This window comes from Scardinius erythrophthalmus, assembly GCF_964197995.2.
Source record: "Scardinius erythrophthalmus genome assembly, chromosome: 24".
Classification (NCBI taxonomy): Eukaryota; Metazoa; Chordata; class Actinopteri; order Cypriniformes; family Leuciscidae; genus Scardinius; species Scardinius erythrophthalmus.
In genome coordinates this window covers 2,845,699-2,917,787 of record NC_138244.1, presented here as the reverse complement: position 1 = coordinate 2,917,787, position 72,089 = coordinate 2,845,699, and the positions used below count along the sequence as shown (strand labels likewise).

The 72,089-nt window shown below is 40.1% G+C and overlaps 1 protein-coding gene across 2 annotated transcripts; it reads left to right on the top strand.

The window, feature by feature from the left end:
• The first annotated feature begins 33,230 nt into the window (after nt 1–33,230).
• LOC308684387 (uncharacterized protein) lies at nt 33,231–51,310 on the top strand. 2 transcript variants are annotated; one of them, XM_081355577.1, is made up of 4 exons: nt 33,231–33,630; nt 44,516–45,767; nt 50,469–50,556; nt 50,836–51,310. In XM_081355577.1, the coding sequence occupies exons 1-3, from the start codon at nt 33,495–33,497 to the stop codon at nt 50,527–50,529; spliced, it is 1,449 nt and encodes a 482-aa protein (XP_081211703.1). In that variant the 5' UTR covers nt 33,231–33,494; the 3' UTR covers nt 50,530–50,556; nt 50,836–51,310. The 2 variants fall into 2 exon arrangements, with proteins under 2 accessions (XP_081211703.1, XP_081211702.1); XM_081355576.1 differs by having other exon boundaries at nt 33,427–33,630; nt 50,466–50,556; nt 50,836–51,151.
• Nucleotides 51,311–72,089: the final 20,779 nt, after the last annotated feature.

Below are 72,089 nucleotides of genomic sequence, written 5' to 3'. Positions count from 1 at the left end.
TCAGACCTGCGATGTGCGCTGTTGAACACACGCTCTCTAACTGATAAAGCATCAGTGCTGAATGACGTAATCACTGACACAAACCTGGACATGCTGCTTCTGACGGAAACCCGGCAGGTTTCTAATGACCTTTTCAACCTTAACCTCTTAACTCCATCTGGGCTCATCTATTTCTCTCAACCGCGTCTCCATCGTAGCGGTGGAGGGCTGGCTGTAGTTTGCCGTGAGACCATTAAAATTTCCGAGATCGAGTTTCATGATGTTTCAGCATTTGAATACCTAGCGCTGAAAATGACTGGCCAAACGCCACTGGCTGTAATCTTAATTTACCGACCTCCAAAATGTCGATCTGACTTTTTCTCTGAGATTAGTGCGTTACTCACTGTTGTCTGTGGTAGTTATTCATCTGTTATTCTGCTTGGTGATTTTAATATACATGAAAACACTGCACAATGCAATGAATTGATATCTGTGCTAGACTGTTTCAACCTAACTCAACTTCTGCTACTCACTCCAGGGGTCATATACTGGATCTCATATGCACATCTGGCTTAAATAATATCTTTGTTAATGCTTCTGATTTTGCTTTCTCAGATCATAAACTCATAAGCTTCAGTTGTAGTTTTCCAATATCTATATCACCACTGAAGAAAATGCTGACTTATCGTAAAAATTAACTCTGTGAATCTCTCTTCTTTCTCTGCTTCAATAAGGGCTTCAATCTTGTCAGAATGTCTACTATCTAACTGTCCGTCAGAAATCTGCTGTATATACAATAACGCTTTGTCTCAAATACTTAAAATACTTAAATAGTCCATCTGCTCGTGCCTCACCCTGGTTCACTCCTGAACTACGAACGATGAACACTGAGGCTCGCCGCCTAGAAAGACTAGGACTAGTACAGCCCTTAACGACGCAAGATCCTCCTATTTCACCTCTATCATTAGGAATTCCAAGTGCAGGCCCAAATCACTCTTTGCAATGGTTAACAAACTCACTAATCCACCACAACATGTTATTTCGGGCTCTGTAGGGCTTGTTCATAGCTTTTCTCAATTCTTCTCTGATAAATTGAAGTCAATCACTGCATCCATTACCAAATTCCACATCCTGCCGGCTTGATCCTACACCTACTGTTTTGCTTAAGTTGTGTGTGCCCGAGGTTGCACCCTTCATAACACATATGATAAACTGTAGTTTGGCGTCCGGCGTTGTTCCAGCAGAATTAAAAATGGCTGTGGTGACCCCCATTCTTCAAAAAAAACAGGCCTAGACCACCTAAATATGGACAATTACAGACAAATATCCAACTTAACTTTTGTAAGCAAATTCCTTGAAAGGGTTGTTGCTTCACAATTGCGATCACATTTGGATGTTCAGTCTGGATTCGCCCCTCACATAGCACTGAAACTGCCCTTCTTCGGGTGGTTAACGACATTCTTTTGTTCGTGGATTCAGAGCTGATAAACATCCTGATGCTCCTCGATTTAAGCGCTGCTTTTGACACAGTCTGCCATGAAATAATGATCTCTAGGCTTTCTGATATTGGCATCACTGGCTCTGCTCTTTCCTGGCTCATTTCTTACATCAGCGACAGAAAGTATTATATCACTATACAAGGGTTTAGATCTGCCACTACTTCACTTTCACACGGTGTTCCTCAAGGTTCGGTTCTTGGCCCGCTATTGTTCGTCATCTACATATATCCACTCGGCGACATCATACACATGCATGGACTTAAATTCCACTGCTATGATATTAAAATCTTACCTCCAGCTCTGATAGGCCATCTCTGCCTGACTCACTCACTGCATATATCAGGGACATCAAGCATTGGATGTCCCTGAATCTCCTCAAATTAAACGATAAGAAAACCGAGATATTAGTGATCGGCTCTACTGCCTCAGTCAAAAGGATGGACCAGTCCTTTGATATTGATGGAATTCACGTTAAGCCTTCGTCATCGATTCGTAACCTTGGTGTCTTATTCGATCCAACTCTATCTTTTGGCTCTCATATTTCTTCTCTTGTTAAAAACTCTTTTTTCCATCTTCATAATATTGCTCGTCTACGATCTTCTCTCACTCTAGCTGATGCTGAAACCTTAATTCATGCATTAATCACATCACGCCTGGACTATTGCAATGCCTTATTTCTTGGTCTTCCAAAAAAACTGATTGCAAGATTACAGTATGTTCAAAACTCTGCAGCAAGAGTTCTCTCCTCCGCCAGGCGTTCTCTCACATTACTCCTCTGCTTCATGACCTTCACCGGTTACCCGTGGCATCACGTATCCACTTTAAGGTATTGCTTCTAACGTTCAAAGCATTAAATGGTCTTGCTCTCCAATACCTTTACCACTCTGCCCGGTCCCTTAGATCAGCTAGACTTGGTTTATTGTCCATCCCTCGTTTCCGGTTGAAGGTGGAAGTTAGTGTTAATGCTCCTCAGTTGTGGAATACCTCATCTGTGGCTACTTTCAAGACCCAGTTAAAAACATATCTATATAACATGCATTTTGCATAATGTGACTATATGTATCCTATGTGACTGTACTGTATGTGTGGGTGTTTAAATGTATTGTAATGTACAATGTAAAGTGACCTTGAGCTATGGAAAGGCGTTATATAAATAAAACTTCTTCTTCTTCTTCTCTCACAGAAATACATCACATTGAAGATGACGATGAAGAATTGACCTGGACTCAATCTATGGAGAATTTTATTTTATTATTTTATATGATCTATGGACTTTTACAGTTATTAAATAATATGTGAGGATTTTCTTCTTGTCCTTGCAATGGCTATACAAGTCATTTCATCCATTTCAATTTGCTTTAACATTATCTCAGTTATGATTACTCGATATAATCATTTTTTAAAGCATACTGTAAAAAAAATGTTTCAACTTACATTTCAATTTCATTTACATTACAAGCGTTCGCGCTGCCTTAAAATTTAAAGTTTAGTCAACTCAAATATCCGAGTTGTCGGTCGACTGAATGTACATTTTTAAGGCTTATGCTACTTTTTTAAGTTTAATCTTTTTCTTTTCTTTTCTTTTTTTTTTACAGATGCAACTTTTTAGATTTTTGTTTTATATGATTCATATCAATAGGTGCGTTGGACTTGATGCGACTGATCTGCATTTGACTTGAAGCAGTGCATGCTGGTTAGCTTGGAGGCAGTCTTGTAGCTGAGCGTGAGCTGCTGTTGGCCACACCGTCACAGTTTTGATTATTGGTGTTCTTGTCTGTATTATTGGTCTATAGACTGGAAACAGAAATATAGCCGGTGATCAGAGAGTCCCTGATGGTGCTTATATGCCCCTGTGATGTTCGTATACTCCTGGTCTAAGATATTGTGGGACATTTCACATTTCGGGAAAGCTTGGGGAGAACTGACTTAAGATTGGCTTGGTGGAAATCTCCAGCAACAATAAACACTCAATGAATGAGTCCTGTTGCTTTCTCCAGTTAGAGTTCATCGTGTCTGAATCAGGAGAGGAATATCACAGAGCAGAGGTGGACAGTAACGAAGTAGATTTACTTGAGTACTTTACTTCAGTACACTTTTTGAGTATCTGTACTTTACTCAAGTATTGTTTTTTTCTGGAAACTTTTTACTTTAACTTCACTACATTTGAAAGACAATATCATACTTTTCACTCCACTATATTACTTTTGATACTTGAGTCATTTTAAAAACGAGTACTTCTGTACTTTTAAATTAATTATAAGTCAGTCTTGACTAACTTTACCCTGTAATGGAATGATATTTGACCAGTGGGATCTGTACTTTCTCTCAAGTGAGGAAGTTGTGTTTGTCCATGGCACAGAATCAGATCAAACACGGTTTACAAGCCAGAACAGTCTGAGGAAATATGTGGCTGGATTTCGATGTGAAAAGACTTTGACTAGAAGAAGCATTTAAGAATTAAAGAGGAAGGAGTCTGACACAGTGGACAGTGACTGAACATGAGGAGAGTTTAAATGGAGGAAGTGAAACTATCATCACTGTGAGCATCAGTGCAGTTACTACTAGATCCTGAGGGAATATAGTTAAAGTTCAAGCACATTCAACATGAGTTTCCAGATCTACTTTACAGATGTGAGACACGGACTGGAGAGAAGAAGAGTTTCTGTGGCGAATTCAGAAGAGGAGTTCAGGAACACCACAGTGCAGGAGTTAAAGAGAAAACTCATTCCTGAAGACCAGCGTAAGTCCAACACTTCAGTCTTCTGTGTGCATTAGCTAACATATGTGAAGTAGAGTGTGATGTTAACAAAGAACATTTTGCTATTACCTCTGAAAGCAAGTATTCTTATTTCTATGTGAAGGCTCCGGGTCGGATTTACCGCTAAATCCAGTGACGTGACTGAGACCTGCGCGCTCGCTCCCGAGCCTTTGCACTCCGCAGCGACGACACTGCAACTTATGACATGAGTCTGCTAACACTGAGAAACGACCCGCTCCCAGCACAACACAGACTCCAACACAAACTCCACATAATGATAAAAAACTAAAAAAAATGTATCTGCTGAAGCTCATCAGGCCAAACGTGAATCGGATCAACTTCGGACGAAAACACGGATCAACATCGGAAGGGCTTTTGAATCATGGAGAAACCTCTACTTTGTATTGGTTGCAATCTGAAACATCACCGCTAGAGGCCGCTGAAAACTACATATAGCCCCTTTAACGTGTGAATCGCCTTGGATGTGTGTGTGTGTGTGTGTGTGTGTGTGTGTGTGTGTGTGTGTGTGTGTGTGTGTGTGTGTGTGTGTGTTTGAGACTTTCCTGGCAGCGAACTCATCCTACACAAATGAGTCATACTCTTTAGCCAATCAGATTAAAGCTTATTAATCGACCAATCAGCATCACGTGAGGGCGGGCCTACCTGCATGTCATCAGCTGAGCAGAGGTGTGTGCAGTTGATCAGTTCATTTCTGTGTTTACTGAAGTTAAAGAGTTCAAGATCAGTTGAAGCAATAGTTTATGAACTATTAACTGATGTAAGCAAGTGCTGTGGTAATCAGATGTCCCATATCGTGTCAAAAATGAAGAAGAATGATAAATGTTCTGTTGTATTTTAGCCGCAGGTACAGACAGCTCTCTCAGCTTCAACAATCACGCTAATGAGAGCAAAACAATCAATACCCACCCTAGCTCTCTCAGCACTGGCCTCATCCAGATTGTTCTTTAAATCGGGGCTCAGTAGCTTCGGGATTTATTCGCTGTATTCTTGCTTTTTGCTCGCAGGTTTCTCTCTAGAGCTCCCCCCGCAGCTTCGGAATAGATATTTGACAACACTTGTAAAAACTCGTTGGTGATTCTCAGATACCTGAGGCTAGTAGATCAACGACATCAAAGCAGACGGGACATTCTTTAAAACGTCTTCTTCATTCGGGTTCAAACAGCGTGAGGGAGCGCAATAATGACAGATAATGACATAATAATGACACCACTAACCACTCGGGGAGTTGCACAGTTTTGGAAACGAACGTTAAGGGTTGTTTTAAGGACATGTTTGTGCATGGCCATAGACTCCCATTCTAAAGCGGTCATGGGCAATTCTAAAATAGTCAAAAAGTCGAGACAGGAAACATTGTCAAAATTTCTTTGTCCACCACTCTTGTTCATCCAAAACAAACTACAACATAGACTCAAAGTGTTAAATACCGTAATTATCCAAAATTCGGGTTATGGTCGGGTTAAGGTCACTATTTGGGTTTCTGAAACATTCGGAATAACCCGTTTACATGCGTTAGTAGAGAGAATTACTCCTGTATACATGGAATTTGTAATATCCCGATGTAAACGGCGACGCACGGTTAGCGTCTGGACTTACGGACAACCTTTAGACGCAATATGCGTCATTTCCGATTCTTCTTCCTGTATCCAAAGACAACAACAACAGCAGCAGCACGCGGATAATGAATAGTTCGGGGCAGATAGCGATCGCCTTTGTTTGTGCTTTCCTCCTCGCTCCAAAAGTGTGGTGCTGTGCTGCGTCTTGCCATGTTTACCTCTACTTCTGGTTTACTTCCGGTAAACTGCACGCGGGTTTCTGTATGCGCCGTCTCTACTCAAAAGACCAAGATTCCTTGCGAATAGAACATGCGCAGAACACAAAGCAATGTTCATTTTGATGGGGATATGCCGATATGCGTTTACATGACCAAATGTTCGGGTTAGAAAAGGGGTACCCCAGGGATCATATCCGGGTTTTTAAAAACCGGGATATGAGCATATTCGGGTTTTTGCCGGTGTTTACATGGCCGTGCGCGACCGGGTTATTGCTAATATCCCGGTTTTGAATGGGTTATTGGCTGCATGTAAACGTAGTCATTGTCAAAATTTCTGTGTCCAACACTCGTTCATCCAAAACAAACTACAAAATAGACTCAAAGTGTTAAATACCGGAATTATCCTTTAATTGGTAACACTTTACATTAATGTTTCATTAGTAAACATGAACTAATAATAAACTGCATGTATACAGTTTTGTTAATGTTAATTTCAACATTACTTCATAAAAATCTTGTTAACATTAGTTAATGCACTGTGAACTAACAATGAACGGCTGTATTTTTAACTAACGTTCACAAAGATTAACAAACACAGCAACAAATGTATTGCTCATGGTTAGTTAATACATTAACTAATGAACCTTATTGTAAAGTGTTACCAATATATTCAACATTCATTTCCTTATGTTTTGTGCTGTATTACCATCTCAAGGTTTTTAGTGTCACAGGACAATGTTGTGAAGCATTAATTTTACTTTGCTTAGTAAAATAGGCGAATCTGATTTTATGCTGATCAGACAAAGATATACTTATCATAGAGAGTTGCATAATCTTAATTGCCTGAGATTACTCAGTAAACTCTATTCAGATACCATCACTTAATCTCCCTCGTCCTCCGTCTGCACCTCTTGTACTAAAGGTTTTTACTATTTTAAATATCTGGACAAAATCTGATACGTCCTAACAGAGAGGTCTACTGATGACTGGATTGAACAATTCATTTGTTAACTTTTCACTTGATGTATTGCACTTATATTTATATACTTTAAAAGCAAAGAAGACTCTGACTGGATCTCACAGCTCTGGAAGAGACGTTTATTTCTCTGTACTGAATGTTCTGCTTCATACTTAAGATTGTCAGTTCATGATCTTCATATGTAACAGGAACATTAATCATGATCAAGTCATTTTATGTATATTTTATTCCCAAAGGATTCGGAAACTTTCAAATTAATAAAACGTGTACATCAAATGTAACTTTGTCTTTGAATCTTTTAATTCTGACAAGAACATTTAATAATGCATGCATAGCTTTATTCCTAGAGCGTGTTCATATAGTCCACAGGAGACAAATGAATACAGTAACAATGCATCACTCTCAACCTCTTGTTGAAACAGCTGTTAAAATGGATGGCTTGCAACATGACTGTTCTGAAATAATTACAGTAGCCTAGGAGTGGTAAGATCACAGTAGCCTACTGGTTGTCTGCATCTTCATACATCTGTCTCGGAAATCTGAAACAGTAAAACTATATAATATACATGTATGCAGCTTAAAACTAAACACGTCTCCTATATATGCACTAATGTAGTGGACAGCACAGGACATCCCGAAAACATCAACCTGAATGGGTAGGTCACGTTTTCTTACACTAAATTAATTTAAGCATTCGTCTTCCTCCATAATCAAGATTAAAAGGCAAGTATTACATGGTAAATCTAGGTTTTTAGACTCATTTACATCATGCAATAGTAAAAACTCATTTTCTGGCGATAGAGTGTTTTTTTTTTAAATCTCAATAAATGACCGAATGCTGCGTGCGCCGCCCTGGTTACGGTTGCTAAGAGATCTTTACGTTCTTGGCGACGGCCGTTGCTAAACTATCATCACTGTGAGCATCAGTGCAGTTACTACTAGATCCCGAGGGAATATAGTTAAAGTTCAAGCACATTCAACATGAGTTTCCAGATCTTCTTTATAGATTTGGTCAACGGACCTGAGGGAGTAACAGTTTCTGTGGCGAATTCAGAAGAGGAGTTCAGGAACACCACAGTGCAGGAGTTAAAGAGAAAACTCATTCCTGAAGACCAGCGTAAGTCCAACACTTCAGTCTTCTGTGTGCATTAGCTGACATATGTGAAGGAGATTGTGATGTTAACACAGAAAATCTGTATTTGAATGTAGATTCAGCTCTAATTAACGGAGAAGCCTGAGATTTAAAGGGGTGGTTGATTATGATTTGACTTTTCTAACTTTAGTTAGTGTGTAATGTTGATGTTTGAACAGAAACAACATCTGCAAAGTTACGACGCTCATAGTTTAAAGCAAAGGGAGATATTTACTTTAACAGAAATCGCTTTTTGAATTACAACAAACGACTGGTAGGAACTTTTCTATTTATTTGTTTATTTTATTAATGCTCAATAACATAAGAACATTGTCAAGGAATTCCATACAAATAATATATATATATATATATATATATATATATATATATATATATATATATATATATATATATATATATACAAAAACAATTAAAAACAAAGTATGACATGGCAAAGAGATATGACAAAAATGCATACCCTTCAATTGTATTGACACAATAACATAAGCAAAGCTTTTAAGTGCATGCATTTTCTTTAAATATTTCTTCATAATATTTTCTGATCTTAGAGATTTTGTATTATTTATATAATGAAAAGATTTAAGAAGTGAGATTAATCGGCTGGTAGGAACTACACGACATTCCTCCAGGGTTAGTGACATCACCAACCCTAAAATGTATATGACATGAGAACAGACATTTAAATGAGACTAAGGAAAACACATAAATAAATAAAATAAACAATAATAATAAGAAGAATAATGTGATATACATCAGAAACAGAAATTGTACAGTATGTACAAAATATGAATATGCAGGCAGGAATATCAAACCTAAAACTAACTTTCCTGCCCTATTTCAGCGGTCCAACGGCTCTGACGCCGCCTCATATGTACAGTAACGGCTCTGACGCCGCCTCAGATGTACAGTAACGGCTCTGACGCCGCCTCAGATGTACAGTAACGGCTCTGTCACCGCCTCAGATGTACGGTAGCGCCTCTGACGCCGCCTCAGATGTACAGTAACGGCTCTGACGCCGCCTCAGATGTGCAGTAGCGGCTCTGACGCCGCCTCAGATGTACAGTAGCGGCTCTGACGCCGCCTCATATGTACAGTAACGGCTCTGACGCCGCCTCATATGTACAGTAGCGGCTCTGACGCCGCCTCATATGTACAGTAGCGGCTCTGACGCCGCCTCAGATGTGCAGTAGCGGCTCTGACGCCGCCTCAGATGTACAGTAGCGGCTCTGACGCCGCCTCATATGTACAGTAACGGCTCTGACGCCGCCTCAGATGTACAGTAACGGCTCTGACGCCGCCTCAGATGTACAGTAGCGGCTCTGACGCCACCTCAGATGTACGGTAGCGCCTCTGACGCCGCCTCAGATGTGCAGTAACGGCTCTGACGCCGCCTCAGATGTACAGTAGCGGCTCTGACGCCGCCTCAGATGTACAGTAACGGCTCTGACGCCGCCTCAGATGTACGGTAGCGCCTCTGACGCCGCCTCAGATGTGCAGTAGCAACTCTGACGCCGCCTCAGATGTACAGTAGCGGCTCTGACGCCGCCTCAGATGTACAGTAACGGCTCTGACGCCGCCTCAGATGTACAGTAACGGCTCTGACGCCGCCTCAGATGTACAGTAACGGCTCTGACGCCGCCTCATATGTACAGTAACGGCTCTGACGCCGCCTCAGATGTACAGTAGCGGCTCTGACGCCGCCTCATATGTACAGTAACGGCTCTGACGCCGCCTCAGATGTGCAGTAGCGGCTCTGACGCCGCCTCAGATGTACAGTAACGGCTCTGACACCGCCTCAGATGTACAGATGTACTCAGATGCTGCTAACTGTAGATCATCTACTCTGAGGAGAATATAATCTGCAGATTGTGTAGCTACTGTCCTCAACAGTGTCAGCTAATGGTGGCACAGAAACCGCCTTCTGATGCTTGATTGACACCTTCTCATCAGCATGTTGCGTCAAGGAAAAGTAAATACGGAGCTACATTAAAAAATGAATAAATGGTTAAAAGGTTTTTAAAAGTTTTTTTTTTCAGCAGTCTGAATCAAGCTGACATCTACCAGCTTGTCGAGAGACTGTGGCAGTTGGACGTCCTCCCATGGCGCAGCGAAAAGGCCAGTACGAGGTCATGGCAGGACAAGGAGGCCCTTGAATGCTTGGATAAACAATGCAGGCCACTGACTTGAACAAACTCCTGCTCCCTTGGTCCACCTCTTCTTTCAGTTCTCCTGCGATTCAGAGAACATTGTGTGGCCTTCAGCAGTGACATACGGGGGATGTTTCACAAAGTCAGACTCCTTCCGGAGGATGAGCCTCTCCTCCGCTTCCTCTGGAGGGAGCTCAAGCGTGATGAACAACCCACAGTCTACCAGTGGAAGGTGCTTCCCTTCGGCACTACCTGTAGCCCCTGCTGTGCTACATACGCCCTACAGAAGCACGTCACCGACCATACTCAGCCAGCTGATGCAGTAAGAGACTCCTTGTTAAGACATTTCTACGTGGATAACTGTCTTCAGAGTGTGCCTACAGTTGAAGATGCCAAGCCTATCATCGACAAGCTGCAGACTTGCCGAGGGAGGCTTTGAGCTACGCCAGTGGGCCAGTACCCATCCAGACACCATCCGTCACCTCCCTGCTGAGGCGAGATCGGCTAGTGCTGAAAAGTGGATCGCCCAAGGTCACCCAGGCCAAGAAGAATCAGCCCTGGGCCTGCAGTGGGACTGTCGAGAGGACACCCTGTCCTTCAAGTGTCGAGAGGCTGTAGCCACTGAAGAAGTTGTCACTATGCGCTCCATCTACAAAGTGGTGGCAAGCCAATATGACCCCCTTGGCTTTCTAGTACCTTACACTACCAGGGCCAAAGTTGTCCCACAGGTGTTGGATGACAAAAAACGTGACTGGGACGACCCTGCTCTGCCGGATCACCTGCTAGCCGCATGGAGAGAGTGGGAGGACGAGTTACCTCACCTACAGATCATAGCACTTCCAAGGTGTTACACTGGCCAGGAGTTAGACTCTCCCACCTGTGAGTGTGAGATCCACGTGTTCTGTGATGCCTCAGAGCGAGCCTATGGCTCTGTGGCATACCTCTGAACCGAGAATCCTCATGGAGTTGTCCAAGTAGCTTTTGTCACCGCAAGATCCAGAGTTGCTCCAAAAAAGCAATCCCACGCCTGGAGTTATGCGCTGCTCTGACCGAAGCACAAATGGCTCGGATCCTCAAATCTGAACTAACACTGCCCATCCAGCGGGTGGTGCTCTGGTCAGACTCTACTAGCGTGCTCAAGTGGCTGCAGTCGGGGTCATACCGATTCAAAGTGTTTGTTGGCACACGTGTGGCAGAGATCCAAGATCTCACTGAGGGCGACACATGGCGGTACGTGGACTCTGCACAGAACCCTGCCAACGACATAACGCGTGGCAAACCTCTCGACACATTGACACCAGACAGCCGCTGGGGTCAAGGCCCAACCTTCTTGTGGTGTGATCCAGACAAATGGCCACAAAGTCCTCAGATTCAGACAGAGACAGATCAGGGTGAAGAGCTCAAGAAACCTCTGTTCTGCGGCCTCACTACTACCACACCAAGTCATCTCCTTCAAAGACCTCCTGACCGCCACAACTAAGACTCTACATGAAGCGGCCCCAGGCAATGTCACAGCCTACAGGCAAGCCCAGCTGGCTCTGCTACAACAGGTCCAACAAGACAGTTTTCCTATTGACTATGCCCAGCTGCAGTCAGGGAAACCAGTCGCCAGAGCAGCAGACTTCTCAAGCTGGCACCAGAGTTCGACCACAGTGACAAGCTCATCCGTGTTGGCGGACGTCTGCGCCATAGTAACCAACTGGAACCGGATACTGTTCACCCGGTGGTGCTGGATGCCAAACACCCAGTCACACAGCTGCTCATCCAAGAGTATGATTACCGTCTGCACCATCCAGGCCCAGAGAGGGTCTTCTCAGAGATGCGCCGCAAGTATTGGCTACCAGGAGGACGAGAGGCTATCCGCCGCTTTCAGCGCAAGTGCCAAGAGTGTCAGAAATGTCGTGGAAAGCCACAAAGCCCTAAAATGGCAGACCTGCCTCCATCCAGAGTCTGACTTTTCAAGCCAGCATTTTACTCAACAGGAGTAGACTGCTTCGGGCCATACTCGGTAGCGATTGGAAGGAGGAGTGAAAAGCGCTGGGGAATAATCTTTAAATGCATGACCACCCGAGCCGTGCATATCGATCTGCTCTCCAGTTTGAATGCAGACTCATTCCTCATGGCCCTGAGACGGTTCATCGCCCGCAGAGGAAAGCCGTTCGAGCTGATCTCAGACCAGGGGAATAACTTCAGAGGTGGCGATCGAGAGCTCCGGGAAGCATTCGCCAACCTTGCTCCAGACATCAAAGCTCAACTCGCCTCTCAGCAGATCGACTGGAAGTTTAATCCACCTAATGCCCCCCACTTTGGCGGCTGCTGGGAGCGCGAGATGCGCTCAGTAAAACTAGCCCTGTAAGTAACCCTTGGAGCCCAGCTCGTGACAGATGAGGTACTGAAAACCCTACAAGTTGAGATTGAGGGGATTCTTAACTAGGGCTGGGCGATATATCGCATGACATTGTTATGCGCATCTCGTCAGTAAAGCCGGTTCCTTGATTAGTAGTAAATCGCCATCACCTGCTTTCAGATGGAGCGGCATTCACTACAAAGAGCCGTAGTTAACTGACAAGCTGAGCCATATCGCATTAATATCGCGGACGTATCGCCTGCTATAATTAATGCCTCGGCATGGCACAGCGCTGATGAATCCAGTGTTTAGAGGAGAATGTGCGCCTGTCAGTCATCGCGCTGGTCTGGATACTGGCGTTCGCAATCACAGATTGTACTTTTTAGAAGTATGACCAACATAATAATCTTCACCGGAAAACATCGTCTGGACAAGTAACATCCACAGCATTGCAGTAAATCACGCTGATTAACGATCGCTTATAATGTCACATCAAACCGTGCAAATTATACTTTTTTCTCAAATTGTTAATGTTAACAACATCAGCATTGTGTGACTACATTTAATACCCTTCCGATATTATCCTTGTTCTCGCATGGGCCGGTTGCAGTCTCCTTTTTTTCTCCCAAGTCCTTTCGCTTTTCACAACGGGTGAATCTCCAGTTGGTGATTGTTGTTGACTCTTCTTTATGTGGACAGATGTGACTTTATGTGTACAGATGTGACTTTATGTGTAACCCGCGTCCCCGACGCTCTGAAACGCTAACATGGCTTAATGCATTTGACTGATATTAAAAGAAATAAACGACTAACGTCATCGTGTACAATAGAAGTCCCATTTCATTGGCTAGGCACCAACCAATAAAACACCTCTTTTTTTTTCTAAAAGCGGCTGATTTATGTTGTTCTGTCGGAGCATAGTGTCGGTTTCAGTTCTTGAAATACACCTCTGGTGCAACTCAAACACATCATCAGTGATGTATCCTGGGTTCATTGGGTGTTTCGGGTCTCACACATCATACACCCTTGCCCAGGCGACCCAGCCAGGGTTGATCTTGAGTCTGAGTAGCTTGTATGTAGCTTGCACAGAGGTGTTGATGTATGTGTTCCTCAGAAGGAACTCCGTCAGGTGTCGGGAAAGAATAAAAGAAAATTTTCCCTCAACACTGAGTGAATATGATCAAAAAAATCTTGCCGACTGCAGCTTTAATTGCTAATGCTCTTTTTACACACAGACTGAACACAATGAAGCATTGCTTGGTCACTGGTTGAGCTAAACTGGTATTATCTAATTGTGTAGTTAAATTTAACAGCTGACAGATATTCAACATAATTCATGTGTAAGACAGTCTAACAGAAGGACGGACAAAACCAGTCAAATATCAACTGAGTTCTGCTCATATTTTATTACCGTTTTCTAAACTATAGCGAATAAACTGTGATAATGTGAGAAATGTTGAAGCTGTCTGAATAAAGTTTGGTTTGACTGTATATTCCTCTCTTCTTTTCTTTGTCCAACACCGATATCAGCGAAGGATCTCAATAGCAGAAATGTGTACATAAATAAATGCATAAATAAATAAATGACAAAATAAATAAATGTGTGTGTGATATCATGTGTGTTTGCTGTTCCTCATGTTGTTACTTTTCTTTCACAGTTGAAAACACAGTACTTGTCACCTATAATGTCAACACACTGAAGAAGAATCACACACTGGGTTTCTACAGCATTGAACATGGGGATCATATTTACGCAGCGCGCCGTGGAGGTATGCATCATTTACACTAGTATTCAACATTATTAAAAGCATTTATTTTATAGTCTTACACTGACTGAACTTTTCATTTCAGGCTCCTATAAACTCACGCAATTATTCTCTACTCCTGCTCTCGAGTTGAAAGGTCAGTTTCTCTTTTGAGTCAAAAGTCCACAAATGCTTGTTTTCTCTATCAGTGTTTTTGTAAAAAAAAATTTTTTTTTAAATTACTGTGTTTACACACATCAGGCCCTTTTTTTCACATCAGGCCGTTTTGGGATTATAATATAATCCAATTCAATATAAATTGAAACTTTATCATGATAAGTGTAAAATACCTTTACTTATTGATCCTTCACATTATTAAAGGCACCGATAGACAGGCAAACAAACCTGTAAACTTCTGCTTTGCTTCTCTCACAGTAACATTCATCTTCAAAGATGTCGATGATGAAGAACTGGCATGACTCAATCTATGGAGGATTTTGTTTTATTATTTTATTTAATCTGTGGACTTTTACAGTTATGAAATAATTTGTGAGCATTTTCTCTTTGTCCTTTCAATGGCTATACAAGTAATTTCATCCATTTCAATTTGCTTGAACATTATCTCAGTTAAAAGCATACTGTAAAAAAAAAAAGTTGTTTCAACTTAAAGCGTTCGCGCTGCCTTAAAATGTTACGTTTAGTCAACTCAAATATCCGAATTGTCGGTCGACTAAATGTACATTTTTAAGGCTTTTTTTTTTTTTTTTTACAGATGCAACTTTTTAGATTTTTGTTTTATATGATTCATATCAATAGGTGCGTTGGACTTGATGCGACTGATCTGCATTTGACTTGAAGCAGTGCATGCTGGTTAGCTTGGAGGCAGTCTTGTAGCTGAGCGTGAGCTGCTGTTGGCCACACCGTCACAGTTTTGATTATTGGTGTTCTTGTCTGTATTATTGGTCTATAGACTGGAAACAGAAATATAGCCGGTGATCAGAGAGTCCCTGATGGTGCTTATATGCCCCTGTGATGTTCGTATACTCCTGGTCTAAGATATTGTGGGACATTTCACATTTCGGGAAAGCTTGGGGAGAACTGACTTAAGATTGGCTTGGTGGAAATCTCCAGCAACAACAAACACTCAATGAATGAGTCCTGTTGCTTTCTCCAGTTAGAGTTCATCGTGTCTGAATCAGGAGAGGAATATCACAGAGCAGAGGTGGACAGTAACGAAGTAGATTTACTTGAGTACTTTACTTCAGTACACTTTTTGAGTATCTGTACTTTACTCAAGTATTGTTTTTTTCTGGAAACTTTTCACTTTAACTTCACTACATTTGAAAGACAATATCATACTTTTCACTCCACTATATTACTTTTGATACTTGAGTCATTTTAAAAACGAGTACTTCTGTACTTTTACATTAATTATAAGTCAGTCTTGACTAACTTTACCCTGTAATGGAATGATATTTGACCAGTGGGATCTGTACTTTCTCTCAAGTGAGGAAGTTGTGTTTGTCCATGGCACAGAATCAGATCAAACACGGTTTACAAGCCAGAACAGTCTGAGGAAATATGTGGCTGGATTTCGATGTGAAAAGACTTTGACTAGAAGAAGCATTTAAGAATTAAAGAGGAAGGAGTCTGACACAGTGGACAGTGACTGAACATGAGGAGAGTTTAAACTGAGAAAGTGAAACTATCATCACTGTGTGCATCAGTGCAGTTACTACTAGATCCTGAGGGAATATAGTTAAAGTTCGAGCACATTCAACATGAGTTTCCAGATCCACTTTACAGATATTAGACACGGACTGGAGAGAAGAAGAGTTTCTGTGGCGAATTCAGAAGAGGAGTTCAGGAACACCACAGTGCAGGAGTTAAAGAGAAAACTCATTCCTGAAGACCAGCGTAAGTCCAACACTTCAGTCTTCTGTGTGCATTAGCTGACATATGTGAAGGAGATTGTGATGTTAACACAGAAAATCTGTATTTGAATGTAGATTCAGCTCTTATTAACAGAGAAGCCTGAGACTGAGACGTTAGCAAATAAATAACAATTCAGAAAGCACATATTAATGAAGAAAACATCGCTCTCTGATATGTGTGTGTGTGTGTGTGTGTGTGTGTGTGTGTGTGTGTGTGTGTCTGTGTGTGTGTGTGTGTGTGTGTGTGTGTGTGTGTGTGTTCGCTATGACACTAAATATATATGACACTATTCTTCGCTACCGCTTCAACACACTGGAGGATGAACACACTCTGGGTTTCTACGGCATTAAACATGAGGATCGTATTATCGCAGAGCGCTGTAGAAGTATGCATTATTTACACTAGTATTTGACATTATTAAAAGCATTTATTTATAGGGCCCTATTTTAACGATCTGAAACGCAAGTATCAAGCGCGAAATGCAAGTAACTTTGTGGGCGGATCTTGGGCGCTGTTGCTATTATACCGGCGGGATAAATGACTCCTGCGCCTGATGCAGTGGATTAGCCAGGAGCGGTTCACAGCCGAGGAGACCGACGTTCTCGTCAGGGCCGTAAAACACAGAGAAGTGACATTGGGGATGGAGAAACACACCCAGATTAGCTTCGGTTAAACAAGCGTATACAGTGGTGTAGTGGTAAAAAAAGAGGTGGGTAAACTATAAATTCTGGTGGACCACAACTTGGTCACCCGGTAAGGTGGGCCACTGGTGTATGTGTATCCTGATGACATCGCTATAGGCTATCATTTGATGGTACTATCAAGGGTATCACTGGTTGTTCCCTCATCATAGGTCACACAATCACTATTCAATTCATACATTAATCTAAGTTCTTGTTAAAGAGACTCAAAAAGGAATAATATGGTTGAAATCTATAAAGTTTACTAAATGACAAAACAGAGAGAACAAAAATATTTAAGAGAGATCGAGAGGGAGGCTTATATCCAGGGCTTCTAATGCAATGCACTTGTACATAATGATTAGGGATTTGGGATTATTTTCATAGTTGATTAATCTGTTGAATATTTCCTCGATTCATTGATTAGTTGTTTGGTCTATCAGAAAAATGTGGATCAGTGTTTCCCTGTAGAGGGAAAAGTCTTTAACCTGGTGCAGGCTTGATTCCCTCTGAATCTCTTGTACAGTTGGGTTTCGACATGCTCCATACATTAAACCAGCTGCCTGTAATGAATAAAAAAAAAAACTTTTTTTGCATCGTTTTAATGATTTCCTGTTGCGGCTGCGATCAAGTTTCATTCTCGCGCAGCTTGTTTAGTAACTTCACGAGCGTGTGTTTTCTGCTACGTGTGTGTGCGCCGTTCTCTTTGTTCCGTGTGTGGCGCTGCGCTCTCTTCTCCGTGTTTGCGCTGCGCGTTCTGCTCTGTCGTTAACGGCCCAAATGCTGGAATCATGTGCCGATCGGCGATCACGCATTGGAAAAGCAAAGTCTGCTCAAATAACGTGAAATTTAGAGGTGGATAAACGCGCTTTGGAGGTGGGCAAACGCTATTTCCGAATTTTGGGAGGTGCATAAACGGCGTTTACGTGCGTTTAGCCTCCACTACATCCCTGGGCGTATAATAATTTGGGTAAATGTGTAAGCTAGATTTATGCCTATTTTTCACATCTTCATGAACACAACAATGATTTCCCTCGTGTGGAATATTTTTCCTTGTAATAATGTATGGTTTTCCAAAAATGAGAACTGCTGCGTCTGTGTAGATGAGAGAAGCAAAGTGTGTGTGTGTTGTGCACACGCTACATTATGGCCAAGCATGCGCCCTTAAAATAGCATCTGAATAACACACCACTGACTTTAGACGAGGTTTCTGCTGGTCTGTGGCGGAATTGTTTTCTGAAACTGCAAAATAGCACCAGGGAACGTTTGCGCCGGAACACGCCTCCTCTTTTCCCTGAACCGCCCCCGGGAGCGCAAGTTCATTCCCTAATTTACCGACGTGCGTCTGTGGAGGGAAAAGTCCGCTGTGCGTCGGGTGAGAAATAGGAATGACTAGGGCTGGGCGATAAAACGATAACGATATGTATCGCGATAGACACGTAATCAATATCAATAAAAAATGCGTTCGATAAAACGTTCGATAATTTTTTTTTCTTCGTTGGAAGAAACCTGAGGTTGCGAAGCAAATTTGGTTGCATGAACAAAGGCACTCAACTCTCTGGTAGGCTAACCTTGCAACGTAGGGGGTGACACGCTAACAGCCAGTCAGTATGGTTGCGCAATATTGTTGTCTCGTGTTGGATTCTTCAGTAACAGAACCGGCGTGGAGTGATACAGCGATTGTTGATAAAACAGGAAAAGTCAGCTCGCCTGACTTCAAGTCTGACCGTAGTCAGACCAATGTCGTCTGCAAATTATGCAAGACCATTGTCAGTTTCTCTGTTATTCGCGTGCTGATGAGCTGTTCTAACGTGTGCGTTTCTCAGCGCGTACATGTAAAGTTCACATGCACTAAAAGCCTGTCTACCAGCGCCTGAATACTAAGTTATATTTCGAGTCTTATTGTGCTAATACTGTTATATACACACAAGGTTTACATAAACTAGTCTGATCTGTCTAAAGTGAAAGCAAACTTGAGAAAATTGAGAGAAAATCTGCTTGTCAAATGCGTGTAGACGCGTACGTCGCGCGCAGCAATAGTAAACACGCTGCAGCTTGTACTTAAAGGGATAGTTCACCCAAAAATAAAAATTCTCTCATTATTTACGCACACTAATGTTGTTCCAAACCTGTATTAATTTCCTTCTTATATTTTCTAATATTAATATTTTGAAGAATGTGGCTATCCAAACAGTAAACAGAGCTATCCCTTTAATGTTAATAAAACAACAAAATGCAAAGAGAAAATCATTCACTGCTCTTGACTGATAACTTTAATAGTAGCTTTAATAAGTATCAATGTATAATTTATACAGTTCATTGTGATTTTAGACTAATTATTTGAGTGAGTGTTTTCCATGGTCGTGTTGACATTTCTGCCTTTATAACTGATGGGATTATAATCAGAGGTATGTTAAGTTTAAAATAAAAAATCTTTAAATGTAATATATTTGTCTCCTGGACTGGTCCTTATTTTAAATATGTCATAAAAAATATCAATAATTATCGATATCGAACGATATGAAACACTTATATCGTGATACAGTTTTCAGCCATATCGCCCAGCCCTAGGAATGACACATGCGTCGTGTACAGAGTAAATTGCGCTGGGTGCGAGATAGGGCCCTGAGTGTAATAACAGTCTCTCTATGATGCTGTATGATTGACATTTCTCTTCTTATGAACATTAACAGTGGAAAAGTGCACAAGTTTAGTTTGTGATGAAAACTTCACAGTTTGTGTCTATACAACAATGGACAGAAATGAACAATTATCCCACATATCCTCTACATAATATACATGTGAACTTTATTATGATGAGTGTAAAACATGTTGAATTATTGATCCTTCATACAATTAAAGTTAAAGGTACCGATTGACAGATTCACGACACGATATTAATCAGTTTCTGACGGATGTTTTGTTGTTCTGCTCCACATCATCTCTCACAGGTCGTTCACGGTCCAGATCAGATGACACAGTATTTCCATTGTCCATAAAAATACATCCTCATCCTGAATGAAGACCCGGAGTCAGAATTATAATAAATTAAATATTTTGTTTTTACTGAAGATAGTTTGCAGTTTCATCAGCAGAAGTTCAGCTTCAAGACTCACAAGGAACTCGTAGGCCATAACCCTGCTTACAGTTACACACACACACACACACACACACACACACACACACACACACACATACACACATTAGGTCACTTGATGGAGTTTTTCGGTTCCTTGCCACTGTTGCCTTTGGCTTGCTCAGTTGGGGATATTTTGGGGATATTTAATTTTATTTTATCAATCAATAAATTCCACTAGAAACAAACCTTGTTGTATTATTGTAATTTAATACTGTGAAGCTGCTTTGATACAATCTGTATTGTGAAAAGTGCTATACAAATATACTTGACACACACACAGCAGTTATACCCTTCACCACACACACACACACACACACACACACACACACACACACACACACACACACACACACACACACAGCAGTTATACCTTACAACACACACACACACACACACACACACACACACACACACAGCAGTTATACCTTACAGCACACACACACACACACACACACACACACACACACACACACACACACACACACACACACACACAGCAGTTATACCCTTCACCACACACACACACATACACACACACACACACACACACACACACACACACACACACACACACACACACACACACACACCAGTTATACCTTACAGCACACACACACACACACACACACACACACACACACAGCAGTTATACCTTACAGCACACACACACACACACACACACACACACACACACACACACACACACACACACACACACACACACAGCAGTTATACCCTTCACCACACACACACACACACACATACACACACACACACACACACACACACACAGCAGTTATACCTTACAGCACACACACACACACACACACACACACACACACACACACACACACACACACACACACAGCAGTTATACCCTTCACCACACACACACACACACACACACACACACACACACACACACACACAGCAGTTATACCTTACAGCACCTCTACTTTGTATTGGTTGCAATCTGAAACATCACCGCTAGAGGCCGCTGAAAACTACATATAGCCCCTTTAACGTGTGAATCGCCTTGGATGTGTGTGTGTGTGTGTGTGTGTGTGTGTGTGTGTGTGTGTGTGTGTGTGTGTGTGTGTGTGTGTGTGTGTGTGTGTGTGTGTGTGTGTGTGTGTGTGTGTGCTGTAAGGCAGTGGTTCTCAACTCCAGTCCTCGGGACCCACTGCTCTGCACATTTTGTATGTCTCCCTTATTTAACACACCTGAACCAGATCATCAGCTCGTTAGGAGAGACTCCATGAACTGAACTGAGTGTGTCAAATAAGAGAGACATACAAAATGTGCAGAGCAGCGGGTCCCGAGGACTGGAGTTGAGAACCACTGCTGTAAGGTATAACTGCTGTGTGTGTGTGTGTGTGTGTGTGTTTGAGACTTTCCTGGCAGCGAACTCCTCCTACACAGATGAGTCTACTCTTTAACCAATCAGATTAAAGCTTATCAATCGACCAATCAGCATCACGTGAGGGCGGGCCTACCTGCATGTCATCAGCTGAGCAGAGGTGTGTGCAGTTGATCAGTTCATTTCTGTGTTTACTGAAGTTAAAGAGTTCAAGATCAGTTGAAGCAATAGTTTATGAACTATTAACTGATGTAAGCAAGTGCTGTGGTAATCAGATGTCCCATATCGTGTCAAAAATGAAGAAGAATGATACTTGTTCTGTTGTATTTTAGCCGCAGGTACAGACAGCTCTCTCAGCTTCAACAATCACGCTAATGAGAGCAAAACAATCAATACCCACCCTAGCTCTCTCAGCACTGGCCTCATCCAGATTGTTCTTTAAATCGTGAATAGACCTATTTTAATGAGCACCCAGTGTTAATTTGCCATTTATGTATGTTGGTAAATTATTAAACGCTTGTTTCCCTGCATTTTTCAGGATTACTCACCTTACTTACTTACATCTGGATAGCAGTCACACACATCTTAATTCATGTTGTTTCTTTATTCTCTTTTATACTTAATTTTTTTGTATTAATGTCTTACTTGGTAACACTTTACATTAACGTATACAGTTTTGTTAATGTTAATTTCAACATTACTTCATAAAAATCTTGTTAACATTAGTTAATGCACTGTGAACTAACAATGAACGGCTGTATTTTTAACTAACGTTCACAAAGATTAACAAACACAGCAACAAATGTATTGCTCATGGTTAGTTAATACATTAACTAATGAACCTTATTGTAAAGTGTTACCAATATATTCAACATTCATTTCCTTATGTTTTGTGCTGTATTACCATCTCAAGGTTTTTAGTGTCACAGGACAATGTTGTGAAGCATTAATTTTACTTTGCTTAGTAAAATAGGCGAATCTGATTTTATGCTGATCAGACAAAGATATACTTATCATAGAGAGTTGCATAATCTTAATTGCCTGAGATTACTCAGTAAACTCTATTCAGATACCATCACTTAATCTCCCTCGTCCTCCGTCTGCACCTCTTGTACTAAAGGTTTTTACTATTTTAAATATCTGGACAAAATCTGATACGTCCTAACAGAGAGGTCTACTGATGACTGGATTGAACAATTCATTTGTTAACTTTTCACTTGATGTATTGCACTTATATTTATATACTTTAAAAGCAAAGAAGACTCTGACTGGATCTCACAGCTCTGGAAGAGACGTTTATTTCTCTGTACTGAATGTTCTGCTTCATACTTAAGATTGTCAGTTCATGATCTTCATATGTAACAGGAACATTAATCATGATCAAGACATTTTATGTATATTTTATTCCCAAAGGATTCGGAAACTTTCAAATTAATAAAACGTGTACATCAAATGTAACTATGTCTTTGAATCTTTTAATTCTGACAAGAACATTTAATAATGCATGCATAGCTTTATTCCTAGAGCGTGTTCATATAGTCCACAGGAGACAAATGAATACAGTAACAATGCATCACTCTCAACCTCTTGTTGAAACAGCTGTTAAAATGGATGGCTTGCAACATGACTGTTCTGAAATAATTACAGTAGGAGTGGTAAGATCACACTGGTTGTCTGCATCTTCATACATCTGTCTCGGAAATCTGAAACAGTAAAACTTTATAATATGCATGTATGCAGCTTAGAACTAAACATGTCTCCTATATGCACATCAGTAGCCTACATACATTATCATAGTAGAATGTGTAGTGGACAGCACAGGGCATGAATATCCATCCCGAGAACATCAACCAGAATTGGTAGGTCACGTTTTCTTACACGAAATTAATTTAAGCATTCGTCTTCCTCCATAATCAAGATTAAAAGGCGAGTAGCATGGTAAACCTGGGTTTTTAGGCTCATTTACATCATGCAATAGTAAAAACTCCTTTTCTGGCGATAGATTGTAATTTAATGCCAAAAGCAATCTTTCTCTTGCTTTTTTAAATGACTTTTTTAAAAATCTTAATAAATGACCGAATGCTGCGTGCGCCGCCCTGGTTACGGTTGCTAAGAGATCTTTACGGTCTTGGCGACGGCCGTTGCTAAACTATCATCACTGTGAGCATCAGTGCAGTTACTACTAGATCCCGAGGGAATATAGTTAAAGTTCGAGCACATTCAACATGAGTTTCCAGATCCACTTTACAAATAAGAGACACGGAGACGTGGGAACAAGAGTTTCTGTGGCGAATTCAGAAGAGGAGTTCAGGAACACCACAGTGCAGGAGTTAAAGAGAAAACTCATTCCTGAAGACCAGCGTAAGTCCAACACTTCAGTCTTCTGTGTGCATTAGCTAACATATGTGAAGGAGATTGTGATGCTAACAAAGAAAATCTGTATTTGAATGTAGATTCAGCTCTTATTAACGGAGAAGCCTGAGATTTAAAGGGGTGGTTGATTATGATTTGACTTTTCTAACTTTAGTTAGTGTGTAATGTTGATGTTTGAACAGAAACAACATCTGCAAAGTTACGACGCTCAAAGTTTAAAGCAAAGGGAGATATTTACTTTTACAGAAATCACTTTGTAGGATTTACAACAAACGGCTGGTAGGAACTTTTTTATTTATTTATTTTATTAATGCTCAATAACATAAGAACATTGTCAAAGAATTCGATACAAATACATAATGTATCGATAAAATACATGCACTTAAAAGCTTTGCTTATGTTATTGTGTCAATACAATTGTAGGGTATGCATTTTTGTCATATCTCTTTGCCATGTCATACTTTGATTTTCATTGTTTTTGTATAATTGTTTTTTTTTTTGTTGTTTTTTATGTATATATACATAAAAAACAACAACAACAACAACAAAAAAATAATTATACAAAAACAATGAAAATCAAAGTATGACATGGCAAAGAGATATGACAAAAATGCATACCCTACAACTGTATTGACACAATAACATAAGCAAAGCTTTTAAGTGCATGTATTTTCTTTAAATATTTCTTCATAATATTTTATATATGTGATCTTAGGGATTTTGTATTATTTATATAACGAAGAGATTTAAGAAGTGAGATTAATCGGCTGGTAGGAACTACACGACATTCCTCCAGGGTTAGTGACATCACCAACCCTAAAATGTATATGACATGAGAACAGACATTTAAATGAGACTAAGGAAAACACATAAATAATAAAATCAACATAATAATAATAATGTGATATACATCAGAAACAGAAATTGTATGTACAAAATAATCCGCAGATTGTGTAGCTACTGTCCTCAACAGTGCCGGCCAAAGGCACAGACACCGCCTTCTGATGCTTGATTGACACCATCAAAAGTAAAAGTAAAAACGGAGCTACATTTAAAAAAAAAAGAAGAAGAAACGGTTAAAAGGAAAAAAGACAACTTTCAATTTAACATTTCCGTTAAACAAAATTTGTATATTTAATATGCAGGAATAGGTGGATTTATGCGTTTATCTCTTTATTTATTTGTGTAGCAGTGTAGCTTTAACCAAGGAATTGAAAGCTTTTTAGTAGATTTTCTCTCCGCCATCACGCTTTCGTACAATCCAACAGATATTCAACATAATTCATGTGTGAGACAGTCTAACAGAAGGACGGACAAAACCAGTCAAATATCAACTGAGTTCTGCTTATATTTTATCACCGTTTTCTAAACTACTGTATAGCGAATAAACTGATAATGTGAAAAATGTTGAAGATGTCTGAATAAAGTTTGGTTTGACTGTATATTCCTCTCTTCTTTTCTTTGTCCAACACCGATATCAGCGAAGGATCTCGATAGCAGAAATGTGTACATAAATGCATAAATAAATAAATGTGTGTGTGATATTATGTGTGTTTGCTGTTCCTCATGTTGGTACGTTTCTTCCACAGTTGAAAACACAGTACTTGTCAACTATAATGTCAACACACTGAAGAAGAATCACACACTGGGTTTCTACAGCATTAAACATGGGGATCATATTTACGCAGTGCGCCGTGGAGGTATGCATTATTCACACTAGTATTCAACATTATTAAAAGCATTTATAGTCTTACACTGACTGAACTTTTCATTTCAGGATCCTATACAGTGACATCCGTGGACTTCACTGCATCCGTGGATTCCTCTTCACCCGTGGAAATCTCTTCTCTTGGTCCAGTGTCGACAGGTCAGTTTCTCTTTTGCGTCTAAAGTCCACAAATGCTTGTTTTCTCTATCAGTGGTTTTGTAAAAAAAATTAAAATCACAGCGTTTCCACACATCAGGCCCTTTTTTTCACATCAGGCCGTTTTGTGCTTCATTTTGTGTCAATATAAATTGAAACTTTATCATGATGAGTGTAAAATACCATTACTTATTGATCCTTCACATTATTAAAGGCGGGCGAACAAACCTGTAAACTTCTGCTTTGCTTCACGCTATCTCGCCGCCGGTGTCACTTCCGCTGTGAGAACGCTAGGCGCGCTTGTGCTGCCGCTTCACGCTGGGACCTGTTTGTCTGCTGTTGTTACGTCTGTTTTTGGGATATGTTTTTTCTTGGAATCGACCTTCTCAGATTATTCACTGGACTATCTTACACCCCCGAAACACTTTTTGGATTATTCACTGGACTATTTACACGCTTAAAAGTGTTAGGATAACTGACCTGGCTGTTTCCGTGATCCTGTCACACTGATCGGCCACGAGCCCTCTCCATTCCTATCCTCATATCCCCCGCGACACCTGATACCGTGAGTCTCCCCTCTCTTCATCATTTTGTTGTGTCAGGTATGGTTGGGTAGCCTTCCCTTCTGTGGATTGTGGGTCTGATGGTGAACGTGATTTCACCAAGTACCACATGTTCCTGGATCAACATCTTTGTTTGAGGGACAAGTTTACAGTTTATGTCAAGTTTAGGCTTAGACCCAGGGTGAGGTGCTTCAACATCAGTGTTATTCACCTCTCTTTTCCCTCTGATTTTAGGGAAAAGTAATAGGTAGGGTTAAGTTTAGGGGTAGGGATAGGGTAAGGGCTAAATTTTGGGACAGGAATGTCAACAAAATATGTTGATCCAGGAACATGACTTGGCAAAATCACGGTGACCTGGGTGTGATACGGTTCTGGCTAACGTAGTTAAACCGATAAATTGTCGCATTGGAGATCACTGGTCATGTCGTCACGTATCCACTTGCAGGTTTTACTTTTTTGGTCTTTTTTGTTTTTTGAATGACGTTAATCAAATTAGTTTCCCCGAGATGGCTTTACAATTTTCTGCAGCCCATCTCAGAACATTTAAAGCAGGGTTTCTCAAACTCGGTCCTGAGGGCCACTGTCCTGCACAGTTTGGCTCCAACCCTGATCAAACACACCTGAGCAAGCTAATCAATGTCTTCAGGATCACTAGAAACTCACAGCTAGGTGTGTTTGATCAGGGTTGGAGCTAAACTGTGCAGGACAGCAGCCCTTCAGGACCGAGTTTGAGAAACCCTGATTTAAAGGATCGTTCCGATTGGCTCCGGACACTTATAAATTGTGTGAACAACTTGGAGTTGAATAATACTCGTCTTCAAATAATATTCCGGTTGTCTGTACCAACACCCGTGCATCGGATACAACACAGCTGGAAAATCGATCCATTAACCTTGGAAATCTAAGATCATTGCGTTTTGATCCTGACCTCTGAGCCTGCTACACCCGAATATTCGAATATTCGTTCGGTGAGTTGGTATTCGATTTGAAAATTTGACATTCGAATAATCTTTTTTTACACCTGGCATCCCCCTCGAAACAGTTCTCATTCGCACTTGAATATGTTTAACATTATAAAATCTGGTGAAATACAATACTCTTTTTATACAGTTATCTTATATAGCCTAGCCTAGTCATTTTTAATAGGATGGACAGTTGAAGGAACCAACCTCGTTTTACTTAATAAATATATTTGCTTCTTCTTGGCCTACTAAAGTGTTCCTGCAACGGGAGTATCTCTGGCTAGAGCAGAACAGCAGAGTGTGTGTGGACAGAAGTGCATGAGAACAGCAGAGTGTGTGTGGACAGAAGTGCATGAGAACAGCGGAGTGTGTGTGGACAGAAGTGCATGAGAACAGCAGAGTGTGTGTGGACAGAAGTGCATGAGAACAGCAGAGTGTGTGTGGACAGAAGTGCATGAGAACAGCGGAGTGTGTGTGGACAGAAGTGCATGAGAACAGCAGAGTGTGTGTGGACAGAAGTGCAGAACAGCAGAGTGTGTGTGGACAGAAGTGCATGAGAACAGCAGAGTGTGTGTGGACAGAAGTGCATGAGAACAGCAGAGTGTGTGTGGACAGAAGTGCATGAGAACAGCAGAGTGTGTGTGGACAGAAGTGCATGAGAACAGCGGAGTGTGTGTGGACAGAAGTGCATGAGAACAGCAGAGTGTGTGTGGACAGAAGTGCATGAGAACAGCAGAGTGTGTGTGGACAGAAGTGCATGAGAACAGCGGAGTGTGTGTGGACAGAAGTGCATGAGAACAGCAGAGTGTGTGTGGACAGAAGTGCATGAGCTTGTGTTTTGGGTTAAGCTGCGTTGCTCTGACATTGTGGAAAACAGAATAATAGAAACAAAATGTATTAGCCTTTTTACCCGTTATTATTAATCTAAATTAATCTCGTTTTTAATTTCACTTAATTTCATTTTTCTTTATTTAAATTTAATTTTTTCTTTATTTAAGTTTTGTTTCTTTATGTTAATTTAGTTTTTCTGTATTTAAATTTAGTTTTTTCTTTATTTAATTTTTGTTTCTTTATTTAAATTTAGTTTTTCTTTATTTAAATCTACCCTTTACTGTGTCAGTAATTTGTTAGTCCGAAAAATATGAGTCTACCTTAAAATTATTGCTTAAGTTAACAGACCTGTGTGTGTGTGTGTATGTGTGTGTGTGTGTGTGTTTAACATCACTAGTGCAGTGTCCGTTCTCGGAGCATAAGCCCTGCCTGCGTGAGGCGTGCCGCTTCCCGCTCGCGCTGTTCTGTAGTTTACTAAAAGTTTATTAATTCTGAATGTTTCTCGCCTTTCCATCTATATTGCACCAAATGTGACACTGCACTCGCTTGTGAAGTCGATTGGATGAACGGTTCTCGAAATAATCAAAATGCAAACGGAGAGACAGACACATAGAGATTCCTGCCTTTATTAGAGAGAAGACTATGGTCAGCACTCTCTCCGAAGCTTCGAATATTCGATGTTCATTACTACCGAAGCTTCGAAGCTCAAAAAATGGTACTCGGACCAGCCCTAGTGCGCTGTTGAACACACGCTCTCTAACTGATAAAGCATCAGTGCTGAATGACATAAGCACTGACACAAACCTGGACATGCTACTTCTGACGGAAACCCGGCAGGTTCCTAATGACCTTTTCAACCTTAACCTCTTCACTCCACCTGTAGTTAGGGCTGTGCGATTAATCGCATTTTGATTTCGTCTTACAGTGATTATGAAAAGAAGATAACCGAGATAAAACGATTATTGTGCAGCTGCCGCATTCCGCCACCATCTTCACATCGGTGCGCTTTCGCTCCTCCCTAAGCCAAACTTAACATCCAAATCAGCCAAATAAGTGAGTGATGTAAAATACAGCCTACTGTTTCTAAACTGCGGGACGAGCTTGATATTAAACAGTGTTATTAAAAGCGCATTAAGGCGCGAAAGAAACGGTGTTCCCGGTGGCCTCAAGTATACATAAGCGAAGTAGGCTACACTGTGGCCTTCAGATACGCGCCTAAACGGTCAAATAGCCTACACTAATATGTTGAAATGCCGTTTGGTATGTATCCTCATAAACACAGTCAGTTATACCTTAAGTGAATGTAAACATTTAAGAAAGCGTGTTTGAAATGCGTGCATAACAGTAAATTGAAACTGTGCAGCTCTTAAAGTGACAGCAGCAAACATTAAAACACAAAGATAAAAGCCCTCACTGCTCTTGAATGAATAACTTTTGTTGTTTTAAATAAGGATTAGTCTATATTTAATGTATACAGTGCTATTTTACATTTGATTACATGATTCAATTTCTGCTGTAGGCTATTACATATCTGAATACCTTACTGAAAAACCTAAATTACTGTTTGTTTAATTTGTATTTTCGTTCTGTTGTATTTTTTTTGTTGGTTTTGTTTGTAATTAGTTTGGTGTCATGGTAGGTGCGCTGTATATTTTCCTGCTTTTTTGTCCTTTGCCAATCACACCTATGATGATATTCAAATCTATCTTACCACCAGCTCTGATAGGCCATCTCTGCCTGACTCACTCACTGCATATATCAGGGACATCAACCATTGGATGTCCCTGAATCTCCTCAAATTAAACGATAAGAAAACAGAGATATTAGTGATCGGCTCTACTGCCTCAGTCAAAAGGATGGACCAGTCCTTTGATATTGATGGAATTCACGTTAAGCCTTCGTCATCGATTCGTAACCTTGGTGTCTTATTCGATCCAACTCTATCTTTTGGCTCTCATATTTCTTCTCTTGTTAAAAACTCTTTTTTCCATCTTCATAATATTGCTCGTCTACGATCTTCTCTCACTCTAGCTGATGCTGAAACCTTAATTCATGCATTAATCACATCACGCCTGGACTATTGCAATGCCTTATTTCTTGGTCTTCCAAAAAACTGATTGCAAGATTACAGTATGTTCAAAACTCTGCAGCAAGAGTTCTCTCCTCCGCCAGGCGTTCTCTCACATTACTCCTCTGCTTCATGACCTTCACCGGTTACCCGTGGCATCACGTATCCACTTTAAGGTATTGCTTCTAACGTTCAAAGCATTAAATGGTCTTGCTCCCCAATATCCGTCTGACCTACCCTACCCTTACCACCCTGCCTTAGATCAGCTGGACTTGGTTTATTGTCCATCCCTCGTTTCCGGTTGTCTACTGAAGGTGGAAGGTCATTTAGTGTTAATGCTCCTCAATTGTGGAATACCTCATCTGTGGCTACTTTCAAGACCCAGTTAAAAACATATCTATATAACATGCATTTTGGATAATGTGCCTATATGTATCCTATGTGACTGTACTGTATGTGTGGGTGTTTAAATGTATTGTAATGTACAATGTAAAGTGACCTTGAGCTATGGAAAGGTAGCCTGGCAAGCCAGAACTACATCAAGATGTTAGGTCTGGAAACTCACCATAGACGCGGTGTAATCCGAGGGCCGGGATAAACGGCTGTCTTTCAAATTCCCTCTGCACGCAATAGGACAGCGCTTCAACCAACCAGAGCGTTTTCCCAACAGCAGAGCTAGTTGATAGATTCAACTTTTGCCATATCTGGCCGGCAAAACGACGAACACATCTTCCTTTTTTTAAGAATTTTTTTAAGAATGACTTAAGTGCTGTTCTTTGCTCTTTTATCAAAGAAAAACTTAACTCCAAGTCCTCCAGAGTCGCGGCCAAAGCCGATTCGAAAGACTGTTCTCCAGCAGCAGCCATTCTTTGTTTTCAAGTGGCAGGAACCATCGCAACTCTGTCGTCATTATGTTAAGCCCGCCCCGCCTACTCTATACGCGACATGATTGGCCTGACCCAATTTAGGTTTTTGCAGCTCAAAAGTCTATGGAGAGTTGCTAGACTACCCTGGCTGCAAAATACATTTTACTGCCGCTAGGGTGCGTCTAGATGTCTAGGCTAATGGAAAGGCGCTATATAAATAAAACTTCTTCTTCTTCTTCTTCTCTCACAGAAATACGTCACTTTGAAGATGACGATGAAGAATTGACCTGGACTCAATCTATGGGGAATTTTATTTTATTATTTTATATGATCTATGGACTTTTACAGTTATTAAATAATATGTGAGAATTTTCTCCTTGTCCTTGCAATGGCTATACAAGTCATTTCATCCATTTCAATTTGCTTTAACATTATCTCAGTTATGATTACTCGATATCATAATTTTTTAAAGCATAAGGTAAAAAAATGTTGTTTCAACTTCACGCTGCCTTAAAATGTTAAGTTTAGTCAACTCAAATATCCGAGTTGTCGGTCGACTAAATGTACATTTTTAAGGCTTATGCTACTTTTTTTTTTTTTTACACTTTTTGAGTATCTGTGCCCGGTTGCATAAAGCACCTTAAGTTTTTCCCTTAAGTATGATACTTAAGGGGCGATTTCCCCTTACCTAAGAGAATAACTTAAGGGTGTTGCATATAATCTCTTAAACGTTCTCTTAAGGTAAGGGAAACATTTAAGTGTTTCACGTCAGCGATCCTGGATTCACGTTATAAAAGTCTGTTGTTGCCATAGATAAGCAAAACACTAACACTAGCAATTTGTCAGCTTCATCAAATAAAGTAGGCTAGGATATCGGAATGGATAAAGAAAACAAAAAAAGAAAGCCTAATTGGACAGAGAAGGAAAAATGCATTCTTCTTGACGAATATGGTAAAAGGTTGCAAAAATTGACTGTTGCATTTAAATGACGGGAAAGAGCCCCCGCAACTCGGTGAACCACTCTGCTGACGGGCGATTTATGCACGTGGAAAACATCTCCTAGCCTGGTAATATCAAACTCTGCTACTTCGCTTTGCTTCGTAGACAGAGACAGATTAACTTCCACTGTAAACACATGTATGATGCGAAAACAAAACCATCGAGCGAAATACCGGAGTGAACATGGCTGTGAACGACTTTTGCAGATTATGTGAAGTAAATCTACGCATCCAGGGAACAATCAGCGTCTACGTCACGGCTCTCAGCCCGCCCTCTGTTCGTTGATTGGCCCGGCTGTTTTCAGGCCGGAGGAAAACAGGGAGATAGGTCGCTATCTCAGACTGAGTACAGAAGCAAACTGAAATTGAGCGGAAGTACGAAGTCTGACGTAGTCAGGCTAAACATCTCCCACTACCGTCTGAAAACTCCCAGTTGCAAAGAAACGCAGTGCTATAAGCAGTTGTAACACCGCAGGTAAAGAGTGGTTGCGATGTGTGACATGGTCAAGGTCGCCGTCTAGTTTGTTAGTGATGTCAAATATTGTGCGTCAATCAAATCGGTATTCTTGCAACATTTTTTCAATACTAAGATGGTCCAAAGGGTTCTCCCTATCCCAAAAAATTCTTCTTGGCACATAATGATCTTTCCATAAATTCAGCCATGTCGTCTTATTTTTGTCCGCGTTACTCTTAAGGTTACGATTTCCAAACCTTAAGTTATACTTAGGGAAATGACTGTTAAGGGGTTTTATGCAACACTTAACGCTTTTTAAGGGATTACTTAAGTGAAAAAACAGCATTTAAGGGAAATTCTAAGTGTTTATGACGTTTCACTTAAAGAAACCCTTAAGTAACACTTAAGTTTTTTTTTTCTGCAACACCCTTAGGTTTAAGGGAAACATAAGGGCGAACTTAAGGGAAAATTACACTTAAGGTGCTTTGTCCAACCGGGCACTGTACTTTACTCAAGTATTGTTTTTTTCTGGAAACTTTTTACTTTAACTTCACTACATTTGAAAGACAATATCATACTTTTCACTCCACTATATTACTTTTGATACTTAAGTCGTTTTAAAAACGAGTACTTCTGTACTTTTACTTTTTAAGTGTAAGTCAGTCTTGACTAACTTTACCCTGTAATGGAATGATATTTGACCAGTGGTATCTGTACTTTCACTCAAGTGAGGGAGTTGTGTTTGTCCATGGCACAGAATCAGATCAAACACGGTTTACAAGCCAGAACAGTCTGAGGAAATATGTGGCTGGATTTCGATGTGAAAAGACTTTGACTAGAGGAAGCATTTAAGAATTAAAGAGGAAGGAGTCTGAAACAGTGGACAGTGACTGAACATGAGGAGAGTTTAAAGAGAGAAAGTGAAACTATCATCACTGTGAGCATCAGTGCAGTTACTACTAGATCCTGAGGGAATATAGTTAAAGTTCGAGCACATTCAACATGAGTTTCCAGATCCACTTTACAGATATTAGACACGGACTGGAGAGAAGAAGAGTTTCTGTGGCGAATTCAGAAGAGGAGCTCAGGAACACCACAGTGCAGGAGTTAAAGAGAAAACTCATTCCTGAAGACCAGCGTAAGTCCAACACTTCAGTCTTCTGTGTGCATTAGCTAACATATGTGAAGGAGATTGTGATGTTAACCAAGAAAATCTGTATTTAAATGTAGATTCAGCTCTTATTAACGGAGAAGCCTGAGATTGAGAAGTTAGCAAATAAATAACATAGTTCAGAAAGCACATATTAATGAAGAAAACATCGCTCTCTGATATGTATGTGTGTGTGTTTGTGTGTGTGTGTGTGTGTGTGTGTGTGTGTGTGTGCGCGTGTTCGCTATGACACTATGGGCCCTATTTTAACGATCTGAAAGAAAGTATAAAGCGCGAAACGCAAGTAAATTTGTGGGCGGATCTCGACGCAAATCTAAAATGTGTTGGTCTGAAGTCGCTTCATTACTCATAGGTGTGGTTTGGGACGTAACCTGAAATAAACCAATCAGAGCGACATCTCACATTCCCTTTAAGAGCAGGCGCGCTTGTTCCATGGCGGATTGCTATTATAACGGCGGATTTGCCAGGAGCGGTTCACAGCCGAGGAGACCGACGTTCTCGTCAGGGCCGTAAAACACAGGAAGTGACATTGGGGATGGAGAAACACACCCAGATTAGCTTCGCTTAAACAGGCGTATAATTGGGTAAATGTGTAAGCTAGATTTATGCTTTTATAATAAACTATCGATCTATCTGTAAGGAATAATTGACGACAGGTCGTTGAATTATTAGAAAAATAATGCACACCCGAGGTGGTAATGCGGTCACGTCGCGAAGCGGAGTACTGTGGCCGTTCACCTCGGGTGTGCATTATTTTTCTAATAATTCAACGGCCTGAAGTCAATTATTCCGCTTATACTACAGTTACCACACCTCGAAACATTGTTCAGATAATGTATTTCAAGACGTTTGTAAAGTTTTTGTCATTAAAACGCTCTTGTATGTAGGACTAATTTCTTACGCATCTAAACCAATGCCTCCGTTGCTAATTCCAAAACGTCATTTTAGAGTTAGTAACGGAGGTTTGAGCCACTGATAGCAGACTAATGCTGGGACACACGACTAGCTGACACATTCTCTGACTGTTTTCATCGACTGCAGCAGATTTTAAACACCGACTTTGAACACAGTCTGAACGCGCTGAACACGCGCTTGGGCATGATCAGTCATACGTATCAAATTACATTCATAACCGGCCTTAAAGTGTGTCCCCAGTTCTTAATGCAGTTATTAGAGAGATGTTGCAATAATGAGACAGAAAAGCATGTGCGTCAATATTATTATTTATTTATTAATTCAATTCCTTTGAATTAATTCGAATTCATTCTTTTTTTTTCTATTATTGACAGATGACAGACTAGCCAAATAAATGAAACACAAAGCCCTTTTAACAAGTAGGCCTATCAATAATTATTTATTTGTTATATTATCTGCAATAATAATCCGTGCTGCAGGACTATCCATTTATTTAGCCTATATTCAGTTTAATTTTCTACTGATAGGACTATATACTTTATGTATTCGAATTAAACTGCATGTTTCCATTGATTGTGAAGCTAGACATTGAAAATTGCAGATCAAGCGCATGCGGCTAAATGCTTTTTCTTGTTATGAATTGTATCCTATTTTCCGTTATTACCGTTAACTACGCGAAGTGATATGGAACTGTAATGCGGTCAAGACCTGCCTGGAACTACTTTAGCTGTGCGTTTCCCTGATAATAATGCACACCTTAGAACGTTCGTCAACCAATCAGATTCAAGCATTCAACGGCCCTGTAGTATAAATTGTAATAATGTATGGTTTGCAAAAATGAGAACTGTAGATGAGAGAAGCAAAGTGTGTGTGTGTTGTGCACACGCTACATTATGGCCAAGCATGCGCCCTTAAAATAGCATCTGAATAACATGCGCAACGCTCCACTGACTTTAGACGAGGTTTCTCCTGGTCTGTGGCGGGATTGTTTTCTGAAACTGCAAAATAGCACCAGAGAACGTTTGCGCCGGAACACGCCTCCTCTTTTCGCTGAACCGCCCCCGGGAGCGCAAGTTCATTCCCTAATTTACCGACGTGCGTCTGTGGAGGGAAAAGTCCACCAGCGAACACAAAAACAACAGGCTTTTTTAGAATATGAGAATGACAAAAATGACATGAAACATCACATATTTTGATTGGTTCTTAATAGACCAGCCCTATTGTTACTAGGTAACCAAACTCTGTTGTTGTTATTACTCTTGAAATCAGAAGGTTTCAAACCTAGTCATCTGTCTAGTTTCATTTCCTCTATTTGTTATTTATACACACACACACACACACACACACACACACACACACACACACACACACACACACACTCAAAGTCACAAGTTTTACCTTGGTTTCGAACAGTAAATTTTGTTCAAGTGTTAGAATGTTATGTTATTTATGATTAGTTTAAAAGACAGTTTACTGTTTTACTAATTAAAAAATCTATCACGTGTCGATTAAATTAAAAATCAACATATCACATATTTTAAAATATTACATAATTCAATGAAGCATTTTTGTCTAATACACCGACCAATCAAGTATTCAAGACACTTACATGTATGTATATTGATACACAGTTTTCTATGCAGTAAACATAATTATGCTATTATAGATAATTATGCAGCAATAGCATAATAGTAGAGTACTACTGGTCAAAAATTTGGACAACTATTTTAATGTTTTTTTTTTTTTTTTTTTTTTAAGAAGTCTCTTATGCACATCAAGCCTGCATTTATTTGATCAAAAATACAGAAAAAAATGATTACAATTAAAAATAATAATTTTCTATTTTAATATACTCTTTAATATAGTCTTTAGTGTCACATGATTCTTCAGAAATCATTCTAATATGATGATTTATTATCAATGTTGGAAACAGTTTTTTATGTGATACTTTTTTCAGGATTCATTGATGAATAAAAAGTTAAATAGAACAACATTAAATAAAAATATAAATTCTTTCATAAGTCTTTACTGTCATTTTTTAAATCAATTTAGCACATCCTTGCTGAATAAAAGTATTAATTAATGTATTTATTTATTTATTTATTTATTTATTTATTTATTTAGATAGAAAGAAAGAAAGAAAGAAAATTTCTGACCCCAAACATTTGAACGGTAGTGTATATTAATACAAAATATTTCTATTTTAAGATTCTGTTCTTTTTTTAACTAAGAGTCCTGAAAACCTAACAAATGTTATAAGTAAAACAATTATTTCAAATTGTAGTAACATTTCACAATATTACAGTTTTTTTCTGTATTTTAAATCAAATAAATTTGGCTAAATTAGGCTACTTTTATTATACTTATATACTTATATATATATATATATATATATATATATATATATATATATATATATATATATATATATATATATATATATATATATCCCTTTTTTACATTCGAGCCCCTGCCCCTGAGGAACTCTCTGCATGTCCCTGATGAGGAGAATATGTTGAGGTCATTCAGACCTGAGCGATTTTGTGTTCGTTTGTGTTGTTGTTTCGTCAAATCAAAAGTCAAAGTTCTATGAAGGAAATTAATGTGAATCGATCTCAAGTGTCATACTGGAACAGATTCTGCTAAATGCTTTACATTGAGCTTAAAATGAGCCATGTGAGACATTAAATCACTACTAATATATGAATAGCATTTTACTCTTGGAACAATAGTGCTTGTGGTGCTCTTTATTTTTAAAAGTTTTATGATAATTTTCAGTTTCTGCGCATATAAAATGTTATTCTTTTAATGATCTTGTCTTCAGATCTCCTGTAAATTGACACTTAAAGCTCCTTTCATTGGTGTCAGCAGAGGGTATTTGTTGGCTACTGTACTATGTATGTTTGTTTCTGTGTTCATGATTTTAACCGTTTTTCTTACCATTATTATACTTGGAAGAATTTTAATTATTTATATTTGTTTCTATATTTCTAGATGACTGTATTTTAATGAAGAAGCAGAATAATGTTAGAATTAGCAATAAAAAATAATTAATGAATTGGGGGGGTTGGGGGGGGGGTTCAACAAAAGGGAGGTTTGAGACATTTGTATATTAATTTTCAACATCAGATCAAGTTAAATACTATTTTAACTTTTATTTTAAATTTATTTTATATCTGGTTCCCAATTTGCAACAACGTTACCAGAATTTTACTTATTTTTAACAGCGTACTTTTTTAAAAAAAAAGAATAATCATAATAAACTTTTCATAGTTTTAGAGATTCTTCTTACAGTAATTTTGGTCACAGGGTTGATGAATGTGATTGTGATATATTTTTTAATGAATAAAATAGTAAACTGTATATCAAACTAATATTAACTAACATCTAACCTTACTTCCCTTTTCAGGCCTAACAAAACTAACACTCTGAAACACATTGTACTGAAACGTTCTGTACTTTGGCTGAATGTATGCGTGCCTTTAGGCAAAAAAAAAAAATCCTGGCTTTGGTTGTGTGAGTGTAAAAATAACAAAAAGGGGAAATGAAACTAGACAGATGACTAGTTGTTAGAACCTTGTGATTAACAATGAAGTAATCATTAAAACAAAGTTTGCTCTTTTTTGCTTCATATTGCGAGGTTTACATATGAAGAACCAATCAAATTCATATCATTTTACCATACCTCTCTATTCTATAAAAACTGTTGTATCCGTGTTTTCTGGTAGGATTCTCAATGGAAATTGTCTGAGATCCTCCGGCCTTGCTTCTTTTTGGGAGATTCTCGGAGAATTGCTCGAGTACTCTCCCGGCCGTGATTAAAGCATTTAGAGGACATTTGCTGAAGGCTGTTTGTCAATTATTCCTGCGCATGAATAGGGCTGGGTATCGTTCAAAAAATTTCGATACCAATACCGATACCGATACCTTGATTTCGATACCGGTTCCTGAACGATACTTTTTTCGATACCAATTTTATGAAATCCATTTTAACAAGATAACATAACACATTACCTCAGAAAAACTTTGGTTTTATTTTTTCTGTTTGACTCATGCTCCTTAGTCAGTGCACAAAGGAACAAAATATTCCTTATACATATACATAAGGAACAAAATATTTTTTTATAAAGAGCTCATGCTCACCAAAGCTGAATTTGTTTGATCAAAAATACAGTAAAACTTGTAATATTGTGGAATAGTATTACAATTTAAAATCTTATTTGAATATATTTCAAAATGTAATTTTTTCCTGTGTTGTCAAAGCTGAATTTTCTAAATCATTACTTCAGTGTCACATGATCCTTCAGAAATATGAAAACAGTTTTTGGAAACTATGATTCATTTTTTCATGATTCTTTGATGAATAAAAATTTCAAAAGAACAGCATTTATTTGAAAAAGAAATCTTTTGTAACATTACACGTTTTAAGGTCATTTTTGATCACTTTAATGCATCCTTACTGAAAAAAAACAACACATTTTTGAACGGCAGTGTGAACATTCAGTAAATTGCAATATAAGCACAGTCAGAGTGATCAACAAGGTATCTCTTCATTTACTAGTCAAAGACGGAGCAACTTTCTGCTCTTATGTTTACTCCGTGCACTGTCAAGGGCTTCATCATATCTGTCGCGGTAACGGTCTTTGCAGCAATTATTTTACCGCAAATACTGCATCGCGCGCTGTTGGCATCGAGCCTGGAGAAATGTAGCCACACTTTTGATCGACTTTTCCACATCTTTAGGGTATTGTGAGTGTGTGTGCTCGCGTCTCACTGAGTATGTGCGCGAGTTTGTGTGTGTGTGCTCGCGTCTCATATGAGAATGTGCGTGGACAGTTTGTGTGCGCGCGCGCGCGTCTCATATCTATGTGCGCAGAGAGTTCCGCGCGTGTGTAGAGTTGTTTGCGTGTATGTGCGTGAGCGACTTTAGGCGTGTCGTTGTGCATTTTATATGTATTTGTTTGAGCACTGACGTTGATGAGTTAACCCCTTAGGTATCGAAATCTGGTACCGAAAAACAAGTCATTTTTCGATACTCGATAGTATCGAGGCAATTCGGTCGGTACCTAAAAATCGAACTCGGTACCCAGCCCTACGCATGAAGCAAGCTAGTTAGGTGAACAGGTATTTAGACTCAGCTGAAGTCGACTGTAGACATGCTGGAGTATAGACTAAATGTCGACTGCAGACATTAGGGGATGTCGATTTGTAGACGAGACCCAGATAGACTAAACATCAGCAGTTAACGTTAGGGGACGTCGATTTGTAGACGAGACCCAAGTACGTAGTTAGGTTTAAGGAAAAATCTACCACATGATCAACACTGTACAGTTTGTGTTAAAACTGAGACAATGGATTGAGATTATTTTCTTGTCCTCCCATCATGCAGTAGAAAGAGCCCAGATGATGTCACTTCCTGGGTGTCACAGTTTTAAGATATGCTCTGTTTTTGAAATGAGGAAAATCATGTCAGAAGTAACAAGGTTGAGTGAAACGCAGGACACAGATAATGCTAATAACAATTATTAATTTAAAACTAGTTAAAGCCGTGGCTTTGAGCATGTGAAGTTTCTACAGACATTGCAACAGTCGTGAAATGACGTCAAACATACTCGGTTACTAACGTAACCTCGGTTCCCTGAGAGTAGGGAACGAGTATTGCGTAGCTAATACGCAGTGCGGAAACCCCTTTCCTCGAGTAATATTGAAGCTAATAATTTAAAACACTGTGCAGCTGTACGGCGAACACAGTAGAGCGTCTAGCTCGCCCATTGGCTGTTCTGCGGCAACTGCACATCCTATGGCATCAATCAGGTGACTTGGCGCCAACTACGTCAGAGCGCACCCAAATGGGTGTGGACTAAGCTCATAAATATCGCCCAAACTGGCCATATAGCAGATTTAAATTGACTAAAGCGACAAACCCTGACAGATTGCAATAGTGCGGCAGGCTACACAATACTCGTTCCCTACTCTCAGGGAACCGAGGTTACGTTAAGTCAAGTCTCAAGTATATTTGTATAGCGCTTTTCACAATACAGATTGTATCAAAGCAGCTTCACAGTATTAAATCAAAATAGCACAACAAGGGTTGTTTTTTTTAGTTGAAAAAACGTCCACGTTTGGTAAGGCAGATCAATAGTATTATTGATTGATTAAATTAAATTAAATATCCCCAACTGAGCAAGCCAAAGGCAACAGTGGCAAGGAACCGAAAAACTCCATCAAGTGACCTAATGGTGACCTAAAACTCCATCAGGTGACCTAATGGAGAAAAAAAAAGAAAAAAAACCTTGGGAGAACCCAGGCTCAGTCGGGGGCCAGTTCTCCTCTGGCGTTTATGAACTAGAGGCTGGATTTAACTGTAAGATTAAAAATATTATATGAATGCCTGGCTGAAGAGATGCGTCTTTAATCTAGTTTTAAACTGGGAGAGCGAGTCCGAGCAACGAACAGTATCAGGAAGGCTATTCCAGAGTTTTGGAGCTAAATGTGAAAATGCTCTCCCTCCTTTGGTGGATCTGGATATCCTAGGTATGACCAAAAGCCTCGAATTTATTGATCTTAAAGAGCGCGATGGATTATAGGGCGATAGAAGATCCGTTAAATAGACTGGAACTAAGCCGTTTAGGGCTTTATAAGTCTGTAGCAATGCCTTGTAATTAATACGTGACTTTATAGGTAACCAATGTAGTGATGATAAAATCGGTGTTATATGATCATAATTTCTTGATCTAGTAAGAACTCTAGCGGCTGCATTTTGGACTAACTGTAGCTTGTTTATTGAGGACGCAGGACAACCAGCTAATAAAGCATTACAGTAATCTAGTCTCGAGGTCATGAATGCATGAACTAACTTTTCTGCATCAGTTAATAACCGATAGTAACCGAGGCCATGCCTCTCCTAGAGTGAGCTTTAGTGCCTATGGGACAAACCTGGCCCACAGAGGTGTATGCCAGGGAAATTGCATCCACTATAAAGCAAACAAAGAGCTGATCTGACTGCCTAAACGGCGCAGAACGCTCCAAGTAGACTTTAAGAGCTCTGACAGGACAGAGCAAATTATCTTCCCCATCGTTTTCTGTGGGTAGAAGTGCTGATAATGTGATAACATGAGCTCTGAACAGAGTTGAGAGCACATAACCATGCCTTGGCTTGAGGGTGACTCTGGAGTCACCTAACCCAAATTCCAGGCAGGAAGGGCTCACAGAAAGCGCCTGCAAATCTCCCACCTGCTTGACTGATGGCAGGGCTAGCAGCAGAGCAGTTTTCAGCGACAGTGGTTTAAGATCAACCGATTGCAGCAGTTCAAACGGCGGACCCTTCAGGGCTCCGAGGACTGTGGAGAGGTCCCATGCTGGTACAGTAGGGGACCTGGGGGGTTCATCCTCCTGGCACCCTAAGGAAAAGAACAATGAGATTGTTTCTCCCCAGTGACTGGCCAGCCACAGGAGCGTGATAAGCTGCTATGGCTGCCACATACACTTTGAGCATGGATGGGGAGCGATCCACATCCAGGAGTTCTTGTAAAAAGGAGAGTATAATCGACACTTCGCATGACTGGGGATCGAGGTTTCTGACTGAGCACCAGCCAGTGAATACTGACCACTTCAGGGCATAGAGGCACCTGGTAGATGGTGCTCTAGCCTCAGTAATGGTATTCAAGACCTTTTCTGGGAGGTACCAGGATACCTGTTGAGGAGCCACACATGGAGGGCCTATAAGTCAGGGCGAGGGTGCCAAATTGTCCCGTTCGCCTGTGTGAGGAGATCCTTCCTCATTGGCATTGGCCAGGGAACAATTTCCGTCATCTGCACCAGCTCTGGAAACCACGCTTGGGTTCTCCAGAGGGGGGCTACTAGAAGGACTGGGCATCCGCTTTCCTTGATCCGTCTGAGGACCTGAGGGATCATAGATACTGGCGGGAACGCATATAGAGAGAGACTGAGCCAGTGATGGGCCAAAGCGTCTCAGCTCTTTGAAAAGAACGTTGCGCAATGAGTGTTGTTTTCTGAGGCAAAGATGTCGCCCTCCGCCCTTCCGAATACACTCCATATCAGACGAACCGCCTGTGGGTTGAGAGACCACTCGCCTGGGGGAGTGTTGTTTCTCGATAGCATGTCCGCGCCCAGATTCTGGTCTCCCGGGACATAAGCGGCTCTCAGAGAGCGCGGTTGGCATGCGACCAAAAAAGGAGACTTCTGGCCATGACGTACAGCTTGCCTGATCTGAGGCCACCCTGTCGATTTATATAGGACACCACTGACATGTTGTCCATGCGGACTAGGACGTGGTGTCCCCTGAGGTCTGGCAGTTGATGTGTAAACTTTTCTCCAGGCTCGACCAAAGGCCAGAGGCAGATTTGCCCTCGTACAGCGCTCCCCAACCCTGGTTGGAGGCGTCTGTGAAAATAACTCTCATCCTGGAGGCCACGCCCATAAGCACGCCCGACTGGTACCAGTTTTGGCTTTCCAGGGAGCCAGAGCTCTGATGCAGTGCTGGTTCACCATAATGTGCAGGTGTCCTGACTGCCACGCATGGGCTGGCACATGGCGCTTTAGCCAATACTGAAGGGGGCGCATATGCAGTAATCCTAGCTGGAGAACTGACAATGTAGTGGCCATAAGACCGAGAAGCCTCTGGAACTTCCTGAGGGGTGTGTGTGCACCTGCCCTGAAGGAGGCTATCAGCTGATGGATAGAGAGAGCACGTTCCGATGTGAGTCATCTCACCGAGGTCTCGATGACCGCCTGACAACTGCGGGGTCTGCGAGCGAATTGGAGCAAACGCCTCGCTTTATAATGTTCAAAACCCAGTTCGACTCTTTGGGGATGGCTTGCCAGGCCTGGGCCCTTGTGGCTAGGGTTTGAATATAAATTGGGGCTGGGCTGCCTACCATAGGGGGACCTAAAACCCTTGTATTGTTTTTTTTTTTGTTTTTTTCATTTTCCCTTCTGGGCTGTGACAAACCCGACACAGAGATAGAGTGACAACTGAGGGATGGCCGCCTAGCATGGGGGGACCTAATATCCTTGTTTTGTGTCTTGTGCACGTTTTCCCCTCTGGGTTGTGACGAGCCCGACACAGAGAGGGAGGGCCGCCTAGCATAGGGGGACCTAACACCCTTGTGTTGTGTTTTGTGCATATTTTCCCTACTGGGCTGTGACAAGCCCAACATAGAGATAGAGTGACAACTGAGGGAGGGCCGCCTAGTGAAGGGGGAACTATTACCCGTGTTATGTGTGTGTGAAACATGCTCATTTTGTGCTTTATTATTTTCAGTGGAGCATGTCTATGATGGGCTCGGACTGATTTGTGAACACTCATGTCTCGATCTATCAGAGCTGCTGTGGAAGTAGTGACTATCTGTGGTGGGACACGCTTCACAGCGGGCGCGCCGACTGCAGAAATAGTGTGCGGTATCAGTGGCGCGTGCCTTGTAACGGGCCTGGTGGCTGATTCGAGAACATTTCCAGCCACCTGTGAGCGGGAGGCTTGAAGGGGAAACATTTATTTCTCGCTGTTTGTGCTGCTGTGAGAACAGCGTTTGTCTTTACAGCGGGCCCCTGACTGCAGCTATAGTTTGCTCTGTTTGTTTGGATTGATAGAGGAGTGCAAGTCTCTCTCTGTAGAATGTGAGTCACGTGGGGCCGGCGTGGGCTCACCTGTTTTTGAACGATCATTAATACTCAAACCTTTCTGTACGTAAGGAAGATGGCCCTTTCGGGCCCTTTCTGCAGTTAAAGCATCTACAGTTTCCTGAGCTAAGAGGGAACTGTAAGGATGAGCGAGCTCCCTTGAAGAAAGTTAGTGGGCTCACAAGTTTCTGACACTCATTGAGGGGTGCGTGCAAAACCAGGCGCAAGTTATATTTCTCTCTTTGAATTATTTTTATGTATTGAAAATTAAATTTAATATTTTTTTCTTTCATGTCAGACCTGATGGAAGAGAGCGAGAAAACTGAAGAACTGAGTGAAGTGGAGGAGGAACATCATGTCCAACCTGGTGAAAAACCTTTGAGTCGCTCAAAGACTAAAAAGACATTTTTAAAGAAAAGAAGAGCCAAAAAATCTTTCACCTGCACTCAGTGTGGAAAGAGTATCACAACCAAACGAAGTCTTGAGCGTCACATGAGGATCCACACCGGAGAGAAGCCGTTCACATGTGATCAATGTGGGAAGAGTTTCCCATACAAACAAAATCTTGAGCGTCACATGAGGATCCACACCGGAGAGAAGCCGTTCATATGTGATAAATGCGGCAAAACATTTCTTAGTTCATCAGACCTGAAGAAACACCTGACAGTTCATACAAAGGAGAAGCCGCATTCATGTTCTGTGTGTGGAAAGAGTTTTTCACTGCTGCCATATTTACATACACATCAGAAAATACATACTGGTGTAAGAGAGTACATGTGCTTTGAGTGTGAGAAGACTTTCATTTCAGCGAACAGTTTAAAACTGCACCAGAGAATTCACACTGGAGAAAAACCTTACAAGTGTTCACACTGTGACAAGAGATTCAGTCAGTCAGAACATCTGAAAAAACATGAGAGGATCCACACTGGAGAAAAACCTTACAAGTGTTCACACTGTGACAAGAAATTCAATCTGTCTGCAAATCTGAAAACACATGAGAGGATCCACACTGGAGAAAAACCTTACAAGTGTTCACACTGTGACAAGAGATTCAGTCGATCAGAACATCTGAAAAATCATGAGAGGATCCACACTGGAGAAAAACCTTACAAGTGTTCACACTGTGACAAGAGATTCAGTCGATCAGAACTTCTGAAAACACATGAGAGGATCCACACTGGAGAAAAACCTTACAAGTGTTCACACTGTGACCAGAGATTCAGTCAGTCAGCAAATCTGAAAACACATGAGAGGATCCACACTGGAGAAAAACCTTACAAGTGTTCACACTGTGACAAGAGATTCAGTCTATCATCAAATCTGAAAACACATGAGAGGATCCACACTGGAGAAAAACCTTACAAGTGTTCACACTGTGACAAGAGATTCAATTTGTCTGCAAATCTGAAACTACATGAACGGATCCACACTGGAGAAAAACCGCACACGTGTGATCAGTGCGGAACAAGTTTCTCTATTAAAACTACCCTGAAGCAACACATGATGATCCATACAGTGGAGAAACCATATCAACCCAGTCTGACATCACGGTAAGTAGTTTATTTTCATGTGCTGAGTAACAAAGACTCTTCTGTGTAAGTTAGCCACACATCATCCTATAGCCAAATCTCTCCTCTCCACCAGCTGGAACTCAACCAGAATAATACTTTTACCACCGCGGGAACGGTAAAATTATGGGTGTGTATTTGCTGCCTTTTTTCAAAGTCTGTGAGGCGCTACAATCACAGACTTTGAAAAGTGTCAGTTTATTCTCTCTATTCCGTAATCTGCTGGAACTCATTGAGAGCGATTGAGAGATAGTAGCAGATGAATTCAAGTGAAACATTGTAGTTAAATGAATTCATAATCACAATACTGAAATTATTGAAGTTAAATTGAATAAATTGAATTAATAATGAAAACATTTCAACATAAAACATTGCAATAGAAAAATATTAGGCTACATCAACGAGGCTTTGAAAGAACATAAGACGCTATCTTAACAGCATTCAGACGGTAGCTCTGTGGTCAATGCAACTGTCATGGTTCCTGTCTTGTGTTCCCCTTGTCTTGTGTGAACTTTTGTTGTTTCCTGTTCTGTGCCATGTTTTGTAGTCCTTTATAGTTTTTCTTGTTAATTAGTCATTGAGTTCATTTGTCCTAGCTGTGTCTCGTTTCCCTGATCTGTTCTCTGTGTATTTAAGCCCTGTGTTTTAGTCTCTTCCTTGTCTGTCGTTGTCGTGTTATGTTTGGTTATTCTGTTCCCGAATCCTGTTCCCCAGCCTGAGTCTGTATTTGTCTAGTTTTGAGTTTAAATAAAAGCTGCTGCAAGTAGATCCTGCATCCTTCCCTGCTTCAACCTGCATTTGTGACAGAACGACAGGCCAATTATGGATCTAGCAGCATTAAAGTGGAATCTCCAGCCAAGTAGGCGGCCACGCCTGATTCTTCTTCCCAGGATGGCTGCCGCCACGTCTGCCGAGCCAGAGACTGTTCACGTCACGTCTGCCGAGCCAGAGACTCTTCACGTCACGTCTGCCGAGCCAGAGACTGTTCACGTCAGTCCTGCCGAGCCTGAGCTTCACATCATGCCTGCTGAGCCAGTGTCTCCAGACAAGATGGCCGCTGCCGAGCCAGTGTCTCCGGACAAGATGGCCGCCGCCGCTGCCGGGCCAGTGTCTCTGGACAAGATAGCCGCCACCACGTCACCTGAGCCCTCGGACAAGACGGTTGCCGCCAGGTCTGGATCTGAACGCTCAGCAGAGATGGCCGCTGCCATGGCACCTGAGCCAGTGTCTATTTCTGAGCATAACCCCACAGATGTCCCCGAGAAAAATGTTTGGGGGGGCAGTGGGTCCCTTGATAGGACCATGGAGACCACGCCACCCAGGCCGCCTGAACTGTCTGGTCCGCTCTGGCCACCTGCACAGCCGCCTGCCGCAGTCTCCAGGCCCTCTTCCGCTCCCCGGGCCTGGCCCTCCATCCCGCCCCCGGGCCCACCTCTGCTCCACCACCCTCCCGGACTGTTTTCCTGGGGAGCGTCTGGAATTCGCTCCTTAAGTGTGGGGGGCTATGTCATGGTTCATGTCATGGTTCCTGTCTTGTGTTCCCCTTGTCTTGTGTGCACTTTTGTTGTTTTCTGTTCTGTGCCATGTTTTGTAGTCCTTTATAGTTTTTCTTGTTAAATAGTCATTTAGTTTAAGGGTTAGTTCACCCAAAAATGAAAATTCTGTCAGTAATTACTCGCCCTCATGTTGTTCCAACCCCATAAGACTTTCGTTCATCTTCGGAACACAAATTAACACGTAAAAAAAGCACGTTTTTGCGCACAAAAAGTATTCTCGTCGCTTTATAAACTTAAGATTGAGCCACTGGAGTCACTTGGACTATATTAACAATGTCTTTAATACATTTTCTGGGCCAGCAAGTTATAGTGTCCATAAGCCTGTGGAGGAGTGATCCAGCACTCAGATTTCATCAAAAATATCTTAATTTGTGTTCCGAAGATGAACGAAAGTCTTACGGGGTTGGAACAACATGAGGGTGAGTAATTACTGACAGAATTTTCATTTTTGGGTGAACTAACCCTTTAATTTGTCCCAGCTTCACGTCAGTCCTGACAAGCCTGAGCTTCACATCACGCCTGCCGAGCCAGTGTCTCCGGACAAGATGGCCACCGCCGAGCCAGTGTCTCCGGACAAGATGGCCACAAGATGGCCGCCGCCGAGCCAGTGTCTCTGGACAAGATGGCCACCGCCACGTCACATGAGCTCTCGGACAAGACGGTCGCTGCCACGCCTGGACCTGAGCTCTCAGCAGAGATGGCCGCCGCCACGCCGCCTGAGCTGGTGTCTGTTCCTGAGCATAACCCCATCGCTGCCCCGAGAAATTTTTTGGGGGGCAGTGGGTCCCTTGATAGGCTGGAATCCGCTCCTTAAGTGGGGGTCTATGTCATGAGACATAAGTGTTCATTGAATCCATTGTGAAAACGATTTTCCATGTCTAAAGACGTTTCCATTTTCAACGCCAAATATAAGCAAATCCACGGACAACTAACAGGCATTAGGACGAATGTAAAGAGGGCGCTTGAGACTCACACAATTCAGCAATATTTCTGATGATTTATTGGCGTGAAGTTTCATGCACAATGACAAACAGGAGTGCAACATTCTCGAAAAACAATAAGCAGAGTGGACTGCCATAACATCAAGGAAACACAGTACTGCAGGCTTCAACATGGCTGTGTTTACGATTAGAAATGTCAAACAAATTTTCCCTACGAAGGCGACTGTACCCCGTAGCCCGAATCTGTATGCATGAGACTGTCTGAATACCGGCAGAATTAATTTTTTTTAGTAAAATGAGACACATTATGCAGAAGTATAATTTGCTGTTATGTGTGTTTGTCAGAACCTGCATTCGCTGCAGGCGTATCGTGACGAGCTGGACACGCTCCAGAGAAGGCCGTTAAAATCGATTCCCTATTTTCGTTTTCGAAGCTTATGTTGGCTGGTCCAATCGATTGTGCAATCAATTTTCAAACGTAAAGTGACAGCCCTAATAATAGGCTATAAAATGCATTAACAGGCTAACATAAATATTACAGTAGGGCTAGTCCATGTTTTTTTCGCGATTTGAACCCGTCATCTAAATGGTCGAAACGTAAGTTCTACCATTCGGCCATGAATTTACTCACTGAGAAATGCCCAAACGTTCATTTCTCCAGTGTGTGTTCGCTCACATAAGCGAGAAGCGCTCTTCATTCGTCTCATTCCTCAATAGAATAGTAAAAATAATCAGCTTCATTGCACCTAATTTATTTTTGTTTGTTATTTTTGTTATTAATTTGTTTTTGTTTTTTTGTTATCGCGCTGCTCCTCCGGAGAATAGGCTTCTGTTGCCCACCGACGTCAAGGCCTACAATATGAAATATAGGCTATATTGTTCTCGTCTCTATTTTAACTTTTGATTCTATTTTTCTGTCCTAAAAAAAAAATCTATTCTGTATACCATAGTTGTGGTATTTCATCCTTACTGTTAATTGACATTAACCCCACTTACATTTCAAAATGCGACAATTTTTGCTGTTTTGCACAATATCCCTTTGCGCCACCTGGCGGTCATTTCGCAAATGACTTTGAAATGCGACTGGTCTGTTTTTGCCACGGTGGTTTTGCCGCCTTTTTTGAACTGAAATCAGTGTAAAATGTTTTGTATTCTTATAATAGGAATCATATCTAAACTGTTCTTTCTACTTTCTGATAGAGCTGGAGAGTAAAGAGATCACAAATAACGCATGATTTACGATGAGAGGGGAAGAAATAGCCACATCTCAAATAAAGACTAATTGGTCAGAACTAATCCAGAAGGCTGGACAAACATTTGAGTTTAAAATCTTAGGACCCAAACAAAGCCTTAGGGTTTCGCTAGAGAAGATTCCAGAATGCATTAGAAGATACACTGTCATGGAGTAGCCATGACGGAGTAACCAGACAGATGAGTAACCATGTAGACGAGCAGACAAAAGAACTCAACTCAAGATCAGAAGAACATGGGTTAAACCACTTCATTCAATCTAACTACTCGTCTCAATTTTCTTTCTCTTACTTAGTTTTCTTTTCTTTTCCATTGAGAGTCTCGGTTCTTAGTAAGTTTAGCTGTAAGGTTTCGGTCAATGATTTGAATGCAAATCCCTCTTATATTGCGAATTCCCTATGAATGAATTATTAATTCCATTTGATCCTTACACCTTTTCAGGGGGTGCTTAATAAACTGGTTATCCGTAAAACAACTCTGTCTCTGACTGTAATAAAGTGCACGCTCTCCCTTCCATTACTGTCGTGATCAGTAACGTTAGGCCTGTAACTCTGGAGACTGGAAGCTGGATCACAGACAGTTGGTACAGATCCATCCTCAAGTAATAACGAGAGTAAATGAAGACTGCCATGTTCATTCTCACATCCAACAACACAACATCTCAATCGCTTAGGAGACATTGGTGTCTACAGCTGCTCCGGCGTCGAAACACTGGTGGACTGTGTTTAGCGCACTCAGGCCGCGGGTCAACGCTAAAACTGCAGTGTCCATCAAACACTGTGTAAAAGTGAATTTTGCATAACAGGTTCCCTTTAAGTCACATGATCAATGTCACTATGTTTTTAACATGTGATTAGCCTAGTTCAGAGTCTGAAATATTGATTATTCCTCTCGCATCATGTCTGTTAGAAATGAAACTTGTTTGTTTTTAGCAGAACTGCCAGAAAGCATCAGGAAGGAGAGGACAGAGAGAACGCCAGTGATCCTGCAGAATGAAACATCATGATACTGAAGAACAAAGAGGTTAGTGTTTTTATTCTTGATTCCTCATTTATTCATCATGATGAAGAACATGCTGATGCTCACCTGATTTACATTGTTTCATGACCAAACTAGTGACTTATAACACACATCATCTTCATGACATTAAAATAGATCATAATCGTGCACAGCAGTTGTCCACCAGATTTGATGGGATTGAAATGTCTATTGAACTCATCAGTGATCTTGACTTTGAGCTTCACTTTTCATTTCATGTTTGTCTCTCATTTGAAATCTCACTTGATTTAATGTTTCTTTTAGACCTGATGGATGTGAACAAGAAAGGAAAAACACCCTGCCCTCAAGAAAAGTCTCAAGGTTCACATGAGAGTTCACACCGGAAAGAAACTGTGAAATGTGATCAATGCGGGAAGAGTTTCACTGGAGCCTCCGTTCTGAAATCACTCATTCTGAAGAAGAGCACCTGAAAAATTACACCGGAAAAAAGCTTCCATGTTCAGGGAGCTGACTTTCAACAGAGACATAAAACTGAAATTAATCTTAACTTGTTCATTGTTTGAGATCTGTCTCTGTTCGTTTTCAGTCTTAATTAAACTAATTATCATTTTATCAACAGCTTATTGTTATTGTCCAATTTTATTTGCATCAGGAATAATTTAATAATTTTCAGTTCTGAAAGCCAAGTATTACGTTTGCTTCAGGGGCTTCCCTGCAAATAATAATGTTCTAGGAATGCTCTTTTTTTTTTTTCAACAATAAAATAACTATGGCCACGAGTACTCGTTCGTGACAGCGACGATCGATCATGAACACGATGTTCGCACTGACTTTAAAAACATATTTGTTGGTGAAACAAACTGATTGGTTATTGTTACCTGAGATCTGATTGGTTATTGCAGCATTTGGGGTGGTACCTGAGATCTGATTGGTTATTGGTACCTGAGATCTGATTGGTTAATGCAGCATTTGGGGCGGTACCTGAGATCTGATTGTTCAGCGTTAGACTGCATGCGAAATAAGGTGAAACTGGATTTGAAAGGCAGTGAGGCCTGGAATCACTTTGATCATGACATACAGTTAAGTACAAAATGTGCAGTGCCAATCTGACATATACTTAGCATTAATATGAGAACACGATTGTAATTGATTAGAATGCTGTAAATGATCTGTGCTTTAGTTGCCCGTGTATCAGCGCGCTGTTTAGGGAATCCACAACGACATTTATACATCAGACTAGAGCGGTCGAGTTCATGTGCACAGTCTTGCCCTTTTGTGCAGATGTTAGTTGTAAGATTTACTTTTATTTTGTCGATCTGATTAATCTCATATAGTAGGTGACGTTTGGTCAAGCACTCTTAACCCGAACTAGTTGACTTTACTAAAAAATTGCGTGGAAACCGGTTCCACTAATCCATTTTAGTTTTTACACAGGGTGAAACTAAACAGGTTAAGTTGTATTAACATAGAATCTTAAGTGGGTGCAGTAGACAAATCAAGTTTACATTAGTAGTCTTTACTGAAAATCATTAGTTCACATTCTACTTTTTTTTTTTTTGAGTATAGGTTTACTATTGGGTACCCAGCATGCATTGCAAAATGAAACTTTTCATTTGAGTGTCACCAGTGCTTAATTTGTAAAGTGGGAGGTCCCGGAGCACAGAGGGGGGGTGGATCTGGCGACTCAAAACCGGGGTTGGAGGTAACGGAACAAAAGGCTTGTTCAACTTGAACCGGCCTTGCACAAACCGATGGGTGAATGACATCAAAATACCGCGAGAGCGAATAGAGAGCAGACGGCTCCTTATGCTTTTGAATTGCTCTCACGGTACTTTGATGTCATAAACCGATCGGCCTATGCAGTGCCGGTTCAAGTCGAACAAGCCTAAAAAAAAATTACACTGCCTACGTAGCTTCTCTGCAGGGGTGGCGCCAGAGAATTTTTTAACGCATGTGCTGAGGCCGGGGGTGCTAGATCATTGACAGGGGGAGCTGCGCAAAACTTGGCCACTAAATATTTAATATTCAATTATTTTACAATTAAAGCTTTAATGGTAACACTTTACAATAAGGTTCATTAGTTAATATTAGTTAACTACATTAGTTAACATTAACTAATAATGAACTGCACTTATTCAGCATTAGTTAATCTTTGTTAATTATAATTTCACCATTTACTAATACTTTATTAAAATCTTGTTAACATTAGTTAATGCACTGTGAACTAACATGAACAAACAATGAACAGCTGTATTTGTATTAACTAACGTTAACAAAGATGAACAAAAACAGTAATAAATGTATTGCTCATGGTTAGTTCATGTTAGTTAATACATTAACTAATGTGTAATAAATGAACCTTATTGTAAAGTGTTACCACTTTAATTTTATTCAATTGAACAAGCGAAACATTCAGCATTCAATCAAATATTCTAAAAGATGTAGGCTATTATTAATAATAATGTTATTTCAACAATATCTCGTTATTTCAACATAATATGTGTGTGTGCAACAAGCAATATGTGCATTTGTAAATCCAGTGACGCGTGCATTGATTTTTATTAATAAACTAGTGTTTTCTGACAGTGTCGACTGCAAAGATGAAGTTGACGATTGCCATCTCCGTAGTGAACGCGCCTATAGAGAGAAATGCCCATAATGGATTACATAGTCAGAGAGTAGCTTTTTTTTTCGTTTAAAGACATTTCAAGCTTTGTGTTTTTGATGTATTTCTCATGTCTGTGTGAGGCATACAGTGAGTTTCGTTCAGTTAGGATGAGATGCGCTCCAGTTAACGTGCAATGCAAGTGGGCGCCTCCATGATTATATTGTCTGTTATATTTGTTTCTTACTAATCCAGGCAATTGGTTGATGAAAAATTTATTAAAATTAAGATACAATTTATAAAAAAAGAAAACAAAAAACTTTCTACAAAACAAAACTTAATGAAGTGGTCAAAAATATGTCTGACCCACTCCATGTCTCATATAGCGCATCCTATCTTACTCGTGCTGTTCACTTTTCATAAATCAACATAAATGGAAAAAACAACAACATTATAATATTTTAACAAATATGAAACTAAATGCGCTTATTTAATGGCTACAACAGTATAGTAGGCCTACAGACTCTCTATTTGTATAAATTGCTGCACATTCATTTAATTCTGAATTTTGCACACACAAGTTGAAAGGCATTTTTTCAAATCAAGTTCACGGATAATTGTGCGTGCATTAGTCATTATGATACTAAAATCATAGCAAAGTAGGCTATGCTATGTACAAAAAATCAGATGAGCCCAGAATATGAACGCAATTACACGTTAAGCATTTTCCTCCCATAGAAAACCATTATAAGAACGCTTAATGTGGCTTAATGCAGATTAGAATGTTCCCTTATTATGTCGAAATAGCGAGATATTATGTCGATACTACTGCTGTGTCCACCGTGGTCTTCACATTCTTGATCAGCGGAAATGATTTTTGCTTGTTTGGGATCTGACTGACCAGCGTATTTGAAAAAGTTAAGCAAACTTTGCTGTCTTTTTGACATTTTTCCCCTGAGTGAAACGATCGAGGCTAACAGCAATCTCATCTAGCACAACAAGCGCAAGTCATGTGTCACTTAGTGTCATAAGTATTTGATACCCCCCTCCCCCCTCTGTCTTACCCTGAAAATTCACCTCAAAACGCATCGAAAAAGCAAACACAAGATTTTTGTAGAACTTCAATGGGGAATAAAGACTATCCAGACAAATAACAACTTTGAACACTACACAAACAGTAATTTTATTTTTTTCATTTAGGCAATTCATTTTCCATAGTGACACAGGAGGTGCCGGATCCAATAAAAAAGTTTCCGGATCCAACGTCGGAGGTGACGGAACATGTTCCAGCTCAAATTAAGCCCTGAGTGTCACCACTGTTGAGATTCATATGCTGATTGTTGTTGTCTGTGTGTGACAAAATAATATGTCGTTTTAAAGCTTTTTTTGCATAATATTTTTTAAATTGTTCTAGCTCGCCGTTTCATTAATAATCATATACTTACATTGTGTGTGTGTGTGTGTGTCTCACCCTGTGGTACAGCAGTGTGTCTCTGTGATGTTATCTTGATTCAGTGTGGCTGACCTGATGAGGAACAATATCCTATATGACTTTTTCTCATTCAATAGAAGATGGTTGGATTGGAACCAAAGTTGAATAGCATTAAAGTTAGATTGCAATGAGGATTGAATCTTAGAGACAGACACATTAGATGTGTAGATCACTGTGTCCTCTGCATATAGATGAATACAACAGTCTGAGCAAATTAGAGGAAGATCATTGATAAATAAAGAAAATAGAAGAGGCCTTAAGGTAGAGCCTTGAGGGACACCGTTCTCCATTATTAAGGACTGTGATACACAACCATGAAAAGAGACACGCTGACGTCTACAGTGGAGATAAGAATTAAACCAGAGAAGAGAGTGTTTAGAAAGGCCTATCGCAAATAATTTGTCAAGAAGCATATTAGTGATCGACCATATCAAAGGCCTTAGTGAGATCTATAAATATTGCACCAGTCGACATGTTATTGTCTAGGGAAGATGAAACATCATTGGTAAATTTTAGAAGAGCAGTTGTAGAGAAGTTTGGTCTGAAACCAGATTGATTTGGTGACAAAAAAGAGAAATCCTTAATATATTTGAATAATTGTTTAAATATTAGTTTTTCAAACACTTTTGCTATACTACTGATGACAGGGTTAGGGTTAGTGGAACCACACAGGTGGATAACGATAAATTAACTAAATCCAATAAAGGAAATGCCAGTACATGAGACGTAAGCTTAATAAACTTAATCTCCAGGCCATCAGAATCAGTGCCATTACCTGACTTTAGGTCAGAGATCGCCTGCTGAACGTCAGTGGGATTTACTGCAGCAAATGAAAAGGAGCTGTTAAGCTCATCTGCCAGACTATAGGAGAAATTGGAAAATTGTGAACTACAAATAGAGGAAAAGTGTTGGTTGAAAGCATTGGCAACCGCGGAAGGATCACTGATAACATCATTATTAACTTTGATTTTGGTAGCAATGCTTTTAGTAGAATTTTTGAATAAAGAATTAAGACTTCTTAGGATTATTGAAGTTATTAGATAGAGAGTTAATAATTAATAATAATTCAATTTAGCATTTCTTGTTTTAGTCGTACACGTATTTCTTAATTGTTTATATACAGCCCTGTCTGCTGAGTCCATTGACAGGCTGTCACAGTGTCTGGTTGTGTTTCCCTGGGTACCCACTAGATGTCCTCCTTACCCCCACGGTGTCTTGCACTAGGAACTTCATCTCCCACAATTCTGTCTGTGATTTGCACCCAGGTGTCTGTATTTTGTATCACCAGCTGTCTCTTGTTATCCCCTTGTCATTCATGTATATAAGCCCTGTTTGTCTTGTGTTCTTTGTGAATCAATGTTTAATGTTACACCGCGTCTGTTGCCCGAGTTTTGCCCTGCCTTGTCTGTTTCTTGTTTTTGTTATTTGCCTACCTGGATTCTGACCTTTGCCTGTTTTGGATTTCGCTTTTTGGATTACCCTTTTGATATTTGACACAGGCGGTACTTTTCCCATGCCTTATCTCTTAGTTTAAATAGATGGGAAAGAGAGCAGCATACACTCACAAACACACACACACACACACACGCAATCACAGACTGGCTAGGCCAAAACATAACAGAGTACAGATACCGTCTGCTAAGTTTCTCACTAGAATTACATGAAGTGAAGCCTAATGTTGAAGAATTTTTCTTGCAAAAATAAACATTTGAGTCAAGCTGAATCCCAGCCGTTAATGGTATGAAATAAGATAAGGTATTGGACGATATCATTATAATAAAAATAAAAAAGATGGCCAAAATTAGGCTTATCGGCCTGAGAGACAGGTTGCTCACTTAACGTATAAGCCTTTCATGCCACAAATAACCACAGCATCGAGATCAACTCAGTTAGTCTTATACCTCAAGTTAAATGAGACGAATGAAGTCAGTCATTCTGTGAGTGAGCCTCAAGATCCTGAAGGAAAGACTCCGCATCTCGAGGGCTTTTGAACAGGACTACTTTGCCCGCTGCGATGATCCTCAGTATCGCAGGATATAGAAGAGAATATTCCATCTTCAGTTTGGAGCTTTTTCTTAATGTTCCCATAAATCCTGATGTACTTGTTACATCATAAGAAGGATGGCGTCTATGCTAATATTAGTCTCTCTGTTTACCCCGAGGTTTACCACAGTCCACCAGATCCAGGCCGTATCCAGATCTGATGAAGGACCTGCGCCTGGACACGACGACAGCGCAGTCCTGAAGTGTCCACTAGTCTCTCCCCTGTGAAGGCCCTGTGCCCTGCTACGATTCTCTGCATCCACGATTTTATCACGCAGGTAAGAGTTTTTGCTCACTAATGTTTTAACATGCTTTTGTAGTTTCGTTAAGTTGTCTTCATTTGAGCTTACTCTTTGTTCAAGTTCCGACACATGATCACCAAGTGTGGACGGCGTATCTTGTATTGTTTGTAAGCCCGATTGGATATTATCCATTTTTGCGTCGAAATGGGAAAATATATCCAATTTCAGTTGCTGTATTGCATCCCAGATTGATTGATTGGAAATCAGTGTTTGCTCCATGGCGAACTCTAGACACACGGATCTCGGTTTGGATGATGGAAACTTTGCAACAGTTTCTTTGCAACAAATAAAGGTTCAGTTCATATTCGATTTGATGCAAAATAATAGAGATTTAGGATTAGGGCATGAAGGCCAAAATTACAGTGGGGAGAACAAGTATTTAATACACTGCCGATTTTGCAGGTTTTCCTACTTACAAAGCATGTAGAGGTCTGTAATTTTTATCATAGGTACACTTCAACTGTGAGAGACAGAATCTAAAACAAAAATCCAAAAAATCACATTGAATGATTTTTAAATAATTTATTTGCATTTTATTGCATGACATAAGTATTTGATCACCTACCAACCAGTAAGAATTCCGGCTCTCACAGACCTGTTAGTTTTTCTTTAAGAAGCCCTCCTGTTCTCCACTCATTACCTGTATTAACTGCACCTGTTTGAACTCGTTACCTGTATAAGACACCTGTCCACACACTCATTCAAACAGACTCCAACCTCTCCACAATGGCCAAGACCAGAGAGCTGTGTAAGGACATCAGGGATAAATTGTAGACCTGCACAAGGCTGGGATGGGCAACAGGACAATAGGCAAGCAGCTTGGTGAGAAGGCAACAACTGTTGGCACAATTATTAGAAAATGGAAGAAGTTCAAGATGACGGTCAATCTCCCTCGGTCTGGGGCACCATGCAAGATCTCACCTCGTGGGGCATCGATGATCATGAGGAAGGTGAGGGATCAGCCCAGAACTACATGGCAGGACCTGGTCAATGACCTGAAGAGAGCTGGGACCACAGTCTCAAAGAAAACCATTTGTAACATAATCATGGATTAAAATCCTGCAGCGCATGCAAGGTCCCCCTGCTCAAGCCAGTGTATGTCCAGGCCCGTTTGAAGTTTGCCAATGACCATCTGGATGATCCAGAGGAGGAATGGGAGAAGGTCATGTGGTCTGATGAGACAAAAATAGAGCTTTTTGGCCTAAACTCCACTCGCCGTATTTGGAGGAAGAAGGATGAGTACAACCCCAAGAACACCATCCTTCACCATCATTCTTTGGGGATGCTTTTCTGCAAAGGGGACAGGACGACTGCACCGTATTGAGGGGAGGATGGATGGTCATGTATCACAAGATCTTGGCCAACAACCTCCTTCCCTCAGTAAGAGCATTGAAGATGGGTCGTGGCTGGGTCTTCCAACATGACAAAGACCCGAAACACACAGCCAGGGCAACTAAGGAGTGGCTCCGTAAGAAGCATCTCAAGGTCCTGGAGTGGCCTAGCCAGTCTCCAGACCTGAACCCAATAGAAAATCTTTGGCGGGAGCTGAAAGTTTGTATTGCCCAGCGACAGCCCCGAAACCTGAAGGATCTGGAGAAGGTCTGTATGGAGGAGTGGGCCAAAATCCCTGCAGTGTGTGCAAACCTGGTCAAGAACTACAGTAAACGTATGATCTCTGTAATTGCAAACAAAGGTTTCTGTACCAAATATTAAGTTCTGCTTTTCTGATGTATCAAATACTTATGTCTTGCAATAAAATACAAATTACTTAAAAATCATACAATGTGATTTTCTGGACTTCTAAATGCTTTGTAAGTGGGAAAACCTGCAAAATCGGCAGTGTATCAAATACTTGTTCTCCCCACTGTATGTAATTTAGCAGACTACACCTGACGTGCACGTCGCTCACGCTGCCATCTATCACAGGGACAGAACTATAGTAGAGAGGTCTATGTTTCATTAAAATGTGTCATCAACACAAAATCTGGCTTTAGAATGTATTAACCAGCAAGCAAAGCGCTGCAGGTGATAAATGTGCTTTAGTTGTCCGTGTATCAGCATTATTAAAGGGTTAGTTCACCCAAGAATGAAAATTCTGTCAGTAATTACACGCCCTCATGTTGTTCCAACCCCGTAAGTCTTTCGTTCATCTTCGGAACACTAATTAAGATATTTATTAGTGAGCTGTCTCACTCCTCCATAGGCTACTGGGTAATTGCATCTGCCAGCCCAGAAGTGTTAGTAAAGACATCGTTAAAATAGTCCAAGTGACTACAGTGGCTCAAACTTAAAGGAGCATTTCACCCGTGGTTCCCATTGATCTTTATTGAAAGTGGGTCATATATGTAGTCGAAATGTAACATAAATTTTGAATTTGGTGTCTTCTTGACCGAGGAAAGACAGAGAGTCACTTTAGGGTGGATTTGTTTGGAAAACAACAACTCCCACAATGCACAGCTCCACAAGCCACTCCCATTAATCCAGAACACCGCCTATGAGGGATCCGCCTATCAGAGAAATTACTCTTCCGTCTACAAGGCTAGCTACACCCAGAGCTTGAAATTGGCATCGTTGAAATTCTTTGCAGCAGACGGACTCTATCTCTGTGTCTGTAGTCGTACAGTGAGAGCACAGGCACCACCAGTCCGCCCCAGCTCGAGCCTGTCCGGGCTCCTCGTCCACGCCAGACAGGTCTTCTGCCTCCGCCTCCTGTTCCTCCATCAGCCTCCGCTGCTCTTCGCTATATTGCGGCTCGTAATGGTAACCACGAACATCTGAGTCGAGCATCAGAATCGCATTCGACAGAAGAGCATTCGACTTTCAAAATCCTCTTCTTCCGCCATTGTCGTAACTTCACATCTGGCTCCACAGCGCCTGTTAGCTTAGCTTCCAAACAAGATGGCGGATATTGCCTTTAGTTTCTGCAAGTGAAGTCCCCCCCACTGATCTGTAATAGGTCTGTAGCGTGAGTGGGTCCCACCCCCCGGAAAAATGAGGACCGAGTGTTTGTAGTCTCAACCCCTCTACAAAGAAATGGTATTTTTACATCATTATAAGCAGGAACTGCAACACTGAAATCCGTATTTCTCCCGTCTCAGGGGAAAATGAGGGAATAATGCACGACCATTCAAAAATATGACTGGGTTTCTGATGATGCAAAGCAAATGGGTGAAGTGTCCCTTTAAGTTTATCAAGTGACGAGAATACTTCTTGTGCACAAAAATAACGACTTTATTCAACTCTTCATGTTCTTCTGTGTGGGCCTCTGAGTGAGTTCACGTAGTGTAACAGAACGTAGGCTCACTATTGGCCAGCATCACACGCATCACACACATGACCAGCGCCGGCCAATAGTTCACGGACTTTCAAGCCATTCACACTTTTTCAAGCTCTTTACATCTCTAAATATTATTGTTATTTTTAATGTGATGACCAAAAACATGCGTCACAAAGCAGGTTGAAGCAGGGAAGGATGCAGGATCTACTTGCAGCAGCTTAACTTTATTTTCAAAGAACATAACAGAAACAAAACACTCTAGACAAGAAACCGAACAGCTTAGCATATAGCAGCGACAACCAAGAAAAAACAGAACAGCCTAGCATCTGATCTACTTGCAGCAGCTTTACTTTATTTAGCTTAACTTAACTTTTATATAAGAACATAAAAGAAACAAAACACTCTAGACAAGAAACAGAACAGCCTAGCATATAGCAGCGACGACAGACAAAAAACAGAACAGCCTAGCATATAGCAGCGACGACCAACAAGAAACAGAACAGCCTAGCATATAGCAGCGACGACAGACAAGAAACAGAACAGCCTAGCATATAGCAGCGACGACAGACAAGAAACAGAACAGCCTAGCATATAGCAGCGACGACAGACAAAAAACAGAACAGCCTAGCATATAGCAGCGACGACCAACAAGAAACAGAACAGCCTAGCATATAGCAGCGACGACAGACAAAAAACAGAACAGCCTAGCATATAGCAGCGACGACCAACAAGAAACAGAACAGCCTAGCATATAGCATCGACGACCAACAAGAAACAGAACAGCCTAGCATCTGTAGTCCAAGAGCTGCTCAGTTCAGCATCGTTCTGTTCACTGGAGGACATGGCCTGAAAAATAAGTCAATAGAAAAATATGTCAGTGAAAGTAACTGTGCAGAACTGAAGAAACTGATCGATTGTGGAAACAGATTCCTGGTTCAGAGAATGGGAGTTAGTGTTTTAGCAATTCAGAAAAACTGTAAACACAAATCCACATTTTCAACTAAACTCACAAAACCATTGACTCTTCTCAAAATCAAACAATGCTTTCAGATCACACACACACGAGTCAATAAAATAAGCACTACAGATCATCCATTAGACACTACATCAAAAATGGAGAAAACAGCATCCAGAACATTACAGAAAATAATAATATTGTATGCAGTAAACTATTTTTGCAATTACATAAAAAGCCTAGTAATTGCAGCTGATGAGGTGAGCATATTGTATTCTGTATTCACTGCAAGTATAGTATTTTACTGAATATTGAATATTAGGCCTATTGAATGTCTATATATTCAGCACTTGTCACAAATCTCTTAGCATTTTTAAATCTTACCTTAAAACTAACTTTTTAGGGTAGCTTGTAATTGAATATTTGCATAAATCTTTCATGGTCCACATTTGCAACAAGTTGCAACCTTGCAACTTGGGGACTGCCGTCCTGGTAAGACAGAAATTGGAAGTCTCGTGAGAAGCGAGAACGAGATCGAGCGCGAAACACAAATTGCTTTACGGCAATTCGACATAAACACACACGCATGTATGATGTATTACCAGATTACCCACCTCGGTAGACATAGCTCCACACGATACAGTTGGCTTGCTCCGATCAGAACAAACGCACATGAGCAGCGGTAGAGAGGGGGAGGAGGCCGCCGCAAGTGAGTTTTTTACGTCCGTGTTGTGAAATATACGCCCCACCACAGCTGGAGGAGGAGCTCGTGGGGAAAACATGCGACAACAAAAGGAAAAATCAGCGAAGAAGTGACTAGAGTTCGCTAGAGTTGCCGAGTTCTCCTTTAAAGCTACACTGTGTGATTTTTACCCCCATCTAGCGGTGAAATTGTATATGACTACCCAGTGAATATTAGTTTCTGTTCCTCTCAATTCCGAGGGCGTTTTAACTCCTATGGTGGCCGTATTATTCCAAGATTAACATGGCTTCCAGTTATCGACTTCGTCCATGACAATAATAAACAATACGTCTAAAATGAATAAAACTACAGGACAGATGTCAGGAGGTAAACGTCACCCTTGGAATCGGCTATCCCAGCATAATCAGATTAGGCTAACAATGTGTACAAAGTAAAAGCAATTAAAAATAACTAAAATTTACAGTGTCTTTTTTTTATATAGCTTAAACTGCGCCTTTAAAACTATTCATCACCTGTGATCCGTCGCAGTACAGATTTATGTTACAAGGTAAACAATACTTTTTCACCATTGACGCGAGGATGAAGTTATACTAGAGGTCGTTCTGGCGTTATGCACAACCATGCTATGGTTAGACAAGCAACTATAAAACTTCGAATTTACACAAATAGGCTGGATTACCTGTCGAGAAGAACGCAGGCAACCTCGGCGTCCGTTTTAAAATCTTTTCTCTTCATGAGCTCTTTCCATCTGGGAAAAGTTACTCCAATATTGACTATGGTCTTGCTGATTTGTCTGTCGTGTTGACGTTTTAATTCTCTCTTTCAAATGTGAGTATGCACGCACGCACGCACACACACACACACACACACACACACACACACACACACACACACCACACTATCTTTCAAATCTGTGTTGTGCCGAATTTCGACCCCCTGCCAAATTATTACCCCCCTCGTTGAAGTCAGTACCTGATTGCCTAATCCTAACCCCACCCCTAATCCTACCCCCTCCCCCACAACTAATCCTAAACCTACCAATGCTAGGGGGGGTAATAATTTGGCGGGGGTCAAAATTCGGCACAACACCGGCACTCGCGAGCTCGCGAGTAATCTCCCCCTCGCATTCGTCACGGTGTCACTGAGTGAAAAACGCAAAAGGCGAAGCTTGAATTTACAGGCATGTCCCTCTTTGGCTAACGTAGTTTCAAGATGGAGGGGCAACATGGCGACCAGCATTCGAACCCCTCACCCATATGTACTTTCAATGGCAGATTATAAACTTAAGAGAATACTTTATTACTTGAAAGAAGTAAATATACATTAATGAGCACATATATTTTTGAAAGAACTAAGTGTTTTTTGCTAAGAATCAACTAAAAAAAGTTACATAGTGTAGCTTTAACCGATCTTCTATCGCCTTATAATCCATCGCGCTCTTTAAGGTCACTAAATTCGAGGCTTTTGGTCATACCTAGGATATCTAGGTCCACCAAATGAGGGAGAGCATTTTCACATTTAGCTCCAAAACTCTGGAATGGCCTTCCTGATACTGTTCTGATACTCAGACTCGCTCTCCCAGTTTAGCTGCAACCCCACTTTTGAAAAATCCCCAGAAATGACATACCCAAACTGAAACAGATGCAGTTCATGAACCCTTTGCACTAAAAGCACAAGTATGATCTCATTTGAAAGCTGGCACCTGGCAGTTTATTGTAAATGTAGAATTAATTATTGTCATAATGACAAAAATTGTTATAAATAGCTTCAAAGTTTTGTAAAGTTATTAGAAATTAATTTTTATGAAACATCCTCATGAAAATAAAATTGAAGTTGGCACTGGAGCAATCTAGAAATGCACTACAGCTAATGCCACATGTCTAAACATTTTATGTTTAAAATCTGAAGATAATAAGTCCAAAACTCTGTATTTAGTTAAATGTTTTTCAAGACCATGTCAGTTGACTTTATTTTGATTTGACGCTAAGATGCTTCTGATGTTTATTGTCATCTTCTAAGCATCTATCCAGTATATTGTCTCTATTGTTTTGTGGTGCAAACGATCCCCATTCAGTCTCAGTCTCCCCCTGCACACATTCACACCTCTCCAGACTGGTTATGGCTCGAAATATGCATTTCTTTTGTCTGCATTATAGTTACTAACGACTGGCTATTCACATGCTATTCATAGGGTTTCAATCCCTAAATTCTTTTCTCAAAGTTCACCTCACATTTTAAATAAAGAATAAAGAACATTCTTGAATAAAGAAACTTTCAGTAAGCATTCAAAAAAACATAAAAGTATAACTTCTAGGTTGCAGGTGCACCTAGGGCTAGCTAGCATGTTAGCTTAGCACACCATCAATACACGACCATTTATGAGATTAAAACCATGTTTGTGCTCCAAATTTACTTTTATAACGCAAGTGGAGTATTTTAAATAATCTTCTGTGATCTAATTTGGCTTCAGATAAAAAAAATCAGACAGAAAATATACTATTGTATACTGTTCTGCACAATGATAGTCTATATAGATTAGCATTACATTATAAATATAATCTATTATTATGAAAATACCTGGCATATCTTGAAAAATACAGGTAACTTAAATATCATTGCAATCATGTTTATTATCTTCAAAACCTCTTTATCTGCATTTTACAGCGCGAACTCTGTAGCTTTGTGTGTATCAGTGACGTCCTGGAATGTCACATGATCATGGCTCTTCTTCATGTTGCATATATGGACAATTATTGTGCATATAGCGCCCTCAGGCTGTTGGTATGGATTGAAAACACAGTATCAGAGTATGCAAGCGCTCATAATGATTACATCGACGCATTTAAAACTAGATTAAAGACGCATCTCTTCAGCCAGGCATTCATATAATATTTTTAATCTTACAGTTAAATCCGGTCTCTACACTGTAAAAACTAAAGGAGCCTCAAGTATCCTGTTGGATACTCAAGGAACTTCAAAATGTAATTTAGGTGCCTCAAAGCTCTTTTTCCTATAGTAGGGTTACTGGAGGAGCATTGACAATCTTTGAGGTTCTTGCTGGAACTTATGGGATCCTTTAAGCACTTTGTATTTACTTCAGAGGTTCTGGAGTCACCTTTTCATTACCATGAGACCTCGAAGTGCTTTGGGGGAAAATAGAGGAACTTAAATGCGATAAAAGGGTTATTGGAAGATCTTTTAACATTTAAGTGGTTCCTGGAAGATCTCTTATGTTAAAGCCAGCATCTGGAGGAACCCAATGGTTCAGTGAGGCCCGAATTAGATTATTATTCTATTATTATTATTATTATCCTATTATTATTATTATTATAGGCTACTTAAGTTTGATTCAGTATACATACCCAGGTGAAAAAGACGTACTATTAAATGTATTAAAAATGTACTTGAGTGTGTTTTTAATAGACCTACAATACAAATATAGCCTACTTTAATGCATTTTTATTATTATTATTATTATAGGCAAGTTTGATTCAGTATACATACCCAGGTGAAAAAGATGTACTATTAAATGTATTAAAAATGTACTTGAGTGTGTTTTTAGTAGACCTACAATACAAACATACTTTAATGCATTTTTAATACATTTAACAGTATAGTCTTTTTCACTTGGGTAGCTGACATATATAGCCTATAGTATAGGCCTATTTTATTAAGTCATTTAAACCTTAAACAACAACAGTGCACTAAATAATAATAATATTATATGAAGAAGAAGAAGCAGGAGGAGAAAAGTATTATTCTGTCACGAAACTGCTGCTATTCCTCTGCTGTCGTCGCTTCAGTGATCCTCGCGCTGCTCGCGCGCAACAGAGCTCAGCTGATCGTCATCAGGAAACTAACGGCTCCTCTCATCAAAGCTTCCGCCGTTTGTTCGGCTCTCCATTACAAGGTTTGTAAACTCGCCAAATAAATATAAATACAGAGTCTATTCACTATATATTTAAACACACATATATATAAACTAAATTTATTATACATTACTACGTTTTTACAGTGTTTACCACTCGTTTATTGCACAGTATCTGGTATGAAGGTTTTAGCCGCGATGCTAACTAACTTACGTTGATCTAATGAACAAATGGAAATGATTGACTTATTGTCTTAGATTGATTTAGTCATTCTATTCAACATATTTTGTACAACTGTGTCTTCAAATTGCTGATATAGCTAATTTAGGAAATTCTCTGATTCTTGGCGTTTGTTATGAATAACAAAAACAGGTTATAGTTTGCTCTGTTTTTTACGGAAGCCCTAAGAGGCCATGGATAATATTTTTTTTCTCTGTTGTTTTCTCGTGATAATGACTTAATTTTCTCGTGATCTCGAGATAACAAAAGTTGTTTTCTCGTGATCACGACTTAATTTTCTCGTTATCTCGAGATAACAAAAGTTGTTTTCTCGTGATCACGACTTGTTTTTTTCTGTGTAGTCGGCAAGAACAACAGTATAAGCACCAAAAGCAGAATAAAGCAGCATCATGGATGATCGCATTCGCTTTTACTTTGATAACGGGCTCACTCAAAATGAAATAGTTCTCTGTCAGTGTTTGGCGACTTCCACATTAGTGTCCGACACTTAGAAGGAGGAGGCTGTCAGGTCTGCAACTTTATCGTAGAAGACAGTTTTATTGCCAGCCAACGTCAGGTCCTGGACGTCTGCATGTCTACCAGAATTATGTTTGAAAGATTTAGATTAATGTTTTTTTGCGGCTGACCCGAGAAATGGTCAGAGATCAGTTAAGTCTGGCCAGGTTCTCCTCTGGGACACCTCTCTCTCTCTCAAAGCAATTATAAAATCCATCTCTTCTGCGGGCTTTTTATGAAGTAGATTTCAAAATCAAAGAAGCCAGCTCGCACGTAGGCTACATCATGATATACACAACATTCAGAAGGAGCGAGATTTTCTCGCGAATCGCGATACACATGACGGCGTGAGAAAACGGTTTTATGTCGAGATCATATTTTAGAAATTAAGTCGTGATCACGAGAAAACAACTTTTGTTATCTCGAGATCACGAGAAAATTAAGTCGTGATCACGAGAAAACAAGATCATGGCCTCTTAGGGCTTCCGTAGTTTTTGTTTAGCCTAACGTTAACTTTACTTACTACAGGTGCCCTCATTCTCTCAAATACCATTTTAAAGCTATTTAGTGGTCAATAAATATTATGTTGAGAATAATCAGCTTTGTTCTTTTGTTTCCCCAGAACAACCATTACATTTCTAAAATAATCTGAACATTTCAGTGGCAACATTGAATTACAGTAAGTTACCTGCACCACATGCTGTACTTTATTACTATGAACTTTCTCTTTGTGCAATTGTATTGTTTGACTGTGTACTTGTGTTTGTTAATCAGTTACTCTCTGAAAATCTTTTCTCATGATCTCAAATCTCATTCATGTTACTCAGAAAAATAATATCACAGGTTTGATTCACAAAAAATGCTATAGACATTTTAACTCTGAATTATAACTTCAAGTTTAGTCTTTTTCGACAAAAAAAATAAATAAATATGAAAAAGCAATTAGGCTTCAGAAGACTTGCAACACAACCCATAACACATGAGTTGTGAACTCATTGATTATTTTTAGGATCTTTTCTGGGACATTTTTGGAGCTTAACCATTTTTACATAAATTGTTGCATTGAATTGAACTAGACAAGTGTGCATAAGAATGGTTTCATGAATGATTTACACATTTGTTTTCTTCTTGTGTTTCATGCAGTGAAAGTGGATGGTGACTGGGGTTGCATTATGCCTGAGATCTGCTTTTGGGGTCCACAGACAGAAAGTCAAACAGGTTTGGAACGTCACAAGGCTGAGGAAATTATTTAAATTTCACAACTATCACTTTAATAACATTACTAACAGTAAATTTTGTACTTTGCAGGGATCTCGGAAAGCTGAAATACAAGTTTGATCAAGAATAAAAATCCTCCTGTAGACCTGAAAATCACTGAAGTGCCTGGACCATCCACCAGAAAAGAGGAAAAACAAACGGAAAACGATGCTGTACCTTTTCACTTTTCTAACTCGTTAAGTACCTCACACCAACTTGGTCCCATAGTGACATTTTTGACCACAAACGAAATTGCTGATCGTGTGAATTCATATTGAAATGACTGAATTCACCAGTGAACATTCACAGAACAACAGATAATTTTACTGCACCTTAACTCTGTTTCCGGGTCGAAGCCTCTACTTCTACTTCCTCTATCTTGTTTCATGAGAATACTCAACAACCATTTATGAACACTGTTGATTCAAGTCACACATTTAAGCTTTTCAAAAGCCATAGTGTACATTACAGTCTCCAGTCTAACAGCATCCCAGACTTCAACATTTTATGATTCAAAATAGCTGAATAACTAACCATCAGAGATTTCAGTATAGAGATAAAGGTTACAGCACAATGAGTGTATATTAGCAATGTTGTTTGTTTTTGGCATCTGATAGAGCTTTTGGACTTGGAAACAGTGATGTCAGACTAACCATCGGACTGAAACACAAATGTTTTAAAGTTAAGTATGATGGACATTTTTAATTAGTTCAAATGTCATTTTTTTACATTGATTTATTTAGTGGAACATATGTGTTTCCATGGATTTTGTTGAGATGTCTTTTCTTGTTTATCTATTGTATATACATGGTTGATTATGTTGCTTATGTATTATACTATTTTTTTGTGTATTCATTGATATTAATCTGTAGTTAGCTTTTTTCCCCATGTGCATGGAAGTGTATGTATAAAAATGAATATCAAATATGTAATAAACAATTCTTATTTTGTATTTGGTTCAATTTGTTTATTATAATAGAAGTCAAAGGTAACCATAGTAACAACATGAAATTAAATATTTAAAAAAAAAATGAAATTTGGTTCCTGGAGGCACCCAAAGTGGTTCCACACAGTGCCTAATGTAAGAGTTCCTCAGGAAACCTGTGTGGTTCTTCAGAGAACCGGCCCTTTTTAAAGGGTGCCTAGAGGATCTTCAGACGGTTCCGCCGGTGTGGCGAAGTGAAGAACCCCAAAAGGTTCCTCCAGGCACCTTTTATTTTTACAGTGTAGTTCATAAACGCCAGAGGAGAACTGGCCCCCGACTGAGCCTGGGTTCTCCCAAGGTTTTTTTTTCTCCATTAGGTCACCTGATGGAGTTTTTCGGTTCCTTGCCACTGTTGCCTTTGGCTTGCACAGTTGGGGATATTTGGGGATATTTAATTTAATTAATCAATCAACGATACTATTGATCAGCATTACCAAACGTGGACGTTCCACTAGAAACAAACATTGATGTATTATTTTAATTTAACACTGTGAAGCTGAATTGATACAATCTGTATTGTGAAAAGCGCTAAATAAATATACTTGACTTGACTTGTAACGACACATCAAGGATGTTAAAGGTCCCGTTCTTCGTGATCCCATGTTTCAAACTTTAGTTAGTGTGTAATGTTGTTGTTAGAATATAAATAATATCTGTAAAATTATAAAGCTCAAAGTTCAATGCCAAGCGAGATATTTTATTTAACAGAAGTCGACTACATCGAACGGCTCGTTTGGACTACACCCCTCTACTTCCTTCTTTAGTGATGTCACTACAACCGTTTCTTGACTAAGCTCCGCCCACAGGAATGCTCTCTCAACTCTACTGGCTACTTGCACACTACTTATAACTTACTGTTTACTCAGCTCTTACGGTGATTTTCTGAAGTAAAACTAATGCTTCATCTTTTGTGTGATGTACAATAAACTTTATTAAACTCATCAGTATATGTTTGATCATCATTCAGACAGCAGACTTGTAGGCTATTAATAAATAATCGATACATAGCCTACAAGCAGATGACAAACACGTTATAATAACCGTAATTAAACTACTAAACTATACCTGTTTCATCTCTATACAGCACTCTGACTCTGTAGGCATTATTGTCCGACTCGAACTGAACACCGTTACTGAGAGTTTCTGATATTATCATTCCGTGAGATGAAATTGTCCTGACAGACTGAGCACGAGCTCATGAAGCTCCGCCCCCTGGGTCGTCCAGCAGCAGCTCATTTGCATTTAAAGGGCACACACTGAAACAGCTCGTTTTTCTGAGCCCCAAAAAATGCCAATTTAAACATGCTGTAAAAAATGATCTGTTGGGTATTTTGAGCTGAAACTTCACATACACACTCTGGGGACATCAGAGACTTATTTTACATCTTGTGAAAAGGGGCATAATACGGGACCTTTAAGAGGCTAAAAGCAGGTTTAAAACTTGCCCCATTGAAGTCAACAGAGTACAAATTTTAAAAAGAGGATAACAAGGTGTAGGAAACACAGATTTTTGTCATTGTTCTCTGTATTGACAGCACTCCAAATTTACAAAAAAATAAGCTCAATGTTAAAATTGACCAGAGTTCTCCTTTAATGTTGTTGTATTGGCCGTTCAGAAGTTGTGAGTGTTGTGTTCGGTATTTATATTAATTCATTTGATTGTTACAAATGTCTGATAATTGTGGACTCAGAGAAACCTCATACTGAGCTTGTTGTGAACTTGTGCCGTTTGGTTTAGCCAGAATTCGCACATTGTTGCTGTTTTGTTTTGTTTTTGTTCAGTTTTTCTTTATTTTTGTTTTCTCCTGCGCTGTAAATATTTCCGCTCCTTCCAAAACACCATTTTTGGATTTTGCATCAGTTTTTTGTTCAGCTTGTCATTTCCCTTTTCCACTCAAACTGTGTCAGTGTGTTTACTGTTGATCATATGAGCTCCATCATACATTCACTGAAATATTTCACTTTCAGAGGCCGACATCAGAATATTATAGTGAATTATGTGGTGTTTGAACTAAATCACACTTTAACTGATCAGCTCACAGTATTAATATATTTATGATGATTATGTGAGACTGTATAGTTGGTGGAAGTGTGTAATAACAGTGTTTACAATTATTTAAAGGACCCTTTATAGTCTTAAAAGTGACCAAATGCTTGTTTTCTCTATTTCATTTTAGAAAGACTTGCTTTAACTAAACTACATATACTATATTGTTTTATAAATAATATATTTTTATCCATTTTGTATATCTTACACGATTAAACCCCACAGGGGCACCAGACAAGTTTCAGTTTATGATCAAAGTTTTAGTGTTTTATACCCAGCAAACACGTTTCTCTCAAAGTTATGAACAAAGTTCTTCCAGTAACATTAAGAAAAGGCCAACTCCGGCTATATTACGTTGATTCTCATAATGTTATTCAGATCTTGAGAGCTGTGGAAGCGAACGGTTTTCTTATCTGCTAACTGCTAACTTCTAGCTACTTATATTAGGAATATTTTATTTCATTAGCAACTATAGAATAAGTGTATTAGTCAGCTCACATTTTCTTTTTTGTAAATTTGAAACCAAGGAATAAAACCGGAGATTTTCATCTTTTATTTCAACAACGTTTCTGAAGTGGATTTATTGAACTCTGTTGCTGGGCTGACAATGGACACTGCAAATGGGACTAGCTTGTAATAATATTAGACAGTTATTAGTGTAAGCCATTGCAAATCTCAAGATTTCAAACCTCTACATTTACTAAAACGAGGAGGAATGTGGATGTTAGGTTAAAATTATACAAAAAAAAATTAGAGTGTGTAAGTATAGTAAGATTTCTAGGAGTTTGGTTTGATAGTAGATTAACTTGGAGAGAGCATATTGAGAAAATGGGGGGAAGATGTAAGCGAGTAGTGAATGTAATGAGATGTATTTCAGGTCAAGAATGGGGAGCAGATAGATTGGTTTTAAAAACTACATATGATAAGATCTATAATGGATTATGGTTGCATTGTATATGGTTCTGCAAATAAATCTCATTTAATTAAATGAGAAAGAATTCAATCTTATCTAACTTCTCCAATTTCTGCTCTTCAAGTAGAGATGGGTGAAATGCCTTTGCAGAAGAAGACAGCAATTAATGGCATCTTACTGGGCAAATTTGAGAGGACAGAGAGATGATCATCCAACAAGAAAAGTAATGAGTCCTAGTTGGGAACATGAGAAGAGAGAGTGTAATATTTTGGATGGAGTGTGGGGAAATTAGTTCGAGATATGAGATTGGAGGAGGCTGGATATGCTCCAATAATTCCTTTATCTCCAGTACCATTATGGGTTATGCCCTATTT

Coding starts and splice junctions, on each gene's coding strand:
- LOC308684387 (XM_081355576.1), top strand. CDS start 33,495: ATGAGTTTCCAGATCCACTTTACAGATATTAGACACGGACTGGAGAGA. Junction 33,631..44,515: donor ACTCATTCCTGAAGACCAGC/GTAAGTCCAACA, acceptor CTTTCATGTCAG/ACCTGATGGAAGAGAGCGAG. Junction 45,768..50,465: donor CAACCCAGTCTGACATCACG/GTAAGTAGTTTA, acceptor GTTTGTTTTTAG/CAGAACTGCCAGAAAGCATC.